This window comes from Dreissena polymorpha, chromosome 7 (genome assembly GCF_020536995.1).
Source record: "Dreissena polymorpha isolate Duluth1 chromosome 7, UMN_Dpol_1.0, whole genome shotgun sequence".
Lineage (NCBI taxonomy): Eukaryota > Metazoa > Mollusca > Bivalvia > Myida > Dreissenidae > Dreissena > Dreissena polymorpha.
This window is the reverse complement of record NC_068361.1, coordinates 37,960,325-38,024,340: the sequence shown is the minus strand read 5'-3', so window position 1 is coordinate 38,024,340 and position 64,016 is coordinate 37,960,325. Positions and strand designations below refer to the sequence as shown.

The window sequence follows — 64,016 nt, the reverse complement described above, 5'->3', positions numbered from 1 at the left end:
AGAGAGAGTGAGAGAGAGAGACCTACAAACTAGCTTGGATTTTAATTATGCTAAAATTGCTCGGGATCTTCACCGCCAATCTGGTTTGAATTTGCTGAAATAGCTCTTGATCTTGGCCAATGAACTGGATTGGATTTAATTATGCTAAAAAAGCTCAGAATCTTACCATCAAACTGGCTTGGATTTTAATAAGCCTGAAATACCTTTAAGTCTTGACCACAAAAATGGCTAAGATTTTAATAATGCTGAAAAAGCCTGGGGTCTTAACCGCCAAAATGGCTTGGGTTTTAATAATACTAACATAGCTTGGGATATTGACAACCAAACTGGCTTGGATTTAAATTATGCTTAAATAGCTTAGGTTTTGGCCGCCGGTCTGGCTTGAATTTTAATAATGGTTAAATAGCATAGGGTCTTGACCGCCAATCTTGCTTGGTTTTTAATTATGCAGAAATAATTTGGGGTCTTGACATCCATATTGCTTGGGTTTTAATAATGCTGAAATAGATTGGGATCTTGACCACCAAAGTGGCTTGGATTTTAATTGTGCTGGAATAGCTTGTGGTCTTGACCGCCAATCTGGCTTTGATTTAATTATGCTTAAATAGCTCAGGGTCTTGACCACAACACTGGCTTGGATTTTAATAAGCCTGAAATATCTTGAGTTCTTGACCATAAAATGGCTTAGAATTCAATTATGCTGAAATAGCCTGAGGTCTTGACCGCAAAAATGGCTTGGGTTTTAACAATACTGAAATAGCTTGGGATATTGAGCACCAAACTGGCTTGGATTTAAGTTATGCTTAATAGCTTGGGGTCTTAGCCGCCCATCTAGCTAAGCTTAAGGTCTTGACCGCAAATCTGGCTTGGATTTTAATTATGATGAAATAGCTTGGGGTCTTGACATCCAAAATGGCTTGGGTTTTAATAATGCTGAAATAGATTGGGATCTTGACCTACATACTGGCTTTGATTTAAATTATGCTGAAATACCTTGGGGTCTTGACTGCCAATCTGGCTTTGATTTTAAATATGAATTAGCTCGGGGTCTTGACCGCCAATCTGGCTTTGATTTTAATTATGCCGAAATAACTTGTTATCTTGATCATATTTAGATGTTTTGTATTAATTTTGAAGTCAATTGGTGAATAAATGAGGAAGTTATGTTAAAACAAAAATTTGAGTTGGTGTGTTCTATGCGGCCGGGGCGCCCCAGGGTTGGTAATCGGGCCATGCATAGTTGAGATTGACCGTATTGTCATAAGAGATGGTCAGTATCATTTTGAAGGAAAGCGGTGTAGAAAAGAAGACGTTATTGACTGTAAAATAACAAAACAAGAAACCGTCGGAGGCAGGTGATGCTCCCCAAAGTGTTTTTTTGTCACAATATTGCACTATATATTCAGATAAAATGAAACGTCTTGAGGTGCACATCTTTGGACAAAATAATACAATGGATGGTTTAGCAACTAAAAAAAATTCAAAAGGCCATAACTCTCTAAATAAATCATCTAACCAGAACACACAAATAACATGCGCATCCCCTTAAGGTAGTTAGGCTTTCCATTAAACTTCATTGAATTCCAGTCAGTAGTTGGGGAGAAATAGCCCGAACAAGAATTGCACTATATGTACAGTTTATAGAAAATTTCAAAGGGCAATTACTCTGTGAAAAAATCATCCGACCATAACCGGCTGATAATATGCACATCTCTTCTTGGAAGTGAAGCTTCTCATAAAGTTTAATTGAATTCCCATAGTAAGTTGCTGAGAAATAGCTCGGACAAGAATTGCACTATATGTACAATGGAAAATTTCAAAGTGCCATAACTCCTTGAAAAATCATTCGACGAGAACCGGCTGATAATATGCACATCTCCTCTTAGTAGTGAAGCTTACCATAAAGGTTCATTGAATTCCAGTCATTAGTTGCTGAGAAATTGCCTCGACAAGAATTGCACTATATGTATAGTTAATGGAAAATTTCAAAGGGCCATAACTCTGTGAAAAATCATCCGACCAGAACTGGCTGATTATATGCACATCTCCTTTTGGTAGTGAAGCTTCCCATAAAGTTTCATTGAATTCCGGTCATTAGTTGCTGAGAAATAGCCCGGACAAGAATTGCACTACATGTATATGTACGGTTTCACCGGTAGGGGACAATAAAAGTAATAACAATACGCACTTCAATCTTTCTTTATCTTTCCTGCCCATTCTTTAAATTTATTTAAAACCACATTATTTTTTAATAACATTTGTATCGAATGCTCACCATTCTGACCCAAAACCCAATTAACGAAACCGTAATCCTCCCGCAGTGAGGTTTTTAATTCCTAAAAAGGCTATGGAAGTTTATAAAATTTTATTACTGAATTTATTACTACTCAATTGTTGTTATTTCGACGCATGTGTATTTATTATTGCGTTATTAATTATCATTTTGACAATGAGCTGAACATGCATAAGTTAAGTATATAAAATATATAAACTATATGTTTTATATATAAAGTATATAAACAATCTGTTCTGTTCGGTTTAATTTTGCATGGCAAACACACAATTCGAAATACTTTTGGATTTTTGTTGGTGCTTTAAAAAATATTTTACTGTTATTTGAAATAACACATCCGACTTGTGATCATTAAAATCAACAGTTAAATGAAATTACGTTCCACGAAATACGTATTTCATACCATAAAAGAGCAGACGGAGACATTAAAAAACTTTTGTATGGAATGCTAACAACACAGTATTATGTGAAGTTGAAATAAAACATTTATTTGGGAATAAAATGTGTTTTTTCAACAGTGAATAATATGCAGTTTTACATGTTGTATTTATTTAGTTTGACATTTTATAATTAAAATAGATACTTCCATATATAATAGTATCAATTCAATTGATTTTTGCTACAAAACTGGATTTTTTTTAATCCTCATTAAATAAAAATGTGTCCTTGCGGCGCATGAACAAAGTTTAAAAATACAGTAAAAAAAATACAAATACAATCACTGTTAATAAAAAAGTCATTGAAAATTTCTTAATAAGCTTTAAGCTTTAAGTATAGATAAAATATTACAAATATAAATTCAGATCATAAAATTAATAGTTTTGTTTGAGAAAATCACCAAAATGATGTCCATTCCCAGTTTGATGTCTTATTCAAAATTCACATAATACAGTGTTTAACCATTCTGACCCAAAACACGATTTATGAAACCCTAATCCTGTTGAAGGGAGTTTTATTCCAAAGGGAGATACAATATGCTTGACAAAAAATCAATCGAAAGTACAGTGTTTAAATGAAATTATTTTACACGAGATATGTTTTTCATACTATACGAGAGCGAAGGAGTCATGCATTTTTTTTTATATTCAATATAATACATACAATGTATACATGCGTATGATCATACAACATAGTGATTGTACAAAGCAATAACGTTCAGACATGTTATACAAGATATGCGTATATATATACTTTTTTGGTTTCCATGAAATAAAAAAAAACTGGGCTCATATGTTTTTTCTTTGGTTGTTTGTGATAGGTGTTTGTTTGTTTTTTAAAGCGAAAAGAAAAGAACAATAGAAGAATAGTTATGAAAAATGATGAGTTGTATAAAGTGGGAAGAAAGCATACTGGACTTGTGTGTTTTGTTGTATATTCACAATGATCTTATAAATTGAAAAAAAATATACAAAAATATTTTAGAAAGATAAACTAACATTAGAGTGAAATGTATATAAGTGGACAAGCATTATGAGAATTTAAACCGATTCCATTTTTGTTCAAAGATTTGTAATGTGTCATTAATGAGGGTTATTTCTTTCTCAATCTGGATTTTTAGTATAAGAATATGGACAAAACAATCAAAATTTGGTACTTGTTTTTTGTACTTCATGTTAAAGATAAAATATTTCATCAATATAAGAATAAAATTCACAATATTATTACAGTCTATTGATTTCAATGAGTAAATTCCGAAACTTACATTTAAGAAAGATAGTTTAACGTTTAGTTGCTGTTGTTCAAGAAAAGATACTAATTGATACCAAATAGGCTGGATGTGTTTGCACTCCCAAAAAAGATGTTCTATAGTTTCGATGTATTCACCGCAGAAGTCACACAGATTTGAGTTAGATAATTGCATTTAAAGAGATATTTATTTGTAGCTATAATTCTATGGATGTATTTATATTGAAAACTTCTCAGTGTGCTTTCAATAGTTGCTTTATATGGCATGGTAAATATGTGTTTCCAATTAAGTTCATGTTCTCCGAAAAGGCCATTTATTTTGGGTATTGGAGTTTTATGTAGGGTTTTTATTTTGTAGTGTGTAAAATATTTTATTCGTTTTGTTTTTTCTTCCAAGTATGTTTTCTACGAATGTTGTTTGAGTGCATGGTGTATTATTTGTATTGATTTCAGATTAAATATGTTTGGGTATGCTTCTGATTAGCGTGTAGTACTTCAGAAAATTATTTAAAGGTATTCCGTATATGTAGCATATATCATCAAAAAAGTAGAAATCCTTAATTCTGTAGTCATATAATTGGTCGACATATTTAATGCTTCGTTCAAACCAATCTTTATAGAAAAACGTCTTATTGTTTGAAGGTATGTCTTTATTGTTCCATAAAATAGTTTTACAGCTGGTTTGGGTTTCTAGGTTATGAGTGACATCACTCCATGCTGATAGAAATCAGACAGAAATATGTTTTCGTTTGCAATTTCATGTAAGATAGTATTGCTGATGTCACATTCAAAGAGTAAGGAGTCACCATATTTTTTAAGGATTTTCTGGTAGAATAATTTCCATTTACTCGTATTGGTATTATCTAGGTATCTTTTAACCCAGCAGCATTTGATTGCATTCAAGAATGAGTCAATGTTCTTTAATTGGATACCTCCATTTTCTACAGATTGAATTAACTGAGTTCGTTTTATTTTATCAGGTTTACCGTCCCATATGAAATTAAATATTGCTGATTGTACATCGTTTATAACATCATTTGGTGGATTTGGGAGAACTGTTAATACATAAATTAATTTAGGAAGTGCAAACGTTTTCAATACTGTGTTTTTTCCGATTAGTGTAAGTTTACGGTGATGCCATGATTTTAAGCAGTTTTTAAAATTCTGTAATTTAGGTAGTATGTTTTTAAGAACTGTGTCCTTTTCATTATTTGTGAAAGTAATTCCTAACGTTGTGGCTTCATCGGATGTCCAATTAAATTTCATTTCTTTTTTATATTGGACATTACTTTGTTTTAATTTACCTACTCGTAGCACAGTACATTTACTTTTGTTTAGTTTAAGACCCGATGTCATTCCGTAAAGGGTAGCGACTCTATTAGGTTATGGAAAGAATCGTAATTGTCGTTTAAAAAATAAGTTGCATCGTCAGCAAACAGGGACTGTTTGATTTCTTCGTCAGGTTCTAGTGATATGCCTTTTATGTGGTTATTTGATTGGATGTGATGTAATAGATACTCGATGCAAATAATAAATAGCGATGATGAGAGTGAACATCCTTGTCGAACCCCTCGTTCGATGTTAAAACTGTTTGAAAAGAAGCCATTGTTAATAATTATACTGTTAATATCGGTATAGAATAGTTTGACCCATTGAATGAGACTTTCACCAAAGTTCATATTTTCTAAGCAAGAGAACATAAATGATTGATCAAGCGAATCGAATGCTTTTTCAAAGTCTGCAAAGAATATTAGACCAGGATTATTAGAATTGTTGAAATAGTTTATGCATTCTTGGATAAGACGAACGTTTTCACCAATGTAACGTCCTTTTATGAAACCAGATTGAGATTTTGAAATGATTGATGGTAATATTTTTTTTATTCTGTTTGCTATACTTTTAGTTGCAATTGTATAATAATTGTTAAGTAAACTAATCGGGGCCAGTTTGATAAGGATTCTAAGTTTTTTCCAGGTTTTGGAATAAGTGATATAATACCTTGTTTTTGTAGCGTAGTTAAGTTTTCGTTGTTAAATGAATAGTTAAGTGAATTAATTATATGTGTTTTTATATCATTCCAGAATATTTTATAAAATTCGATTGTGATGCCATCAGATCCTGGGCTTTTATTATTTTGCATTTCTTTTAGGGCTTATCCACATTCATATTCATTAAGCAATCCCTCGCACAGCTGTTGTTCATCCTGGTTTAAAGCGTGATGTGTACTTTTAAACAGGGTTTTATTTTCAACATTTTTTCTTTTAAAGAGGGTTTCGAAAAATAAACGTTGTTCTTCTAGTATTTGAGTTCAGTTTGTTTTATCTTGTATTTTTTTCATTGTGTTCAACATGCTGTGCACGCGCTCTTAATATTATTCCATTGAGATATGTATGATAGATTCCATCTAATTTTTTTTATGTTATTTCATTTTCAATGTCGGTGGTATCATTTGTGTTTGTTTGATGCAATTGTTTTTCAAGTGTTTCAATGGTTTTGATGGTTTCAGTTTCAAGTTTGTGTGTTTCTTTTTGTTTAAATGATGTGTATCTAATTGTTGTGTTACGTTTATTTCCTTTAATTACTTCCCATAAGGTGTTTGGGTTTGCATCTTTATTATTTTGAACTGTATTTAATAGTCCCTGTTTTATTTGTGTTTGATATTGTGTATCTAATAATATGCCGTTGTTAATTTTAAAGTATCCTGGGCCTCTTTCAGGTTGTATATTGTGCAGTTTAAGTTCAACTAGAGAGTGGTCAGTCATAAATCCTGGTTTTATGTTACATGTGTCAAAAATGTTGCAAATAGATTCAGATATTAAAAAATAGTCTAATCTACAAAATATTGTTGGTTTTGTGTTTGAGTGCTAGGTGAATTTGCTTTCGTGTGGGTATACTGTACGCCAGATATCTAACATATTGTAGTTTTGAATTATGTTATTTAAAATGTTTCTATTTTTAGGATAAGTATAAAGGTTTTCCTTCTTTTTATCTAATAATGGGTTAAGAACAGTATTGAAATCACCGCCGACTATAATATTTTATCTTGGTTATTAATTATAAAGGATTGTTATGTTTCGTAAGATGTGAAATCGTCAATGTTAGGGCCGTAAGCGTTGATTAATGCTAGTTGTGTTTCATGTATTTTGATATCTATACTTGCTTGTCTGCCAATTATTATTTCGTTAAAGTAATCGAATGTGATCCCCATATTATTTTTTATCAGAAAGGCCATTCCTTGTTTATTAGAATGCTGTCCACTGAGATAGTTATCTCCGTCCCATTCATCTTTTAAGGTTTGTGCTAAAGTATGTGTCAAGTGACTTTCTTGTAATAGGCATATACTTTTTTTTTCGTCTAACCATTTGAAGATTTGTATGCGTTTATCTTTATTGTTTAGCCCTTTTACATTCAAAGTGCATAATTTAATCATTTAAAGAGGTGGGGGTGATGTAAATGATAATTTGTGTGTGCTTGTCCAGTTAGTTTCTATTTTAAAACATGTCCAGTTGTTTTCTATCATACGACATAAGATGTCTACATAAACAAACAAAAATAGAAAACAAAAAATAGGGATACAAAAAGATGAATATTCCATAGAAATGAAAAAGTAAAAAGAAATAATCACAAAAGTGAGAAGAAAAAATCAATAAACAACTGGTCCCCAATAGAGACACACAAATATATTAATCCTCCGAGATTATAAGGAATAAACATACATTCGGAGAAAACTATAAATTTCAATGCATCAATAAAACAACAGTTTACATGTACTACAAGATATATGTACATTGAGGCAGGAAAGGTCACTATAAACAATAATACAAGCACATGCATATTGGATAAAAATTCTCAGAAACAAAAGCAAATATCGTTGAAAAGTGAATGAAAATTGAATCGCAAACAAAACACAATAAAACTTGTTTTGTATGGCCCAAAACATTGACCCGGCACCCGTGAGCTAGATTAACATTTTCCATTTAACGCATATGTTGTTCCTTTTATGCATATCAGTAATATTCGTGCACGTTTTGCACGAGTTTAATGTGGCAAGAACAGTATACTTAGTGAGAAAAAAACCCACAAAAGATAAGAAAAAACTTTTAAGTTCACGAATAAATTGATTCTTTGTTATGGTACTTTATATATTCATAGAGTTAGGGCAGTATATGTACTATAAACTATATGTGAAGAGACACAGAAATAAAAACTCGCCAAAAACAATACAAACATACATACACATGCCTATTGCATTAAAGTACTCATTATAAACACAAACATCATTGTAATATATTTGACATTTTGATATTTCGAACGATATAGCAAACTAATACACTATGAAAACAAGCCCTGAACTGTTAGCAGAACATAATGACAATTGTTTGTGGAGCTCGACAATATTAATCCGGCATCCTTGATCCCCATTAGCATTTCGCTTTTTTACGCGATAGTTGCTCCCTATATTTGCATTTAGCTTAATCGGCACGTTTTGCACGAGTTGTATGTGATAATAACAGCTAGCAAAAAGCACTGAAAAAAGGATTTGTGTAGCTCGACAGCATTGAACCGGCGCGAGTGAATTCCGTTTGCATTTATATTTCATGCATTGCCTGTTCCTTATATTTACGGGAGGCGGAAAACGACAACGGGCGAGGCATGGTATGGTATTGCGCAAGGGGGGTTAGAGGGTTAGGGTTAGGGTAAGGGTTAGTGTTAGGGGTCGGGTTAGGGTTTGGGTTAGCCTAAACCCAACCCTAACCCTAACCCGACCCCTAACCCTAACCCTTACCCTAACCCTTTTTTGGGGTTATCACCCCTGACCATGCCTCGCCCGTTGTAGTTTTCCGCCACCCTATATTTACATACAGCTTAAAGTGTGCACGTTTTGCACGAGTTTTATAAGGCCATAACAGTATAATTAGTGAGAAAACGTTTTAATTGAAGAAAATCGTTTGTAATACGGAAATTAATTACTTTGTTTTCCGTAACAGTATTTCAATGAATATAAATTGTAAAATTATAGTAACTATACCCAACTAATTTATAATATGTATATGTACATATACCCAACTAATTTATAATATGTATATGTACATATACACAACTAATTTATAATATGTATATGTACATACAAATGCAATAGGGAATAAATCTTATGTAAGTTATGCACTTAAACTATTTAGGTATGTAATTACGCAGGAAAGTAAGTGCGGTATGCTTACATGAAGGTAGGTATGTTTACGGGAAGCTAGGTATGTTTACACGAAGATAGGTATGTTAACAGGGATGTGGGTACATAATTATACAGGAGGAAGGTACATGTAATCATGACATGTTGTGGCAAGTATTGATATTTGTATAAGTGAATGCAAACACTTGAAAAATGATTTTACTAAAGTAATGTTCATCAATGTTTTATGTACAAGTCGGTGTAAAGCTGGTGATTTCAATACGATCGGCTATTTAAATGATGTAATAAACTGCCGTCATTTTAGGTTTACACACTTCAATTTTGTCACACTTTTCACATTTTTTTAGTGTTGAATCTGTTTTGGTGATCGGAGAATAGTAGATGCAGCTTTCTTGGCGTATGTGGTAGTCTCTTTATGTGGCCACGGTTTGCTTAGCCAGTTTTGATATTGTATATAGTCCACGTGTTCATTGCGATCAATGCCCTTGTACCTCACAAACAGTTTGCCTTCGTGAGACCAGGCCCTTTCAACACGGCTTGGCTCCTTGAGACGCAGGGATGCTAGCACCTCGGCGTTTATTTTGGTCAAGTCTTCGTTGATGTAAATGCCTGTACCCTTTAGTTGTTTTGCGCGCTTTATTACATCAATTTTTGTTTGTCGACGCACAAATTTAACTATCACAGCTCTATTTTTGTTTGGTATATATTTCCCCAGCCTGTGGGCGATATCGATGTCTTTGTATTCAAGATGTACGTTTAAATGGTGACTCGTCATTTTCAGCAACTTGAATTGATGTTTGATTTTCTGAGTCAAATGAGAGGTCAGAAATGCGAATACTGTTCCGGCGGCCATACTGCTCGAGGTCATTGATGCCGGCCTCGTAAGTCTGATTTTTGGATTGGTTAGATTGTTTTAGAATGTTAATCTCCTGATCCTTTGCACTGAGCTGCTGTTTAAGTGAAGCCAATTCTTTTGCCTGGTCAAACATGTTGCTTTCGAGAATTTCGATTTGTTTAAAAACGGATCCGAGTAATTGTTCTGTGAGGCCTTCGAGCGATTCTTTAATTATGTTTTTAATAATGTCTGTATCGCTTTTTGTAAGGACATTCGACAGTTTGGCGCTTATTTCGTCTAAACGCTTTTAAATACTAGGTGATTCTGTATTGTTTTGTTTGGTTTCATTTTCTTTTGTTGATATAAATTCTGTCATGCTTTTTTGGCCTGCTGTCTCTTTATCTTTTTTTTTTCTTTTTATTAGATTTTTTGCCCTGCTTGGGTACTTTGGGTGATTCGAAAAGTGACGAATCTAGAAGGCTCGCGTCAGTAACCGCCCTTTCGCTTGCTGTAGAGGAATAGGCTCTTTTGTTCATTTTAAGTTACAATACACAACACGTTGTTTTACACATCAGACTATTATTCAATCACTGTTACCACATAGATGTAGCTGAATGGAAATGATTGGATGCGCTTCGCCGCTTCGCAGCATTGGATGATTGTCGCCGATTAGAGTTCAATAGAGTTGGTCATGCGTGACGAAGTGACCGACATCTCGGACGTTTTGGTCATGCGTGACGAAGTGGCCGACAACTCGGACGTTGGAATGACCCGGTTTTGATGACACGTCAAACAAGTCCAATCCAAGCCTCCACCCAGTGATAAATGCAAAGGAACAACTTTTGATAAATAACTAATTTTCTATGGTATATTTCAACAAAGTTCCATACATGCTCGTTTGCCTGAAGTCCACACACCTTACATATCCCTGAAGTTTATAGTTTGCACACCGATAACTTAACTTTATTCCATTTTTAAATCCATCTACATTTTTGTGTCTTTTCACTACCGGAAACGGAAACTTTTCAATTTTATTATTAATGACACGCTTAAATCAATTTTAACTTAATCCATTGCTTAAAACAATAAAGTTACAACGATATGAACTTCTATTTTTTATGTTCGTCCTTCTCTTTCTCAGAATTTATTAAAAACCACACTATTTTTTTAATAATATGTGTATCAAATGCTAACCATCCTTACCTAAAACATGATTTAGGTAAACGAAATCCTGACGCAGCCAGTTTATTTATTCCTATGGAAGTTTTAATTATACATGACAAAAAATCAATCAGAAAATTTTTTGGATTTAATTCTTGTGATGCTTTAAAAAATATTTGACTGTTGAATAAAATAACACGCCCTACTTGTCGTGATTAAAATCCAGAGTTTTACACGAGATAGGCATTTCATACCATATATTAATAAGAGCAAAATAGACATAAACAACTTAATTTAGTATACGCGACACGCTTTCTTAAATTTAAACTGTCATCCAATGCTTAAATCAATAAAGTAACAATTAGATACATGAACGCACTTCCATTTTCTGTGTTTTGCGTTACCTTTCTCAACATTTATTTAAAACCACACTTTTTTTAATAACATTTGTATAAAATGCTTGCCATAACAAAACTGTAATCCTGTCGCAGTGAGTTATTTTGTTTCTATGGAAATTTAAATTATGCATGCCAAACATACAATCCAAAACACTTTTGGATTCATTCCATGCTTTACAAAATATTAAACTGCACGTTCGACTTGTCGTCATTAAAATCCAGAGTTTGTATTTGAAAATACGCCACCGAGATAGGTATTTCTTATTTGTGCTAAACAAAGGGGCAAATGACCAGTCGCCAAATACGAGATCGCTCTGCCCACTAAGTTGTTTTCATAAAACGCTTTATCCATTACTCAGACAGTCTTTGTTTGTCGGACCATGTGGCCGCAATAAACGAAATCTGATTGATTATTTCGTGAGTTTGATTGACAGCTGGCGACTGGTCAATTAAACACTAGGCTTACAATTCTCAAACCAAAAGGTTCCAAATTGTTGCAAACAAATAAAATAAAACATTCACATCAATCAACTATAATTACAAGCTATTTTGGCATGCCGCTATTTGTTTTTAAACTGACATATACTGTTGAAATTCAACATGAACCATAGGCTTGCAATATTTTAAATAATATTGTAAACCACTTACCTTTTATTAAGTTGGCACTTTGTTGTCCGGTGGAGATACTTTTAATACTTATTTCTGTTGAGTTGCACTGGCTGAACCACAAGAATTATGTAGTCGTTTCTAAATAATCACGAAACAACCTACTAATTCATTTGTTCGCCAGTTACTAAGTTTGTGCATTTCCATTCATATATTGTTAACTGCCTGCAATTTCGTACGCTGAAGATTTCCATATCCACGGGTGTTTTTATGTCAAATGTTTGTGTTTTTCCATAGATCGTATACTTATTTACAAAACAGCTAAGTAGCGTTCACTGTACATCATTTTTGATGATGTTATTTTGTAAATATTATTCTTTCGAACGTTTCTATTTCAGCCATTTTGATTGTTGGTTGTTTACTTTCGGTTTCGTGTAAGTAACGAACTTATGTATTTTAATGACATAATCTCTCATAACTGTTTTTAGTGCAAAAATTGTAATTTTAAGTAGCAATTTTTCGCTTCAATTTTTTTAAATTATTTGCGTTTAAATTTGATTGTCTGTTGCTTATTTGCGAACTATTTTTTATGTGTAAAAATGCATAGACGCTAGTGGATATGTAATCAGGTTACCGTATCTACATCAATTAAATTAAACGGTTGTTTGTTTTTGTTTGTTTTGTTAATATTTTCTAAACGGGTTCAGCTTCGTATGTGAAACGCAATATGAACTTATTTATTAATTTGGGAATAAAATCGCAATATGTATTATTTAAAATCAAATATGAAGTGTCTAGCGCGTGAATTGTCTCCTGGGGGTGAATTGTCTTTGGTTGCTATTAACGCTATTAACGCTTCCGTCGAGAACTCATTTTATAGCGATTGCGCAATAAAAAACACCACTTTTTCGTCATTTTATAAAAAAAACTGGATTTTTCCCAGATATGACGAATACGCCAACAGGTAGATCACATTCTGGTCCATATACATGCCAAATTTCAGCAAACGTGTTGGGCCAGTTTTCAATAGATGACGTCCAATAAATCACTAATTCCATAAAGAAATTCCTTTAAGCAAACAGCGCCCTACCCTGATGCATCATGCGGCGTCTCATCTGGGTCTACGCTGTTTGCCAAGGCCTTTTTCTAGACACTAGGCATAAATGGGTTAAGTTGAAATCAATAAGGTAGATCACCCGGGCCATAGATATAGCTTAAAATTATACTCAAATAATTTATAAATAAAGATAAAGTATTAGGCTTCTATCGGCTTTTCAATTTAAAAAGTTTCCCTCGGCTTGAAATCTTACAAACTTTCACTAATGAATATATCCATAACTATTTCAGTTATAATAACAAAATTCATTTCCGGTTGTATAGTTTTATATTACATCTCAGAGATATTAGTCCTTCTGTATCTATATGACCGGTTTCAGTCTGTAAAATTCGATAGAGAAACCTAAGAGAATATGGACCGGTCACTATTTTTGTATATGAACCGTTCGGGGTTACACAGCACTTAATATGCACCGAGCGGAAGCGTTTTATTGAACAGCATTGACACCATTTCAGCTTTAACAAGAGTAAAAAACAACTTAGTTTAGAATAAACGACAAGCTTACCTTAATGCCAACGTTAATTCAATGTTTATAACAATAAAGTCGAAACGATTTCACTTCCATTTTCTATTCGTCCATCCCTTTATCGAAACTTATTTTAAATCAAACTATTTTATTTTATTCCTATCGAAGTTTGCATTATGTATGATAAACACACAATCCGAAATACGTTTTGCATTCGTTCGATGACTTGACAAATAAATAACTGTTAAAAAAACACCACGCCCGACATGTCCTCAACATCCAGAGAATTTAGCTCCAACTGTAATGTTTTGTCAGAGAAACTACGTCACACGATATATGTCATCGTTTGCGCATTCAGTTGTGCATGAAAAATAAAAGTACAGAAAGCGGTACAACGTTGTACAACGATACAGGGGACACTCTTCGGTGTAATATAAATAGTAAACTCCACTTCGGTCCAAATGGCATTATATTGACCAGCCAGGCAGCCAAAAACTGTATATGGACCGAAGCCGTAACTATAATGCCAAAGGGACCTCAGTGGGGTTTACTATTTCTTTATTGTGTGTTTGACTTGCATAATTAAAAACTTAAATATTACTTCATTACTAAACAGCAATTAGTCGTTGTGATCATTTCCTCGAATGCTCAAAGCATGTTTTTTTTGTCAGAATGGTTAGAAGGCTAAACAAACTTTTCATTAAAAATGATGTGGTTTAAATTAAATTCAGATACATGAATGGAAGAAAATAACACGGAAAGACAAATCGTTTTTAAAAAAAAATTGACAATTATAAAGCGATACAACCGCGATTAAAGAGTAATATGAATCGGAATATTATAATGTTTTCGTTAATATTGATCACTTATATATCATATCATTTATGAAATGACTTCCACTTTATATAATCCGGATGGTCGGATGATGTGCGCTAATATCTTTCAATCCAAAGGACACTGAATCCAGCCCCTCTAAGGACATACTTTGTTTATCTTACTCAAATTCTTTTCTAAATGTAGCTTTTAAGTTCCATGACTAAAATCTGACAATAAAATATATTTACGGGTAAATATAAACAAGCTAAATATGTGATCAATTCCCTGGTATACGTTCAAGTATGATGATCAGATCACTTATGCTATTAGCGGTATACGATATAATTATCACACCCATAAGAGGGTAATGTAACGTATTGTAAACATGAGAATGTTTATGTCCACTGACTATCCTACCGTTTAATTCATTTGTAAAGTGTGTTATCTGTTGACAACGAAAATGTTTCCACTTCAAGTGATTCTACCAACAGGCATTCAGTAGTTATTATCTAATAGGTTTTTTTAGGTTTTCACGTTAAGCATTACTTATAAAAACCTTTTATTATAGCATTCGGTTATATGCCCCTAATCTCATTCGTTTTGCTTTTTCTTGCTTGTCTGCATCCTTTCAGTTCTCGTTTAGTAAATATGTTAGTAAATTTAAAAAAAAAAGTGGATATAATCGCATGTTTTTAGTTACAGTATGTCCGGCATCTTCTCTTCCTACTGGTTCTCCGTTTGTTCGTAACGCTGAACCAGCCTCCCAAGCAGTAGTAGGCGATCAGCCTGTTGGCACTGTTGTGACGTATGTGTGCAATGCGCAATTCGTTCCCTTAAGTTCTTCACCGATGGCATTTGCCTGTAGACAGCACGGGGTCTTGGATTGGGACCGCCAGATGTGATTAAGATTAATTAATTAATATTTTGTAGCAGTTTTAAATCTCTTGCGATAAAACACATCTACGTTATGTTTTTATCACATTCAGTTTAATAGACAATAGCATCTATGTTATAAAGGATATTGCTTATTGTCAAAACGTATACGACTCACAGATACCCAAGTTCTCTTATGATTGCTTATGTTGATGAATGATGTAAATTTTAGTAAAATAAACTACAATATAGCACGCCACCTTCTTTATTTGTTCATTTTATCACGGAAGATAATTTACTTCATAACTCTATACCATAAATCTTAATACAACTACAATACAAGTTGTAATATGTGAATAAAAGCAACAGTTTTTACAACGTTATTTTTATTTATACAATTAATGCACCTAACAATATAGCACCTATATAGGAAATACCCGCTTTGAAAGACCACTCCACTTGGCGACCTTGATATCGGGATTGTGAAAAGGGTCAATTGAATCGAAACAAAATGAACATGTTCTCGAAAGAAAATTGGTCCAAAGATAAGTGGGCATCAAAACATGAATGGACAAACGCAACTCTTCGCAACAGTTACTTCACATAGACACTGTTCAGAATACACTCCACTTTGACAAACTGGGCGTTAAGATTAACCTGGCTCGACCCTGCTGACAGGAACACCCATAGATTTATATTAGAACCAGATAGCACATTGTTTCACGGACGAGCAGAATATATAGGAAAGGGCACTTTGATGGAACTATTATTCTAAATTAAATCAGATGGCATTCTACACTAGTAATAGTACACACTGCCTGCTGGTTTCTTTTAAAATAATAATTTCATCAAAGTGCTCTAACAAATTTCACGCCATATATATTATTTTATTTTATTTTATTATACTAGTGTACAATGCATGATGGTTTATTTTAAAATAATAATTCCACCAAAAGTTCTAACAAATTTCCCGCCATTCCTCACAGTTGACTCAACTTAATCATTACCTGATCAGGCAGTTGTTTCGAAGTGTCTTATTTAACTGAAGACAACCAACAAGTAACCACTCTTAAAGGGATCTTTTCACGTTCTGGTAAATTTACAAAATTGAAAAAAGTTGTTTCAGATTCGCAAATTTCCGTTTAAGTTATGATATTTGTAAGGAAACAGTAAAACTGAACATTTACCATGGTCTAATATAGCCATTATATGCATCTTTTGACGATTTAAAAACCTGAAAATTATAAAGCGTTGCAACGCGAAACGATTGAATAATTTGGAGAGTTCTGTTGTTGTCGTTCAATTTTGTGAAACTACAAAGATTGCTTATATAAAGTATAACAAACGTCGCTCATATATAATTGGCAGGATGGCCGAGCGGTTTAATTGATTTTTACTCCAGGATTCCGAGGGTCACTGGTTCGAACCCTGCTGCGGGCTACTTTTTTTCCTTTTTTTAAATTTCATTCTTGATTTTTTACTGGAGCTTTTTAGATCCAATGTTTACATTTATCAATATAAAGCATTTAATGATAAACTTCAAAACATGCCAAAATATGTGAAAAGGCCCCTTTAAGAGTAAGCCACGGCAAGTTATCCTGTGATTTGAATATGCGTCATATATGTTGACTTTGGTCACGTGAATCGGATAGAGATTAAGAGCAAGTGCGATCTTAACAATTTGCAAGAACTTTTAAATTTCGTAAGCATATAAACTTTTCAAAATGACAAATCCTAACAGAAGTTATTGGAAACTCTATACAAAAACTGTTTGACCGCTAATATCTGAAGTACAATTGAAAATCACCTTAGTCTATTTAATTATCCTTGTTTATAAATCCACTCTAACGTACACAAATGCTGTTTATTTACTTATATTTAAGTGAATGTCAACGTTAACAATTAGCAGAAATTGCAATAGTTTTTATATTATTACACAGAAAACAACAATACATAAATAAAACAAACAGAAACATATCAAAAAGTCATCCAAACTCGGACAGATGTAAAACCCGTCATCAGGTCGATTAAAATATGTTTATTAATTCATTACAAATGGCCCGTATTCTGTGAAAAGGGGTTTTAATGAATATATTAACACGTTAACATAGTTATCTTTAAACTGCTGGAAATGTAAGCAAAGGACACGCTGACAATGAAAGAAAGAAACAGTAATTTTTTAAACAAAAAGTTTTAACACAGGCAAGGACGGCCGGGAGTTCGACGCCAAAGCACGCAACTTGGTCAGTCCGGCTAAAGTTAATAAGGTAGAAGTGCGGGGACACCTCCTAGGTCCTTAGACTATGCAGCCTGAGGCGCGAAAGCGCCTCATAAGCTTTAAGATACCCTGGTAGCGCGTTAGATTTTGAAAGGGAGCGGAACGTTTTATATGGCAAAAAAGGTTCTCATAACTTAAAGATACACTGGAAGCGTGTTAGATTTTAGTTTGAAAGGGACCGGAACGTTAAATATGTGTATTAAACTTTTCTCCTTGCGTTAATACTTATTTTAGATTATTCCATATTATGTATTCATAACAAATGTAAATATTTTTAGTAAAACTATTTAATGACGCATAAAATTACGCATATCAGTGAACAATTTCCTTTAAAACACAAAAAAAAACTTTAAATTAATTTTTGGTTACCCATTTTTTTCTGCGCAGTAGATTGTTTTCTTGTAGAACATCAATAAATGCATCGTCAGCCGCGTTCAAAATTTCGACTTTCTTAAGAGAGGAATATGTCGACCAACATGCATAAATTAAATGAAACTGAAAACCGCCAATTAAAAATTAACAATGCTTTCATTATATTTTTCACAATCCATGTGTTTGTATCACAGGGAAAAAAATCGCGTGTTACCATTCGGAAAAACATCAAATTTCTTTCTTAACACGTCGAGGCATTATTTTTCAAATGCAGGCAATGGTAAAATTTTCAATATACTTTATTTATTTATTTATTTATTATTTAGATGAAAAACATATAAGTAAGCGCAAAAAATCATCTTTTGAAGGAGTGTTAAATGTTTTCACACACAAAATGACGAATAAAATAGTAGATTTGCAGATTTGTGAACAGCGTTATTGATTCAAACAATTCAATAATGTTTCGTGTCAGATACTCACGAAACATTCCGTCACCGTTGTCGTGGAGGCCGTTATTTACGCGCGGATCTACGACGCGACCGTTGCTACGGTGAACATCAAGGATGCGCGCGCATCCACATGCCTGCTAGGGGCGACCACTCTGAGAACCATGCTGGGGACGGTGGGACTGTCGGATGTTCTGTCGGACAGGGAGAGGATCGACCGAGACATGCAGGTCTGTAGGCATATATGAACCGCGCTCTGGGATAACTGGGCTTAATGCATGTGCGAAAAGTGTCGTCCCAGATTACAACTTTAACAGTTGTATGGGTTAGTGTTAGATATTTTTTATATTAGTCGAGCTCTGGGAAAACGGTGCTTAATGCATTAGCGTTAATTGACGTCCATGATTCCACACAGGCTAATAGGAGACACTTTCATTCTAAAGACGTCCATGATTCCACACAGGCTTATAGGAGACACTTTCATTCTTAAAGTAAAGTGACGTCAATGATTCCACACAGGCTTAATAGGAGACACTTTCATTCTAAAGAAGGCGTCAATGATTCCACACAGGCTTATAGGAGACACTTTCATTCTTAGTAAAGTGACGTCAATGATTCCACACAGGCTTATAGGAGACACTTTCATTCTTAAAGTAAAGTGACGTCCATGATTCCACACAGGCTTATAGGAGACACTTTCATTCTTAAAGTAAAGTGACGTCAATGATTCCGCACAGGCTAATAGGAAACACTTTCATTCTTAAAGTAAAGTGACGTCAATGATTCCACACAGGCTTATAGGAGACACTTTCATTCTTAAAGTAAAGTGACGTCAATGATTCCACACAGGCTTATAGGAAACACTTTCATTCTAAAGACGTCCATGATTCCACACAGGCTTATAGGAGACACTTTCATTCTAAAGACGTCCATGATTCCACACAGGCTTATAGGAGACACTTTCATTCTAAAGACGTCCATGATTCCACACAGGCTTATAGGAGACACTTTCATTCTAAAGTAAAGTGCCGTCAATGATTCCGCACAGGCTTATAGGAGACACTTTCATTCTAAAGACGCCCATGATTCCACACAGGCTTATAGGAGACACTTTCATTCTAAAGTAAAGTGCCGTCAATGATTCCGCACAGGCTTATAGGAGACACTTTCATTCTAAAGACGTCCATGATTCCACACAGGCTTATAGGAGACACTTTCATTCTAAAGACGTCCATGATTCCACACAGGCTTATAGGAGACACTTTCATTCTAAAGACGTCCATGATTCCGCACAGGCTTATAGGAGACACTTTCATTCTAAAGACGTCCATGATTCCACACAGGCTTATAGGAGACACTTTCATTCTAAAGAAAAGTGCCGTCAATGATTCCACACAGGCTTATAGGAGACACTTTCATTCTAAAGACGCCCATGATTCCGCACAGGCTTATAGGAGACACTTTCATTCTAAAGACGTCCATGATTCCACACAGGCTTATAGGAGACACTTTCATTCTAAAGACGTCCATGATTCCACACAGGCTTATAGGAGACACTTTCATTCTAAAGTGACGTCCATGATTCCACACAGGCTTATAGGAGACACTTTCATTCTAAAGACGTCCATGATTCCACACAGGCTTATAGGAGACACTTTCATTCTAAAGACGTCCATGATTCCACACAGGCTTATAGGAGACACTTTCATTCTAAAGACGTCCATGATTCCACACAGGCTTATAGGAGACACTTTCATTCTAAAGACGTCCATGATTCCACACAGGCTTATAGGAGACACTTTCATTCTAAAGACGTCCATGATTCCACACAGGCTTATAGGAGACACTTTCATTCTAAAGACGTCCATGATTCCACACAGGCTTATAGGAGACACTTTCATTCTAAAGACGTCCATGATTCCACACAGGCTTATAGGAGACACTTTCATTCTAAAGACGTCCATGATTCCACACAGGCTTATAGGAGACACTTTCATTCTAAAGACGTCCATGATTCCACACAGGCTAATAGGAGACACTTTCATTCTAAAGACGTCCATGATTCCACACAGGCTAATAGGAGACACTTTCATTCTAAAGACGTCCATGATTCCACACAGGCTTATAGGAGACACTTTCATTCTAAAGACGTCCATGATTCCACACAGGCTTATAGGAGACACTTTCATTCTAAAGACGTCCATGATTCCACACAGGCTTATAGGAGACACTTTCATTCTAAAGACGTCCATGATTCCACACAGGCTTATAGGAGACACTTTCATTCTAAAGACGTCCATGATTCCACACAGGCTTATAGGAGACACTTTCATTCTAAAGACGTCCATGATTCCACACAGGCTTATAGGAGACACTTTCATTCTAAAGACGTCATGATTCCACACAGGCTTATAGGAGACACTTTCATTCTAAAGACGTCCATGATTCCACACGGCTTATAGGAGACACTTTCATTCTAAAGACGTCCATGATTCCACACAGGCTTATAGGAGACACTTTCATTCTAAAGACGTCCATGATTCCACACAGGCTTATAGGAGACACTTTCATTCTAAAGACGTCCATGATTCCACACAGGCTTATAGGAGACACTTTCATTCTAAAGACGTCCATGATTCCACACAGGCTTATAGGAGACACTTTCATTCTAAAGACGTCCATGATTCCACACAGGCTTATAGGAGACACTTTCATTCTAAAGACGTCCATGATTCCACACAGGCTAATAGGAGACACTTTCATTCTAAAGACGTCCATGATTCCACACAGGCTTATAGGAGACACTTTCATTCTAAAGACGTCCATGATTCCACACAGGCTTATAGGAGACACTTTCATTCTAAAGACGTCCATGATTCCACACAGGCTTATAGGAGACACTTTCATTCTAAAGACGTCCATGATTCCACACAGGCTTATAGGAGACACTTTCATTCTAAAGACGTCCATGATTCCACACAGGCTAATAGGAGACACTTTCATTCTAAAGACGTCCATGATTCCACACAGGCTAATAGGAGACACTTTATTCTAAAGACGTCCATGATTCCACACAGGCTAATAGGAGACACTTTCATTCTAAAGACGTCCATGATTCCACACAGGCTTATAGGAGACACTTTCATTCTAAAGACGTCCATGATTCCACACAGGCTAATAGGAGGACACTTTTATTCTAAAGACGTCCATGATTCCACACAGGCTTATAGGAGACACTTTCATTCTAAAGACGTCCATGATTCCACACAGGCTTATAGGAGACACTTTATTCTAAAGACGTCCATGATTCCACACAGGCTTATAGGAGACACTTTCATTCTAAAGACGTCCATGATTCCACACAGGCTATAGGAGACACTTTCATTCTAAAGACGTCCATGATTCCACACAGGCTTATAGGAGACACTTTCATTCTAAAGACGTCCATGATTCCACACAGGCTTATAGGAGACACTTTCATTCTTAAAGTAAAGTGACGTCATGATTCCACACAGGCTTATAGGAGACACTTTCATTCTAAAGACGTCCCATGATTCCACACAGGCTTATAGGAGACACTTTCATTCTAAAGACGTCCATGATTCCACACAGGCTTATAGGAGACACTTTCATTCTTAAAGTAAAGTGACCGTCAATGATTCCGCACAGGCTTATAGGAACACTTTCATTCTAAAGACGTCCATGATTCCACACAGGCTTATAGGAGACACTTTCATTCTAAAGACGTCCATGATTCCACACAGGCTTATAGGAGACACTTTATTCTAAAGACGTCCATGATTCCACACAGGCTTATAGGAGACACTTTCATTCTAAAGACGTCCATGATTCCACACAGGCTTATAGGAGACACTTTCATTCTAAAGACGTCCATGATTCCACACAGGCTTATAGGAGACACTTTCATTCTAAAGACGTCCATGATTCCGCACAGGCTTATAGGAGACACTTTTATTCTAAAGACGTCCATGATTCCACACAGGCTTATAGGAGACACTTTTATTCTAAAGACGTCCATGATTCCACACAGGCTTATAGGAGACACTTTCATTCTAAAGACGTCCATGATTCCACACAGGCTTATAGGAGACACTTTCATTCTTAAAGTAAAGTGACGTCAATGATTCCGCACAGGCTTATAGGAGACACTTTCATTCTTAAAGTAAAGTGACGTCCATGATTCCACACAGGCTTATAGGAGACACTTTCATTCTAAAGACGTCCATGATTCCACACAGGCTTATAGGAGACACTTTCATTCTAAAGACGTCCATGATTCCACACAGGCTTATAGGAGACACTTTCATTCTAAAGACGTCCATGATTCCACACAGGCTAATAGGAGACACTTTCATTCTAAAGACGTCCATGATTCCACACAGGCTTATAGGAGACACTTTCATTCTAAAGACGTCCATGATTCCACACAGGCTTATAGGAGACACTTTTATTCTAAAGACGTCCATGATTCCACACAGGCTTATAGGAGACACTTTCATTCTAAAGACGTCAATGATTCCACACAGGCTTATAGGAGACACTTTCATTCTAAAGACGTCCATGATTCCACACAGGCTAATAGGAGACACTTTCATTCTAAAGACGTCCATGATTCCACACAGGCTTATAGGAGACACTTTCATTCTAAAGACGTCCATGATTCCGCACAGGCTTATAGGAGACACTTTCATTCTAAAGACGTCCATGATTCCACACAGGCTAATAGGAGACACTTTCATTCTAAAGACGTCCATGATTCCACACAGGCTTATAGGAGACACTTTCATTCTAAAGACGTCCATGATTCCACACAGGCTTATAGGAGACACTTTCATTCTAAAGACGTCCATGATTCCACACAGGCTAATAGGAGACACTTTCATTCTAAAGACGTCCATGATTCCACACAGGCTAATAGGAGACACTTTTATTCTAAAGACGTCCATGATTCCACACAGGCTTATAGGAGACACTTTCATTCTAAAGACGTCCATGATTCCACACAGGCTTATAGGAGACACTTTCATTCTAAAGACGTCCATGATTCCACACAGGCTAATAGGAGACACTTTCATTCTAAAGACGTCCATGATTCCACACAGGTTTATAGGAGACACTTTCATTCTAAAGACGTCCATGATTCCACACAGGCTAATAGGAGACACTTTCATTCTAAAGACGTCCATGATTCCACACAGGTTTATAGGAGACACTTTCATTCTAAAGACGTCCATGATTCCACACAGGCTAATAGGAGACACTTTCATTCTAAAGACGTCCATGATTCCACACAGGCTTATAGGAGACACTTTCATTCTTAAAGTAAAGTGACGTCCATGATTCCACACAGGCTTATAGGAGACACTTTCATTCTAAAGACGTCCATGATTCCACACAGGCTTATAGGAGACACTTTCATTCTAAAGACGTCCATGATTCCACACAGGCTAATAGGAGACACTTTCATTCTAAAGACGTCCATGATTCCACACAGGCTAATAGGAGACACTTTTATTCTAAAGACGTCCATGATTCCACACAGGCTTATAGGAGACACTTTCATTCTAAAGACGTCCATGATTCCACACAGGCTTATAGGAGACACTTTCATTCTAAAGACGTCCATGATTCCACACAGGCTTATAGGAGACACTTTTATTCTAAAGACGTCCATGATTCCACACAGGCTTATAGGAGACACTTTCATTCTTAAAGTAAAGTGACGTCAATGATTCCGCACAGGCTTATAGGAAACACTTTCATTCTAAAGACGTCCATGATTCCACACAGGCTTATAGGAGACACTTTCATTCTAAAGACGTCCATGATTCCACACAGGCTTATAGGAGACACTTTTATTCTAAAGACGTCCATGATTCCACACAGGCTTATAGGAGACACTTTCATTCTAAAGACGTCCATGATTCCACACAGGCTTATAGGAGACACTTTCATTCTAAAGACGTCCATGATTCCACACAGGCTTATAGGAGACACTTTCATTCTAAAGACGTCCATGATTCCGCACAGGCTTATAGGAGACACTTTTATTCTAAAGACGTCCATGATTCCACACAGGCTTATAGGAGACACTTTTATTCTAAAGACGTCCATGATTCCACACAGGCTTATAGGAGACACTTTCATTCTAAAGACGTCCATGATTCCACACAGGCTTATAGGAGACACTTTCATTCTTAAAGTAAAGTGACGTCCATGATTCCGCACAGGCTTATAGGAGACACTTTCATTCTAAAGACGTCCATGATTCCGCACAGGCTTATAGGAGACACTTTCATTCTTAAAGTAAAGTGACGTCAATGATTCCGCACAGGCTTATAGGAGACACTTTCATTCTTAAAGTAAAGTGACGTCCATGATTCCACACAGGCTTATAGGAGACACTTTCATTCTAAAGACGTCCATGATTCCACACAGGCTTATAGGAGACACTTTCATTCTAAAGACGTCCATGATTCCACACAGGCTTATAGGAGACACTTTCATTCTAAAGACGTCCATGATTCCACACAGGCTTATAGGAGACACTTTCATTCTAAAGACGTCCATGATTCCGCACAGGCTTATAGGAGACACTTTTATTCTAAAGACGTCCATGATTCCACACAGGCTTATAGGAGACACTTTTATTCTAAAGACGTCCATGATTCCACACAGGCTTATAGGAGACACTTTCATTCTAAAGACGTCCATGATTCCACACAGGCTTATAGGAGACACTTTCATTCTTAAAGTAAAGTGACGTCCATGATTCCGCACAGGCTTATAGGAGACACTTTCATTCTAAAGACGTCCATGATTCCGCACAGGCTTATAGGAGACACTTTCATTCTAAAGACGTCCATGATTCCGCACAGGCTTATAGGAGACACTTTCATTCTAAAGACGTCCATGATTCCACACAGGCTTATAGGAGACACTTTCATTCTAAAGACGTCCATGATTCCACACAGGCTTATAGGAGACACTTTCATTCTAAAGACGTCCATGATTCCACACAGGCTTATAGGAGACACTTTCATTCTTAAAGTAAAGTGACGTCAATGATTCCGCACAGGCTAATAGGAGACACTTTCATTCTTAAAGTAAAGTGACGTCAATGATTCCGCACAGGCTTATAGGAGACACTTTCATTCTTAAAGTAAAGTGACGTCCATGATTCCACACAGGCTTATAGGAGACACTTTTATTCTAAAGACGTCCATGATTCCACACAGGCTTATAGGAGACACTTTCATTCTAAAGACGTCAATGATTCCGCACAGGCTTATAGGAAACACTTTCATTCTAAAGACGTCCATGATTCCACACAGGCTTATAGGAGACACTTTCATTCTAAAGACGTCCATGATTCCACACAGGTTTATAGGAGACACTTTCATTCTAAAGACGTCCATGATTCCACACAGGCTTATAGGAGACACTTTCATTCTAAAGACGTCCATGATTCCACACAGGTTTATAGGAGACACTTTCATTCTAAAGACGTCCATGATTCCACACAGGCTTATAGGAGACACTTTCATTCTAAAGACGTCCATGATTCCACACAGGCTAATAGGAGACACTTTCATTCTAAAGACGTCCATGATTCCACACAGGCTTATAGGAGACACTTTCATTCTAAAGACGTCCATGATTCCACACAGGCTTATAGGAGACACTTTCATTCTAAAGACGTCAATGATTCCACACAGGCTTATAGGAGACACTTTCATTCTAAAGACGTCCATGATTCCACACAGGCTTATAGGAGACACTTTCATTCTAAAGACGTCCATGATTCCACACAGGCTTATAGGAGACACTTTCATTCTAAAGACGTCAATGATTCCACACAGGCTTATAGGAGACACTTTCATTCTAAAGACGTCCATGATTCCACACAGGCTTATAGGAGACACTTTCATTCTTAAAGTAAAGTGACGTCAATGATTCCACACAGGCTTATAGGAAACACTTTCATTCTAAAGACGTCCATGATTCCACACAGGCTTATAGGAGACACTTTCATTCTTAAAGTAAAGTGACGTCCATGATTCCACACAGGCTAATAGGAAACACTTTCATTCTAAAGACGTCCATGATTCCACACAGGCTTATAGGAGACACTTTCATTCTAAAGACGTCCATGATTCCACACAGGCTTATAGGAGACACTTTCATTCTTAAAGTAAAGTGCCGTCAATGATTCCGCACAGGCTAATAGGAGAAATTTTTCGGCTTTGATTGCCTTTTTCGTTTAAAGGTAGTCTGTCCATAACGGAAACCCATTTAAGGCGGAAAGTATCGTTCCTGAAATGGTGTGACACTTTACGCACATGCATAAGTCCCGTTTTCCCAGAGCGAGTCTCAGATATTTTAAAATAATCCATGAAATTGTAGAAAATAGTCTAGAATCTAGAAAATAGTCTAGAATCTAGAAAATAGTCTAGAATCGTACACAAATTACATCTTAAGCAAAATGTCTTACATGCTTTAGAAAAAAACAACAACTACTTAATCATTACATAAATAATGATACCTAAGTAAAGATACGTAGATACTTCAATCAGACCCTAAGTAAAGATACGTAGATACTTCAATCAGACCCTAAGTAAAGATACGTAGATACTTCAATCATACCCGTAGATTTACTAAAACGCTGTTAGGTTAAAGAGGCACATAAATTGAGAAATGTCTTCAAAAACAGACAATTGAAGTTAAAATTAATATTAAGATGACATGTCCAAATTAAAGAACAACATGACCAAGATGCTTTGTACCGATATTTCTCACATAATTATGAGCCGCGCTCTGTGATAAAGGGGTTTAATGCATGTGTTAAAGTGTCGTCCCAGATTAGCCTGTGCAGTCCGCACATGCTTTTAAGGGACGACACTTTACGCCTTAACTTGTTTTTTGTTGCTAAGAAGAGACTTTCTGTACACGAAATATACCATTAAATCGGAAAGCGGCGTCCCTGATTTGCATGTGCGGGCTGTACAGGCTAATCCGGGACGGCACTTTACGCACATGCATTAAAACCCTTTTTCACAGAGCACAGTACATATGAAAAACAGATAAGGATTGCAATTATAGAATACACTCGATGCTTCTCTTCGAAATATGTAACAAGCTGAGAAACGTTACACCTTGACGTGGCCAGTTCGACTACAAGCGCATATATTTGAGAACGCTTTTAAAACTGACTTTAAGAAGAATGCGTTTAAATGACTTGATTAGGTAGTTTGGAACTTAAATAATGTGTCAAAGTTCATATTTTAGACAGTTCTCTTAAATTGAATACTGTTTTCATCACTTTGAATCTTTGATACGATTTTTTTTAAACTGTGGCGTAACAGTATTAAATACACTTTGAACGCTGACACGTTATTTAATGCAATTATTGCATTTTCCTTTATTTAAGCGTTGATATTGTTAAGAAATCGTGTTTGGTAAATCTTTGTTAATCAATGAACAATTGTGTGTTCATGCGAACTCCATTACGTTCATATAGACCGACGAACCACGAAAAATGTAATAGTATTTGTTAAATATGCCACGTTCTGGAAAAACTGGGCTTAATGCAAATTATTAAATTGTCATCCCAGATTAGCCTGTGCAGTTCGCCCAGGCTAAACGGGGACGACACTTTCCGCTTTAAGAATGTTAAGTTTATATCAAGTATCTTCTAAACGAAAATTTGGTTCTGGCAGAAATTATCATCCTTGATTAGTCTACATAGGCCAATCAGGGATGACACCTAAACGCTTCCAGTAGGCCCAGTTTTCTAGAACGAGTCTTATATAAGCAACTATATCGACGGCTATATGTTTCAGAGGACTTTGGACGAAGCCACGCATGACTGGGGACTGAAGGTGGAGCGTGTTGAAATGTATGTGATCACATTACTAATGTTGCTAGGCAATGATAATGGGGATATTTACGATGATTAATGACAATCATACATATGATGATGATAAGAATTATGATTTAGTGTAAATGATAACAGTTGGGCAGATTCTGATGATGCTGAAGATGAATAATAGCAATAAGAAGATTATGAAGTCGATTATTATGAGGATACTGACGATGAAAATGATGATAGGTAATGATGATGGGTAATGATGATGGTGGTGATGATGTTGATGATGATGATGATGATGATGATGATGATGATGATGATGATGATGATGATGATGATGATGATGATGATGATGATGATGATGATGATGATGATGATGAAGAAGATGATGATGATGATGATGATGATGATGATGATGATGATGATGATGATGATGATGATGATGATGATGATGATGATAATGATGATGATGATGATGATGATGATGATGATGATGATGATGATGATGATGATGATGATGATGATGATGATGATGATGATGATGATGATGATGATGATGATGATGATTATGATGATGATGATTATTATTATGATGATGATGATTATGATGATGATGATGAGTAGGAGGAGGAGGAGAAGGTTGAGGGGAGCAGGAGGAGGAGAAGGGGAGGAGGAGGAGGAGGATATTGATGATGCAGAAAAATGATGTTGATTACGAGTCGATGATCATGATGATGAGAAGGAGGAGGAGGAGGAGGAGGAGGAGGAGGAGGAGGAGGAGGAGGAGGAGGAGGATGAGTAAGGGTGTCACGGTACTCCGTGGGACGGTATATCGTAATAGTCTCCCCTCGGTATGGTTCACGATACGCCTCCGAGTCCGTACGGTACCATACGTCATTTTCAATGACGCAATTCAAGGGAAGTAACTGTAAATCGCCCAAAAAATGGCGGAAGTTTAATTGAAATCACTCCAGCGAGCTTCTAATAAAAAATATGAAAGCATTTTGTGTTATCAGTAAGAAAGTGGTAGGCGTTTATTTCGTATAAACATTTGCTTCATATCAAGACTTTAGTCGCTACGAATTTCCCAAGCAGGAGCTGTAATTTTGTGATTCCGCTGAGAATTTCGCAAATTCTTTGAAACCATTAAAATGAAATTTCAACCACTCAAAAATGTGCTGTGTCGCCAACGTAACGAAACAAGGTGCAATATTTGACTTGTTCTATGAATTGCGCTTGGAGTTTTGTTACGGCACAAGCAAAGATAGCCAGTTTGACTAGTTGGTAAACACGTTTTATTGTTATCTTAAATAATCTATCGCAGTAAAAGAAACTTAACGCAGCCCTTATTTTTTAAACATATTCATAATTTCGTGTTCATATTTAATCAAAGTTTTAGATTTGTAAATAATAATAACTAATTGTCAATTCGTGTACTTTCATGACATTATATGGTATTTTGTAAATTGTATGACACATATGTAGAGGTCTTTAAATAAAATTAAAAAATGGTTTTAAATGGTGGGTATGTTGTTTCCATCTGACGATACGTATCGCGATACGTATTGTATCGTACACACTGTACCGCGATACGTATCGTATCGTAAGGTGAGCGTATCGTGACACCCTTAAGGATGAGAATGAAGTACAAGTCGTGAAGAGGAATGAGGAGATGATGATGACGGTGGTGATCGTATTAATGACGATGAGCTTTTTTAGTCTTGATATTATCTTCCTAGAAAAGACGTTCGTCGGCCGATCCAGATGCAAAGAGCGATGGCAGCTGAAGCCGAATCACACAGAATGGCCAGAGCAAAGGTACATGGCGTCATTGTAAGTGGAGTCACTGAGGTTTTGGGAAATAGGGCTGAATGCACATATTAGTCAGTGCAGCCCGCACAGGCTTGTCATGGACGATACTTTCCGCCTACACTGGATTTTTGTTTAGAAGAGATATGCATTAAAAGGAAAATACAATTAACGCGGAAAGTGGCGTCCCCGATGAATACGAACTTTTCTTTAAGAAGGTTTTCGATGTCAAGCAGTCATTATCATGTATTTAACTACCATTTATATCACCATCATTTATTTCACCATCGATTATTTCACCATCATTGTTTTCACCAATATTTACGTCATGCTATATCGCTTTTGTCGATCATTTTTTCAACCGTCATTTTTCTCAGGTCATATCCGCGGAGAGCGATATGAAAGCATCGCGCTGCATCAAAGAAGCCGCGGATGTGCTGCGGGAGGCGCAGGCCTCCATTCAGCTGCGCTACCTTCAGACGCTACATAGCATCGCCGATCAACAGAACCACACCATCATCTTCTCGCTTCCGCTCAGCCTCTTCTCCGGGTTTCAGGAAGGGGTGGCAAAGCTTCTCGGGGCTAGGCCAGTAATGCACAGCGGAGGAAAGCCGTTAATAACAATCGAGGAATCGCAGACAAGCACGATGTTCTAACTTTCAGAAGTTTTTATAGTCATTAATTGCTTATTTCAGTGTAAAAGACATTTTCCACTGTATTAAAATCTAAACGCTGATAGAGCAGAAATACTGTTGACAAGAACTAAGAATGAAAAATAAATCCACACGAATGCTTAGAATATGGTACCATTCCACTCGTTGTTCATAACTGTCGTATTGTTAAAGGGATCTTTTCACGCTTTGTTAATTTGACAGAATTGTAAAAAGTTTCAGATTCGCTAATTTTCGTTATAGTTTTGATATTGGCGAGGAAACGTTTAAACTGAACATTTACCATGCTCTAAAATATCGATTACATGCATCTTTTGACGATTTAAAACCCTGAAAATTATTAAGCGTTACGAACGATATAATAGTGTATAGTGTTTTGTTGTTATTGTTATATTTTGTGACATTTCGATAATTCTCGATTGGCGTCGCCCTGGAGGGCGGCGACTAGTATGTAATGATTTTTTTTCGCTTAGCTTATGGAAGGAGAAGTTAATTTACGGATCAATGTATATATTTTTGTTTTAAGAATATCTTGCATAGTGGTGATTTTTTTGTGTAAATTAGTGTAAATAAGTACTGCATTTGTGCCTATTACATTTATTACAACATTTATTGTCAATAATGCAAAGCTAATTGTTTTAATTAATAACTGATCCACAACTGATCATAGGGGAAAGATCACAGGGACTGGGCAAATACGCGAAACTTTCTGGTTTTGTATAAAAACAAATAATGATTTGAATAAAAACAAAACATAATCAAAATATATTTATTTTGTGGTTTTTCTAATTTGCTAATTTAGTGGAGAATCAATGTAGTACGATATTTGACGACCTATCGCGTAAGCAAGTTTATTGGAAGGCGTAGTGGTACGAAAACGTACAATGTATTAATTTATTAATAGACATATAATGACAATCGCTATACACAACTTCACCAAATAGCAGTACATAAATGAATGTCAGCCGGAATAGCTCAGTTGGGAGAGCTTTAGACTGAATTTGTTTACGCAAAAGTCATCTTGAGGCCCCCCGGTTCAATCCCGGGTTCCGGCATGAACGGAACATTACGGCGGTTGACATTTTTTCAGTCAGTATAATAAATATAATCAAGCTTTATTTTATGTAGACATTTTACTACAATTGGAAATTTTTATTAAAATTAATGGATGAAACGTGGTGACAACGTTAATTAAAATTTCTTACATCACTTAAATATTTTATAAAAAATACACGTGTTTTTATATTAAAAAATAAATGCAAACAACACATCTATTATCCATGTATTTTTATGGTTGTCTATCATAGGCCTATCCCTACCACATGTAGAGCGCGAAGCGCGACACGTATTATTGATTGTAACAATGAGTTGCGATAAAGGAAGCCGCCGCTTATCAAGGAAGAGTTGTGTTCCAGCAACCCGTTTCTCTAGAGTCAAGCACTCCTCGGAGTTTGTTTTTTTAAGAACCACATATAGAGCGCGAAGCGCGACACATATTACTATCCAGGTGGTATGGGCCCTATAGCATTATCCGACCATTACGTCCATAGTTATCTTCCTTAGAAGTTGAGAAATTTTGAGTCCAAAATTTTCATCTGATTGCTCCTAAACTTTCACAGGTTTTGTTTTATCAATGAGGACCCAACCCAAACTCTATATGAGCAATATCGGACCATAAGTCAAGAATTATGTCTCTATGAATTTAAAAATAAAAGTGAAAAACTTTTGGTTAGGTGATTATGTCAACATTTCTCATCAGATTCTTTCCAAACTTACAGTTTCTTCATATCAATGAACATTTTTACCTCATTTAAAATGAGAAACATCGGGACAATAAGTCCAGAATTTTTTTCTATTAAATTTGACAAAATAAACAATTTCCTTTTGTTTAAAAAATTTCACAACTTTCGTCTGAATCTTTCCAAACTTGTTAACTGTTTTTATATCAGTATTACTCGAACCCTATTGAAAATGATGAATATCGGAGCAATCAATCTATTATGATATTTTACTGAATTTCAAAGTATTGTGCAGCTTCTTTCTACAATTTACAGTTTTTAATTCATTTTTTTTTTCAAACTTTTACAGTGTTTCCATATCAATGAGTACTCAACCCCTAACGTAAATGAGCAACGTAAGAATAAGTTCACAATCATCTCCCCTTGAGTTGAGACAAATATGAAATTACGCTTACAAGATGAAGCAGATTTTTTAAAACCTACACAGTTCTGTTCCATTAATGAAAACTGCACACGGATACCAGTAAAAAAGGAAACCGATGTAAATAAAATAAACAATGAAATATTTGGGGGTTACAACACAAAATCATAGATAATGGTTATTTTGGGGTTATAACACAACATCATAAATAATGGTTATTTTGGGGTTATAACACAAAATCATAAATAATGGTTATACCAGTATTTTTTTCTATTTTGTTTAAAATAATCGACCAATATATTAATATTTACAGTAGAAACAAGAAATATCTTTAAAAAAGATATACGGCGTTGATTGTGGTTGGAGTTTATGGAAGGTAAAGATTTAAATGAATGAGATCAAGGATAGCTAATATCTTTTTCTGTGCAGTTTTTAGCTGCATCAAACGCAGTATGGGATGTTACGCGGAGTTTTCGCGGCTTATTTTACATTATTACATATTGCTGGTCATAAACCTATAGATACAAAAAAGAAAACCAAAGTCAACCGGCCACACGCGAAGTCTCCGTACATATTTTAAATATGTATACGCGCGTTCTTCGAACAAACCTGTTTGAGTGGTTTTTCGGGAATTGCTACGTGTATTTGATTCGATTATTAACAGTATCGAGAATCATCGCGCTCATACTTAATACATTAGTCAATATGCTGCAATAATACATTAGTAAATATGATGGAATAATTTTTGTTAATTAATTAAAAATAATATTTATCATGGTATTGTTGAAAACACATTAAGAATCTATTATTGACATGCCATAAAATAATATCGCTGGATATCTTCATTTCACATCTTTCTGGTGGTAAAGAAAATTCCGGTTCACCTAGTTCACGCTTTAGCGTCTTTATTATATAACTATTATATAACTGACCGCGAACTCCGAACAGCACAGAAGGTCTGATCTGTATATAAACTCTGACATTCAAACACACTAACCGCGAACTGACCCCTTATACCTCGCGGGTTGAAATGCAACACATTAAAGTGAGGCATCGCTTCCACTGCTCTTTATACTTTTACATATAACATGTTGACAGGAATATGGAAGTCAGTACTAAATATGAGAACATGGCCTTTAAGTACACAACGATCTCGCGCTGAAAATCCTCTGAAAATAAAAGATGTACGCACAAACTGTATTGATGTCGAGATTGAGTGTAAAACTGTTCTATCTATAAAGCCTTTTCATTAGAGATAAAACTGTTTCATGCTGAACACGCAGTAAAACAGTGTTACAAAGACGCGGACATGTTTCCAATGTTCTAGTGGTATTATCAAATCAGCCAATGCAGTCAATGAAGTGTATTCATCTGTTCTTGGCCGCGGGAAGTTTTATTTGAGTTCTATTGGACGCTAACAAAGGTCAGGCTAAGGTGAAAAGCTGGCGTATACAGCTGACGCCGAAAAAAACGTTCCATGTAACTTCATTGAGTGCCTTTTACACTGAAATTCCCGACGCCATTTGATGCTTTGCATCAATACTTATCTTGTATAAAGTATAAAATACATTTCACACTGTGTGAGCACGGATGGCCGACTGGTTTCAGCGCAAGACATTTACTCCAATCGTTAGTGGTTCGAGAACAGTTGTAGATTACTTTTTTCTTTTATTCTTTTTTGACTGGAGCTTTTTAGTTCCCGTGTTTACATTTATCAATTAAAGCATTTAATGACAAACTTTAATAAATGCACACATTTGTGAAAAGCTCCCACCTTAATGATACACGCTTCTTTGAGATATTGGTACAAGATTATAATGAACGTCATCAATCGAATATATAGAACAAATTAACGAATAATTTATATTCGCTTCAATAGGTTCCCATTCTCGCCGATCCGATGTTTTGATAAATTATAAATGTACAGACTGATACATTTTTGTTTTTATGCTTGTTTTGTTTGTTACTGCTCATTCTATAGTACCATTCAATCGCTTAATGAATTTATATAAAATGTGTAAAAAAACTTTTTATACATATATTTGAATACAAATTAAAATAAAAGTTAAGAAGACATGTGTCGCAAAATGCGAAATAATCCAGATATTTAATTCTGAAATCGAAAATGTCTGTTCTGTCGAATTCGCCAGCATGTATATCATGCATGTTCGATGTGAATCTGTATTTAGTTTTACTGAACATTTCAATTTCTTGCAACAATATCTATTCATACGATACACGAACACTAACTCCGATCTTAATAAAAATATGAATGCTTCGGTTTTGGGCGGAAAATATGTACAAAATATCTTCGTCACAATTGGATCGGGGCGTTAATTTGTCTTTGCTGTATTTTAAGAAATTCATCTGCAATGTATTTTTGTTATTGCCTATTCTGTGTTATTGCAACATATTTTTATCAATAAATCACAATTTAACACATATGCAAATCGTATAATCTCCCTTGAATAGAAACGTTGATGTGAGCGGTACTATCTATCTGTTACTGGTCCGTTGTACGCCCTTTCCTCTCTGCATTATTACTTTAAATCAATAACTTAACTGTAATGCAAGTTTTAAAGTGTTATATTATATTTCAATGTTTTATATTAACAACTTTAACCCATTTATGCCTAGTGGACTCTCCCATTCTTCTAAATTGGATCAATTTATTTTCAAAATTAGGGATGTCTAATATATTTATTTCTATATTTAGAATATTTCTTACAGAAATTCCTTTAAGCAAACAGCGCAGACCCTGATGAGACGCCGCATCATGCTGTTTGCGAAGGCCGCTTTTCTAGACGCTAGGCATAAATGGGTTAAATGCATATACAAATTGATTAACATTGTTTCAGGGAACGCAAAAATAGCCTTATGGCCACAATTCATGTGCGGACTGCACAGGCTAATCCGGGATGACACTTTACATACATGCATTAAGCCCAGTTTTCTCAGAACGCAGCTCATACATTTTCACTTATAAATCATATTACGCGAGAGTAAGTGTTTTAATGAATGAACTAACTTCTCACTTCAGTTCCTGCAATAGTCGCCATATGCCACTAATTCAGATTATTTTGTTTGTTTGGTTTTAAATAATTGGTTATATTACTTAAATTTAATTGGAAACATTTGCGGAGCATATATTTTATGTGTGAAAAAGAGGAACATGCTACATAAACGACAGTATATGGTCAAGAGTAGGGGCTATTGCTAGGTATATAGTTGCTATTAGTTGCTATTGCTAGGTACGTATGGGCTATTGCTAGGTACGTAGGGGCTATTGCTAGGTACATAGTTGCTATTGCTAGGTACGTATGGGCTATTGCTTGGTACGTAGGGGCTATTGCTAGGTACATAGTGGCTATTGCTAGGTACGTAGGGACTATTGCTAGGTACGTAGGGGCTATTGCAAGGTACGTAGGGGCTATTGCTAGGTACGTAGGGGCTATTGCTAGGTACGTAGGGGCTATTGCTAGGTACATAGTTGCTATTGCTAGGTACGTAGGGGCTATTGCTAGGTACGTAGGGACTATTGCTAGGTACGTAGGGGCTATTGCTAGGTACGTAAGGGCTATTGCTAGGTACGTATGGACTGTTGCTTGGTACGTAGGGATTTTTGCGCGGAACGTAGGGGCAATTGGACGGTACGTAGGGGCTATTGCTAGGTACGTATGGACTATTGCTAGGTACGTATGGACTATTGCTAGGTACGTAGGGGCTATTGCTTGGTACGAAGGGGCTATTGCTAGGTACGTAGGGCCTATTGCTAGGTACGTAGGGCCTATTGCTTGGTACGAAGGGGCTATTGCTAGGTACGTATGGACTATTGCTAGGTACGTAGGGACTATTGCTTGGTACGAAGGGGCTATTGCTAGGTACGTAGGGGCTATTGCTAGGTATGTAGGGCCTATTGTTAGGTACGTAGGGACTATTGCTAGGTAAGTAGGGATTTTTGCTAGGTACGTAGGGGCAATTACATGGTACGTATGGACTGTTGCTATGTACGTATTGGCTATTGCTAGGTACGTAGGGGCTAGTGCTAGGTACCTCGGGGCTATTGTTATGTACGAAGGGGCTTTTGCTAGGTACGTAGGGGCTATTGCTAGGTACGTAGGGGCTATTGCGAGGTACGTAGGGGTTATTGCCTGGTACGTAGGGGCTATTGATAGGTACGTAGGAGCTATTTCTAGGTACGTAGGGGCTATTGTTAGGTGCGAAGGGGCTATTGCTAGGTATGTAGGAGCTATTGTTAGGTAAGTAAGGACAATTGCTAGGTACGTAAGAGCTATTGCTAGGTACGTAGGGGTTATTGCTAGGTACGTAGGAGCTATTGCTAGGTACGTAGGGGCTATTGCGAGGTACGTAGGAGCTATTGCCTGGTACGTAGGGGCTATTGATAGGTATGTATGGGCTATTGCTAGGTACTAAGGGGCTATTGCTAGGTACGTATGGGCTATTGCTATGTACGTATGGACTATTGCTAGGTACGTAAGGACTATTGCTAGGTACGTAGGGACTATTGCTAGGTATGTATGGACTATTGCTAGGTATGTATGGACTATTGCTAGGTACGTAGGGACTATTGCTAGGTACGTAGGGGCTATTGCTAGGTACGAAGGGGCTATTGCTAGGTACATAGTTGCTATTGCTAGATATGTAAGGACTATTGCTAGGTACGTAGGAGCTATTGCTAGGTACGTAGGGGCTATTGCTAGGTACGTAGGGGCTATTGTGAGGTACGTAGGAGCTATTGCCTGGTACGTAGTGACGACTGCTATGTACGTAAGGACTATTGCTAGGTACGTAGGGGCTATTGCTAGGTACGTAGGGATTTTTGCTAGGTACGTAGGGGCTATTGCTAGGTACGTAGGGACTATTCTTGGTACGTATGGGCTATTGCTAGGTACGTAGGGGCTATTGCTTGGTACGAAGGGGCTTTTTCTAGGTGCGTTGGGGCTATTGCTGGGTACGTAGGGGCTATAGCTAGGTACGTAGGGACTATTGCTAGGTACGTAGGTGCTATTGCTAGGTACGTATGGGTTATTGCTAGGTTCGTAGGGGCTATTGCTAGGTACGTATGGGTTATTGCTAGGTGCGTAGGGGCTATTGCTAGGTACTTAGGTGCTATCGCTAGGTACGTAGGTGCTATTGCTAGGTACGTAGGGGCTATTGCAAGGTACGTAGGGGCTATTGATAGGTATGTAGGGGCTATTGCTAGGTACGTAGGGGCTATCGCTAGGTACGTAGGTGCTATTTCTAGGTACGTATGGACTACTGCTAGGTACGTAGGGGCTATTGCTAGGTACGGAGGGGCTATTGCTAGGTACGTAGGGGCTATTGCTAGGTACGTATGGACTATTGCTAGGTACGTAGGGACTATTGCTAGGTTCGTATGGACTATTGCTAGGTACGTAGGGGCTATTGCTAGGTACGTAGGGGCTATTGCTAGGTACGTAGGAGCTATTGCTAGGTACGTATGGACTATTGCTAGGTACGTAGGGGCTATTGCTAGGTACGTATGGGCTATTGCTAGGTACGTAGGGGCTATTGCTAGGTACGTAGGGGCTATTGCTAGGTACGTAGGGGCTATTGCTAGGTACGTAGGGACTATTGCTAGGTACGTAGGGGCTATTGCTAGGTACGTATGGACTATTGCTATGTACGTATGGGTTATTGCTAGGTACGTAGGAGCTATTGCTGGGTACGTAGGGGCTATTGCTAGGTACGTAGGGACTGCTAGGTACGTAGGGACTATTGCTAGGTACGTAGGGACTGCTAGGTACGTATGGGCTATTGCTAGGTACGTAGGGACTGCTAGGTACGTAGGGACTATTGCTAGGTACGTAGGGACTGCTTGGTACGTAGGGACTATTGCTAGGTACGTAGGGACTATTTCTAGGTACGTAGGGACTATTGCTAGGTACGTAGGGGCTATTGCTATGTACGTAAGGACTATTGCTAGGTATGTAGGGACTATTGCTAGGTACATAGTTGCTATTGCTAGGTACGTAGGGACTATTGCTAGGTACGTAGGGACTGCTATGTACGTAGGGACTATTGCTAGGTACGTAGGGACTATTGCTAGGTACGTAGGGACTATTGCTAGGTACGTAGGGGCTATTGCTAGGTTCGTAAGGACTATTGCTAGGTTTGTAGGGACTATTGCTAGGTACATAGTTGCTATTGCTAGGTACGTAGGGACTATTGCTAGGTACGTATGGGCTATTGCTAGGTACGTATGGGCTATTGCTAGGTACGTAGGGGCTATTGCTAGGTACGTAGGGACTACTACTAGGTACGTAGGGCCTATTGCTAGGTACGTAGGGGTTATTTCTGGGTACGTATGGGTTATTGCTAGGTACGGAGGGACTATTGCTAGGTACATAGGGGCTATTCCTAGGTACGTAGGGGCTATTGCTGGGAACGTAGGGCCTATTGCTAGGTACGTAGGGCCTATTGCTAGGTACGTAGGGGCTATTGCTAGGTACGTATGGGTTATTTCTAGGTACGTAGGGGCTATTGCTAGGTACGTAGGGGCTTTTGCTAGGTACGTAGGGGCTAATGCCTGGTACGTAGGGGCTATTGATAGGTATGAAGGGGCTATTGCTAGGTACATAGTTGCTATTGCTATGTACGTATGGGCTATTGCTAGGTACGTAGGTGCTATTGCTAGGTACGTAGGAGCTATTGCTGGGTAGGTAGGGGCTATTGCTAGGTACGTATGGGTTATTGCTAGGTACGTATGGACTATTGCTTGGTGCGTAGGGGCTATTGCTAGGTACGTAGGTGCTATTGCTAGGTACGTAGGAGCTATTGCTGGGTACGTAGGGGCTATTGCTAGGTACGTATGGGTTATTGCTAGGTACGTATGGACTATTGCTTGGTGCGTAGGGGCTATTGCTAGGTACGTAGGTGCTATTGCTAGGTTCGTAGGTGCTATTGCTAGGTACGTATGGGTTATTGCTAGGTACGTAGGAGCTATTGCTGGGTACGTAGGGGCTATTGCTAGGTACGTAGGTGCTATTGCTAGGTACGTATGGACTATTGCTTGGTACGTAGGGGCTATTGCTAGGTACGTAGGTGCTATTGCTAGGTACGTAGGGGCTATTGCTAGGTACGTAGAGGCTATTGCTAGGTACGTAGGGGCTATTGCTAGGTACGTAGGGGCTATTGCTAGGTACGTAGGCGCTATTGCTAGGTACGTATGGGGCTATTGCTAGGTACGTAGGGACTATTGCTAGGTACGTATGGGTTATTGCTAGGTACGTAGGAGTTATTGCTGGGTACGTAGGGGCTATTGCTAGGTACGTAGGTGCTATTGCTAGGTACGTAGGTGCTATTGCTAGGTACGTAGGGGCTATTGCTAGGTACGTAGGGGCTATTGCTATTACGTAGGTACGTAGGGTACGTAGGTACGTAGGGGCTATTGCTAAGTACGTAGAAGCATTTTGGCAACCTATCTTGTAATAGATTTGCCGTTATGAAAGGGATAAGTTCGTAAAGATGTTCATGTATTAACATCGGCCATGTCAAAATTTCACACACACACATGCGCGCACGCACGCACACAAGCACGCAAGCACACATGCGCGCACGCACGCTTATAAATTGTTCCCGTTACAGCAGGTAATGAGATCCATAATATATATACTCTGTAGAACATTATATAAAAATGATGTACAAGCTCTCTCACTATTAATATCTTAATAACTCATTATCTCACGCATGTTAAAATGTTTAATTACATGAATTTGTTATCACGATGAGCTGTAACAAGTGTATATATTTGTTCTGTTCTGTGTTATTGTTACCTTCGCCCAAATGGGACCCAGTTACTTACAGTACTAAGTAGTTACCACAAACAACTTGCTTGTTTAAACATATACGCTACCATTTCTTTAACAAAAAAAACGACACACAATCAAAATACTTTAAACATTAAAGTTGTCTTATTACTCAAACAAATAAGGATTAAAACAGTTGTCGTTTCTTGCCTTCACAAACAATCTTTGCCATTACAAGAAAATCCTACCAGATTTGGTAGGATTTTTTTAAGTATGTATATTATGAAAAGAAGTATCATTTTCTCACTGTATTTTTTTTTATAGTTAATAAATTTAGGTTTATAATAAAAGAATAAATAACTTAAATAAAAATAGTCAAAATAACACCGATAACATTGTTGTACAACGTGGCTAGACTTTCATCACGTGGTTGGTTATGAAGACAGGGATTTAATCAAACTACGCTGGTTCGAGTCAAATCTCTGCGCGGAGGTCGTAAATACATAGCTTGAACCGGTATATGTCTGGAAAAAAAACATAGCTACAGATTATTTTAAACGCCTTAACAATATGTAGCTATTTAACGAAAGGTTTCCTACCTGCAGTGTTTTCTTTGTAGCAGTATGGAGTAGTCACTTAATAGAGAAATGTAACCTTAATATATACTTTAAGGTCACAATATACTAAAAGATTTCCTCAAAAATCTATATATATTTAAAAGCGATGAAGTTAACAGAAAGTGTAAAATTTTGCGCATATAGACCCTCATAACCATACCTTTTCTTAAAGAGCATTCCAAGCCAAATTGATTTAAACAATAAAAAGATAGGTCATGCGGTATGATAGAAAGACATCGAAGCGAATTAAACGTCACTGTTCTGCGACCATCCTTTGACCGGCTTCTTTCCAGTTGATGAGGGTTGACCGCCAACTGCCCCATTTCTCATGTAGTCTTCGACTGTTTAAGCACAGCAGTGAATTTGTCGTACACAACAATATGTTCCCTACCACGTGCAAGGAGAAATGTTTGAAAAAATGAAGTTACGCTCAGTGCACATACAAAGAAATTTGTCTTCAAAGAAATGCTTTTGATTTTAGAGAGTATGGAAATTGCACACCAAAATTATTTAGAATACTTTAATCTAAATACATTTGGAGCAGGAGTATTGTACCAATAGCGACTGTCTCCTGCATGTATCGCTCTATGATTGGTCGATAGATATTAAGATACGAGTTTGATTGACGGTTGGCCAGATGTTAATTGATATTCAACATGGCGGGTAAATAACACTAAGCTAATGCTTACATTTAAGTAAGAATCACCATTCTATACATGGATGGTGACGTCACTACGTTATTGTCACCTCTACACTAAGATGCATCACATTCCCCTGGTTTGGGGATTTATGCTTCCGCCAAAGTAGTTCTGCGTAGGAATGAAAATGTTAATAATAAAAGAAAAATCGTTTGTATTGTGTGTTTAAAACGGAATGTTGTTTAAAGACACGTTCTTTGATAAAGAAATAATCGACGGGTAACCGTTGGTTATTGCGGTAATAACCAACGGTATGGAGTTCCGATGCGTAGGAATTAAACCACGAGGGCGTAGCCCGAGTGGTTTGATAACAAGCATCGGAACAACATACCGTTGGTTATTACCGCAATAACCAACGGTTACCCGTCGATTATTTCGATTCTAACACGATTTCATTAATAAGTTATCCGCGATTTAAAGTTTATAAATAAGAATTATATAAACCGAACGTCCTCCACTTTTCCGCGAAAACGTGACGTCACCACAACAAATAAAATCATCTTCATTCCTAAATAGTGTGCGGACAATCAAAGTGACGTCACTTTAAACAACCGTTGGTATATCGGGGTGATAACCAACAGTAGTTTTCCTTCTTTGTATATAGAAATCAAGTCACGTGCCGTGGTAGAATAATGTTTAAATGTGATTATGAATCTCTTTAAAGACTGATAGCGATTATCAGAAGCACGATTACCTGATCTACTTTCGGTTTCACTTTTCATACGTAAAAGAAGTGCTTCCCACAATATCTTTCGCGTTAGTACACAGGTCAGTAAGACCAGTGTGTACACAATGTATGAATCGCACGTTTATTAAGGCAATATACTTTACTTAAATAATATTTGATTGCATTTTCTTTTGTTCATGCATTCATACAAATATACACATGATGCATAGTGCATAGAGTAGTTATAATACAAATTGATATTATCGAATGTATAGAAAAAATCAAAAGGGTTGGGTCACAAGTTTTAACAACATTAGATGACGACGCTTCCCAGTATTTCCGATTCGGTAAATAGGGACATTCAAAGTGCATAAAGTGAGTGTAATATTAACAATTCAGTAAGTAAATAAATAGACTTTAGCTGACGACAAAAACATTTGGGAAAATGTATTAACAAAGAGTTAGTGTCATTCACTGTTTTACACTCAAAATGGTTTAGAGAAAAAATGAAGACTAAGTTTAAAGAGAATGTTATAATATAACACTTAACATATATATATATATATAATATATATAATATAACACTTAACTGAACTAAACTATATATATATATATATATATATATATACATATATACACACAATAGAAGTGAAAAAAAAAACAGAAACAAATACAAAAATAATTAATTAATTAATTAATTAATTGCTCCACAACAAAGAATACAAAATAACAATAAATTGCTCCACACAACCCGACTCTACGAACTACAATATAGCACAAAATCTGCAGCGAAAATTCTTGAACTCTGTTGAATAAGATGAACAAGCGATCAACATTTAAAATGTTTTTACAGTCAAATATTTAAATGAACCTGTTTGAAGTCTTGATATATCGTTGAACTTCCAAAAATAACACATTGTTTTGGTTATCAGTTAGTTCTGGGATACGTTTGCATTAAGAGTGTGGTATGGACGAGTGTTTGTAAAAAGCACGATACGTTGCTCGGAGAAAAGAGGACATATGAAGAAGAAATGATCCACGTCTTCGACAGGACTATTACAAGCGCATTTTGGATGGTCACGTAGGTGGTTTAAGTGTAAATCGGAATTTAAGTCGCTACAGTGGTTTCTAAGCCGAGCATGTAGAATGTGTTGCTTACGTTCGCCAACAAAAAATACGAAGGAACTATAGGGGGATTGACCTTCCTCTTTACTGCACTTTTAAAACTAGAAAGCGTTGGTAGAGACCTTGTATCTATGTCAAGTTCGTTCCATAACTTAAGAGACGAAGGAATAGTTGAATTTGATTAAATCGCAAGTCTACGAGCGATTGATGCATAGTCGCCACGATTACGTAACAGGTAAGGAATGTTATCTGTTGTGGCTGGAAAAATATCGTTAAAATATTGTCGTAAGGCACCTTTATTGTGTTTATAAACGAAAACAAGTTTTTGAATTTTCCGTCTGTCATCGAGAGAAACCCAACCAATTTCTTTTAAAAGTAGAGAAATTTTAGTTGATCTTGTTAGTTCTGTTACAAAACGAGCTGCATCCAATTGAATTTTGTCTAACAGTTCTGTTTTCGTATTTTGCGCAGTTGTCCCAGACAATGGACGCATACTCTAACAAACGTCTAAGATATGAGACGTATATTTGATTGAGTGTTTCCCGCTTAAGTTTGTATTTTAGCAATCTCATGGATCCAAGTATTTGGGAAGCTGATTTTGTAATATTGTCAATATGTTTGTGCCACGAAGCGTCTTCACTAAGCTTAATACCGAGATGTTTATGGCCTTTTACAAAGGATAAATAGATTTGGTCAAAAGTTAAATTTGGACGGTTTTGACTTTTCAAGAGACTGAAAAACATAACTTCCGTTTTCAAGAGATTAAACTCGACGAGCCATATCTTTGCCCATTGGTTTATAAAGTCTAGGTCATGATTTAAAACACTCTCAATAATAGCTGTATCATTTGAGGAAACAGATAGTGAAGAGTCGTCAGCAAAAAGGCGACTTATGCTAAGAAGTGATTTACAGATATCATTTACATAAATTAAAAAGAACAGGCCCTAATACAGAGCCTTGTGGAACGCCTGCATTGATATTTAAAGATCGGGAAAACGACGAGCCGATACAAACTTTCTGAGATCTATTGGACAAGTAGCTGGATATCCACGCAATAATATTTCCTGAAAACCCAAGTTCTTTCCGTTTATGTATAAGACATTTTTGCCAAACCCTGTCGAAGGCTTTACTTATGTCGCAATAAACGATACAGGTTGATTGTTTTTCATCAAACGATTTTCATATTTGGTTAAACATGTCAATTAGTTGGTAAACAGTATAATGACCTGGTAAAAAACCTGACAGATTCTTGTGTATAAGTTGATTTGTGTGTAGGTAGTTGTAGAGGTATTTGAAACCAACCCTTTCGAATACTTTTCCAACACAGCTTATAAGGGAATTAGGTCGATAATTCGAAGGAATGAAGGCAATATACTATTATACAACATCATTGAACCAAGCAATAACACGTGCCAAAATCGGAGTAAAGGATATTTTCAAAAATATATAACATACAATGTTAAATAATAATAAAATCATGATCCCTAGTACAAAGATTGAATCATACGCAAAGTTCTTTTCAGAATTAATTAATAACTTATTTTTTGTCATCGAATGTATACGGCAACGTACATGAAATTCTTGAAGGTGAACTTTCAAATAAAACTTCACTTTTACGCAAATGTCAACTGACTTGTCAACTGGTCATTGGCGTTAATTTTGATCAGCGACCTTCATTTAGTACGTACATACCGTATTTCAATGTAACATCTACATATGTAGAGATATGCAATATTGAACCCAAAATGTTGAAGTCAAAAGGGGCGTTAATTTTATTTTCAAGATTACCTATTATTTTGCTGCTTTTCCTAATACAGCTGCTGACATCAAACAACGGAGGGAGATCGGGATGGACTACTTTGGTATTTGGAAATTTCTCCTCGCCGTAAGTGAAGTACTTATCTAATAAACCTGTCAAAAGACCAACGTCTACATTCCAGACAGATTTGTTTTTCTTAAGTTTCCTGTAGAGGCTTCAGTTTGAAAATGTGGGACCCCTTGCATAGAACTCAAATTTGACTAAACGAAAGGTGCCACATTAAAAATGTATACATATATGCTTAAAAGGATGGTTTTCCTTCAAACTGCTACCAATTTTGTACAGCAACATCTCATACAATCGACAAAAAAGTCAATCAAAATACAGAGCGATTTTAACACTAAAATAGACAATATTTTTAAAAATCTAAATCATGTTTATTCAACGTAGTTCGGTGGAAAAGTATAGCACTAGTGAATAATATCTACATTGACGAGGGCAAGTTAGGCTTAAAAAGCGAATAAAGTTAACAAATCTAGAAAAATCAAAACTGGAACACATGTCATTTATTCAAGATGGGGGCAGCCATTTTTAAATTCATGAAATTGAAAGAAACATGCTAAAAACTCACTCATCGCCTAATTGACATTCCAAATGGTTGACGTTGACGAATGCATTGGATTGTAATCTTTCCGGTGATGTGTGCAAACTGCATAATCAGACCTCATTAACACTCAAAAAAAATAACTTTGTACGAAGAATTTCACCAATGTTTACAATTGTTGTCGATTCACATGTACTTGTATTATTGCGCCCAAAATAGTACGCTTACAGACTGACAGAAAGATCGAACGAAACTGCGTTCAATTCATCACGGTATACTATTTTATTGCTAAAATAGAATAATACATCGCTTCAACAACCTAAAAGTAAAAATAAGTATTTTTATACGGAGTTTTTAATAACGAGTGACAACAACGGAAGTCGGATGGATATTCTGTGAAATGCAGGCTCCAGAAAAACAATAAAACTACACTAAAAAAGACGGGTGGGGGACAATTTTCAGCTGAAAAGATTTACAATGGGTTAAGTGATTGTATCTCTGAGACTGTGTGGTCATTTCTGTTATTAAGTGCGATATCTTCCTAATTAATGTTTACGGTTGTTTTACTAGTTGCGGCCCAACTGTCAAAATAATGATGTGTTTTCTTACCACTCAACGTGATTTCGACCGAGTTGTAATGCACGTTTTTCAACGGAGCACAGCGAGTGCCACGCTTTCCAAATGGGTGGAAGGAATCGAAATATAAAAACAATCGGTAAGCCAATTTCTTTATATTCCTTTACAATTTTATATGTCGTCTGCAATCTATTTCAATTTGAGATTATTCAAAATTTGCAATTTGGTTAAGGGTTAAAAAGCAAAATTGTTAAGCCTTTGAAATACAATGGTGACTCTTATTATCCACCATACCTGGATTTTTAAAAAGTAGTTACGTTAATTTATTTTTAGAACTTTGTTTAGGAAATTTATCGAAAAAATGCAGTTGAATAAAAACTCATTTGTTGGTTTTTGACAATAATTTTCTGTGAAATGTTGCTAACTTAACCTCGAATATGTATATAGCTTTGTATTTATTCAACTTACGGTAGTGAAAATCATTCCTAACTTTAGATTTAGATTTTGCAAATTAGTGTAAAAATGTATTGGTTTTAAACCAAAATATGAATAAAGCAAAAAAAATAGTGAATGTCAAAAATGTGTTTATGTTATTCTATCCGTCTTTAGCTTTAAAATTTTATATAGTTTGACAAAATTGTACCGCATTGAATGAAGAAAAACCAAAGCGAAGTTTTTATGCATTTTATCCCTCCCATGATCCTTAAACGTTTTTAAATAAACATATTATTTGCGTCAATTAATAATACACAAGAGTAGATGTGTATTTTTTTAATCAATGAAAAATGCTTTTTGAAATATTTGCATTGCAGGCTGGTATAGTGTATGTAAAGTTATTTTAAATTCTACCACGGCACGTAACTTATTTTCTTTATACAAAGAAGGAAAACTACCGTGGGTTTTTCCCCGATATACCAACGGAGATAAGTATGAAGTCACTTTGATTGTCCGCACACTGTTTATGAATGAAGACGACGTAATTTGATTGTCATTGTTGATATGACGTCACGTTTTCGCGGAAAAATGGAGGACGTTCGGTTAAAATAATTCTCATTTATAACCTTTAAATCGCGGATACGTTAGTAATGAAATCGTGTTAGAATCGAAATAATCGACGTGTAAGTGTTGGTTATTGCGGTTATAACCAACGGTTTGTCGTTCAGATGCTTGTTATCAAACCACTCAGGATACGCCGTGTTTTAATTCCTACGCATTGGAACTCCATACCGTTGGTTATTACCGCAATAACCAACTGCTACCCGTTTTTTCTTAATTCTACCACGGCACATGACTTGTTTTCTATATAAAATGAAGGAAAATTACCGTGGGTTATTCCCGATATACCAACGGTTGTTTAAAGTGAAGTCACTTTGAATGTCCGCGCACTGTTTATGAATGAAGACGACGTCATTTTATTTATTGTTGTGGCGACGTCACGTTTTAGCGTCAAAAGTGGAGGACGTTCGGTTAATATAATTCTCATTTATAACCTTTAAATCGCGGATAACTTATTAATGAAATCGTGTTAGAATCGAAATAATCGACGGGTTACCGTTGGTTATTGCGGTAATAACCAACGGTATGTCGTTCCGATGCGTGTTATCAAGCCACTCGGGCTACGCCCTCGTGGTTTAATTCCTACGCATCGGATCCCCATTTGTCCGGCGACAAATTCTTTGACGTACGCATGTGCTCTGCACAAGAACACAGCTCATAACCAGCTATACAAATTTTCATGGAGGAATGGACTGGTTCGAGGGTTTAAAGCGGCGGTGTCCGGATTTAGTTCTCCGTAAACCAGAGAAACTTACATCTGTGCGTGCACGCATGTTAAATCCAGAAGTTCTTAATAAATACTTCGACCGGCTCGGTGCCGTTATCGCAGAAGGTAACTTGTCTGCGCATCCGGAACGAATCTGGAACTGCGATAAAAGGGGTTCAACATGGAGCATAACCCTGTGAAGGTGTATGCTGACAAAGGGGAACGATCTGTTGTCAGCAAAGTAAGCGCCAAATCGTCAAACTTGACGGTAATGGCCTGTGTCAACGCTGCTAGGACTCGAATGCCGCCTATGTTCATAACCAAAGGTAAAACTTCACTCTCCCTGCTGACATACCGGACAGAGGATGCACCAGAGGGTAAAAATGCCATTTATATATATATATGTGTATATGTTTATATTTATATGTGTATGTATGTGTGTACGAGTGTGTGTATATGAATATGTATGTATATGAATGTATGTGTTTATGTATGTGTGTGGAATCTTGATCCATAACATCATATGTAAACGTTTTACATAATTCACTCTCGTCTTAGATATTTAAACAGTAAACTGGATATATCATTACTGTATAACACCCCCATTCCATTATCGTATGCCTTTATCCATTTTTTGCATCTCTTTGTTTCAATTGTTTGTTGTTTTTGTTTATTTTGTTCTTTTTTCTAGTGGTTTGTTTTCTTTCCCTTTATTCCATTGTATATGTCAATATGAAATGTTTACTATATTTGTACATACACATCACTTTTACATCAAACACCAAAACATATAAAACTTTCATTGACCTATGTCTTCTTATAAAAAAACAACTGGACAGACACAATTTATCATGTACTCAACCATCTTTTTATATGAGTATTAAAATTTGTACTTTGAATGTAAAATGGCTAAACAATAAAGACAAACGCATAAAAATCCTCAAATGGTTAGATGAAAAAAATATAGTATATGCCTTTTACAAGAATGTCACTTAACACATACTTAAGCACACACCATAAAAGATGAATGGGATGGAGACATCTATCTCAGGGGACAACATACTAAAAAACAAGGCATTGCTTTTCTGATTAAAAATAATATAGGGATCACAGTTGAAAACGTTAACGAAATAATAACTGGTAGACAAGAAAGTATAGATATAAAAAATATACGAAACACAATTAACATTAATTAACGTTTACGGTCCTAACCTAAATGAATCCAATTTTTACGAAACATTACAATCCTTTATAATAAATAACCAAGATAAAAACATTACAGTCGGAGGTGATTTCAATATTGTTCTTAACCCATTATTAGATAAAAGGAATGGAAACGTTTATTCTCACTAAAAAAATAGAAACATTCTGAATAACATAATTGAAAACTACAATTTGATAGACATCTGGCGTAAAGTTAATCCGAATGAGAGCAAATTCACCTGGCACTCAAACACAAAACCAACAATATTTTGCAGACTAGAATATTTTTTAATATCTGAGTCACTGTGCAATATTATTGAATCATGCAACATAAAACCAGGATTTATGACTGACCACTCGCTAGTCGAACTTAAACTTCATAAAATACAAAGAAAGAGGAACATGAAACTTTAAACTTAATAATAGCATCTTATTAGATCAACAATACCAAACGCAAATAAAACAGGAAATAACCAATGCAGTTCAAGATAACAAAGATGTAAACCCTAACACCATATGGGAAATAATTAAAGGTAATATACGTAACACAACAATAAGATACACGTCATTTAAACAGAGAGAAACACACAAATTTGAAACTGAAACCATAAAAATCATTGAAACACTTAAAAAACAATTGCATGAAACAAACAAAAATGATACCGATGCCATTGAAGATGAAATTGCTGCAAAAAAAACAAATATTAGAAGAAATCTATCATACACACCTCAATGGCATAATTCTTCGAGCGCGGGCACAGCATGTTGAACACAATGAAAAAAATACAAAATACTTTGCAAATATTGAACAACGTAGAAGCGAACAAAAAACGGAACACAAACTAGAAGTCGACGGCAAAGACATAACAAACAGAAATCAAATACTAGAAGAACAACGTCTATTTTTTGAAAACCTCTACAAACGGAAGAATGTCGAAAATAACACCCTCTTTAAAAATACACATCATGCTTTAAATGAAGAGGAAAAAAATTAGGCAACGGATTACTGACATAATATGAATGTGGATTAGCTCTTAGAGAAATGCAAAATAACAAAAGCCCGGGATCTGATGAGTTTTATAAAATATTCTGGAACGATATTAAAACACATTTAACTAATTCATTAAATTATTCATTTAACAGTATAAGTTTAACCGCGCCTCAAAAACAAAGTATAATATCACTCATTCCAAAATCCGGAAAAACTTAGAATCCTTGTCAAACTGGCGCCCAATTAGCTTATTGAACAACGATTATAAAATAGCAACTAAATGTATAGCAAACAGAATTTAAAAAATATTGCCATCAATCATTTCAAGATCTCAATCTGTTTTCATTAAAGGACGTTTCATTGGTGAAAACGTTCGTCTTATACAAGAATGCATAAACTATTTTAACAATTCAAATAATTCTGGTATAATATTCTTTGGAGACTTTGAAAAGGAATTCGATTGACGTGATCATTCATTTATGTTCTCTCGCCTAGAAAATATGAACTTTGTTGAAAGTCTCATTCATTGGGTCAAACTGTTCTACAACGATATTAACAGTATAATCATTAACAATGGCTTCTTCTCAAACAGTTTTAATATCGAACGAGGGGTAGGACAAGGATGTCCACTCTCATCATCGCTATTTATTATATGCATCGAGTATCTATCACATCACATCCAATCAAATATACATATAAAAGGCATATCATTAGAGCCTGACGGCGAAATTAAACAGTCCCTAATTGCTGATGATGCAACTTATATCTTAAATGACAATAATGACTCATTTCATAACCTCATAGAGTCGCTAACCCTTTTCGAAACGACATCGGGTCTTAAACTTAACAAAAGTAAATGCACTGTGCTACGAGTAGGTAAATTTAAACAAAGTCATATTTATCTTAAAAAAGAAATGAAATTTAATTGGACATCAGATGAAGCAACAACGTTAGGAATAACCTTTACAAACAATAAAACAAACATATTGCCTAAATTACAAAAATTTAAAAATTGTTTAAAATCATGGCAGCATCGTAAACTAACACTTATCGGAAAAAACACCTTGTTGAAAACGTTTGCGCTCCCTAAATTAATTTACACACTAACAGTTCTCCCAAGCCCACCAAAATTATATTATTAAAGATATAAAATCAGAAATATTTAATTTTATATGGGACGGTATACCTGATAAAATTAAACGAACTCAGTAAATTCAATCTGTAGAAAATGGAGGTATCAAATTAACGGACATTGACTCATTCTTGAATGCAATCAAATGCGGCAGGGTTATAAGATACCTAGATAATACCAATACGAGAAAATGGAAATTATTCTACCCGAAAATCTTACAAAAATATGGTGACTCCTTACTTTTTTAATGTAATATTGACAATAATGTTTTAGATGAAATTTCAACCAAAAACATATTTCTATCGAATGTTCTATCGGCATGGTGTAAAGTTACTAATAATTTACATACCAAAATAAACAGTAAAATTATTTTATGGAACAATAAAGATATAACTACACACAATAAAACGTTTTTCTATAAACATTGGTTTGAAAAAAACATAAAATATGTAGATCAATTGTACGACTTCAGAATAAACGACTTCTATTCTTTTGAAAACATATGCTACATATACGGAATACCTACAAGTAGTTCCCTGATGTACTATACATTGATCAAAAGTATACCCATACATAAAAAAGCTGCTACCAATACAAATAACACACCATGTACTCAAACAACATTCGTAGAAAACATAACTGCAAAACAAAACAAAACGAACAAAATATTTTACACACTTCATATAAAAAAACCTGCCGAAATCTCCAAAGCTCAAACTAAATGGCAATACCTTCTTAGAGAAAAAGAATTTAATTGGAAACAAATATTTATCTTGCCGTATAAAACAACTATAGATAGCACACTTAGAAATTTTCAATATAAATATATCCATAGAATCATAGCTACAAATAAATATCTTTTTAAGTGCAACCTATCCAACACTAATCTATGTGATATGTGTAGTGAACATATTGAAACAATAGAAAACCTTTTCTGGGAGTGTAAACATATTCAATCTCTATGGATTCAGTTGACTACTTTTCTAGAGAAACAACAATTAAGAATAAAACTGTCTCTCTTAAATATCAGTTTCGGTGTAAATACTTTAAAAAGACCAGAAATTAATAACACTGTTAACCACATTGTTATATTAATGAAATATTTCATATTCAGCATGAAATATAAAAAACAAAAACCTACTTTGAACTGTTTTATAAATTATGTAAAACTAAAGATCCAAATTGAAAAAGAAATAGCCCTAACCAACGATACACTTAACATTTTTGAACAAAAATGGAAACACATTAAATTTTCATAATCTAGTCCAGTTGGTTATCTACCCCACTTTATGCAACTCATATATAGTTTAATTATTATAAATTAAAAAAAAAAAACATTTATCACAAACATACAAAGCAAAACACCCACAAACCAACAACCTTTTAATTTTAAGAAAAACACAAGGTAAAAAAATATATAAATATTGGCATATTTTGTATAATATGTTTAACATTATCATTGCTGCATGTTATAATTTTGTTCTTGCTTATGCACATGCTTACATTATATGTTTTATATTGAATAAAAAAGTTGCCATTGAGGTAAGTTTGTCGTTTACACTAAATTGATTTGTTATTACTCCCGTCAAAGGTTAAATTGTAGCATTAATCTATTCTACAGCACAGTTTCAGCTGCAATCGATATTTTAATTATCCAAATACAATGGAAATGCAAAACTGCGTACTGCGCATGCGCGAATGGGACAGTTTAATGTTTAACCATTCCGCACGTGATTCCAAGGTAGCGGGCGACAGTATTTTTGGACAGTATTTTTTTTCCCGCTGGTGGCACGTGATTGCTATGGTAGCGGGCAACAGTATTTTTTGGACAGTAAATTTTTTCCCGCTGGGTCTGACAGTATTTCTATGTCACGATTGCCTATGGGAGTTTAGCATTGTGAAAAAAAGGTATAAAAATGAAAATATCAAATATTTTTCACTGTTATTTTTCACTGTTTAAAACAGTGCCGTATCAATTTTAAGCCACATATAATTCCTTATAAACTACTGAAAAGCATAAAATAAATAATGTTATAAAACCTTTTCAAATTAAGAAAATAATGATGCATATTATATAGTTTTAGGCAAAGGCGGATATGGATGTTTCAATATAAATCTGCCTCGTCTTGAAATCCTACAAAATTACATTTATGAACAACTCTTGAACTATTTCAGTTAAAATCACAAAGCCTACTCCGGAATTGATATGAGTCTTGTTCTGGGAAAACTGGGCTTAATGCATGTGCCTAAAGTGTCATCCCAGATTAGCCTGTGCAGTCCGCACAGGCTAATCAGGAACGACTCTTTCCGCCTAAACTTGAATTTCGGTAAGGAAGGAATTCATTGAAACTAAAAATACACTAAAATTGGAAAGTGGCGTCCCTAATAAGCCTGTGCGGACTGCACAGGCTAATCTGGGACGACACTTTTCGCACATGCATTAAGCCTAGTTTTCTCAGAACGCGGCTCAAATTTTGATTTCACCTATCAAACTATCATTTAATCTGTACATTCCATTAAGAAATATATAAGTTTTAAGCATAATTTAAACAATTTATACTGATTGATATTGTGAAAGAAATCAATTAGTCAATCTCCTCATCACCTTCCCCAAATAATGACTGCGTTGTTAATGTTGTCTTTCGAACCTTTGTTTTGTCAATTGTTTTTTGTGTGAACTTTACTCTCACCTGTTGTCACAATATATTTATTATGTGACCTGTGAACCAAAATAAAGATATGTTCTTTTCTGTTCTGTTCATAAGTTTCAAGCAAATGCCGTTATGAAAAGTGAACTAAGAAAAGAGCCAACTCAGCCTTAAATATTACGTATTGTCGCTTAATATTGCTGCACAGACAGGTATTATAGTGTTCTTATATATCTTTTATTTACTTAAGCTGTATTAAATATCAAAACTTTGTTTCATTTGTTTCTAATTATACAGTGGTAAGTCATAATTGTGTGTATTCAGATCAAGTAAACGTTGGCGCTGAAATCACGCGTGTAGTGCCAGGGCCAGATGTGAAGAGATCTCTATCCGTCTTACATGGATGTCTCTGATTAATTTATGTTATTATGACAATTCTGTGAGGTATCAAACAACACCAATTTATGCTGTAATTTATAGCGTAATAGTAACAATTATTTGACAGAAATTGAATTGATGGGCATATGTTAACATGTCATCGGTTAATATGCGAACATTTTAAATGGCGTAAATTAAAATTTCTAACAATCCCGAATGGCTTTAGTCTTTTAAGTGTCAACTCTGATGATTAAAACTGAAGTTTCCTTGCAAAAATTTGATCATTTATGAGGACGCAATAACACTTTACATTCTTAAGTTGCTGAGGAAATCGAAATTAGTAATAAAGAAATAAAACTAATTTTTTTAAAGCTTTGACCATATACTCGTTTATAAAAATGTATGATGGATTCAAAATATTAAAACTATCTAGATCTTACCAAATGAGGAACTCTATTCACCTTTAAACGTCCTTTCAATACATTCAAATAATAGGGAATAAAATAACGTTCAAAATTAGAAAATCATTTAACAAAACAGATAATGTTCATCCGTGTGCAAGCTGGGTTGATTTCGTAACAGTTTCGTATGTCTAATTGACCTTTAAAATTGTTTTATTGACTTAAATTGAGCCTTGTTTTGAGAAAACTGGGCTTAATGCATGGGCGTTAAGTGTAATCCCAGATTAGCCTATGCATTCCGCACAGGCAAATCAGGGACGACACTGTCTGCCTAAACTTGATTTTCGGTAAGTAGGGACTTCCTTGAAACTAAAACTACCATAAAAGCGGAAAGTGTCGTCCATGATTGGCTTGTGCGGACTGCACAGGCTAATCTGGGACGACACTTTACGCACATGCTTTAAGCCTAGTTTTATCAGAACGCGGCCAAGTTATTATATGACCCTATCTGTCAGTGATAACGGTCAGTTTTTCAAGAGAATGTTTTATACCAGTAAATCGTACTAAATATGTATTATTAGTCAATTAAGTAAACTGAAAAATATTACATTTAAATGAAACCATCGAACGCGTTTATTTTAGAATATTAAAGAAAGTACATCGAAAGTTAAAAAAATACTAAATACAAGATCTAAGGTCTAAAGAGACCATTTGGGGTAAAATGCGGGTCCATGAAATTTTCTTCTTCGATGTTTTTGCATTGATTGTCCTCGGTATACTGCGTTTGTATTTTAATAGTATTCCAATAAAATATTGTAATTGTATTGTGTAGATCATAATTAACCCAATTATGCCTAGCGTCTAGAAAAAGGCCTTGGCAAAACAACGTAGACCCAGATGAGACGCCGCATGATGCGGCGTCTCTTCTGGGTCTGCGCTGTTTGATTAAAAGAACTTCGGTAAGAAATATTCTAAATAAAGAAATAAATATACTAGACATCCCTAATTTTGGAAATAAATTGCTCCAATTTAGAACGATGGGAAAGTCAACTTGCTATAAATGGGTTAAAAAAGTAGTATAGGGATTCAAATGAAATTTCATAAAATAAAAAACGATTTAGAGAAAAAGTGCAGAGTTTAAGAGCCAAAACTCCTTTCGTTTATACTCGTATTAGCTTTATTGATGAATTTATGTTGTTGTTGTTGTTGTTGTTGTTGTTGTTGTTTATATCTCATAACATACACAAAAACGATTTGTATAATTATACGATGAAACTGTGCATTACGTAATTTACTTAAATTTTTTAAGTAATTTATTTAAAATATATCACGTAGATAAGATTCTTAACATTGTTATTTCAGACACATCCATATATAACATTCGTATTCACAAATGTTTATTTCACCAAATAATTGTAAAAATTATTCTAATCGTGATGCCCCTGTAATTGTTAGGGTCGGAAACATCTCCGCGTTTATATATTGGTAGAATCACTCCGAACGACCAACTTTTTTGAAATAGTTTAGTATCTAAAATGTAGTAAAATAATATTTCTAAAGGTCTGGCTATAAAATCGATTGTTTCTTTGAAATATTCGTAAATAATATTGTCATGTGAGGCCGCTTTGTTATAATTAAGACGCTTGATCCCTTTTTTAATTTCTGCTAATAAAAAAGGTTTATCAAGTTTCGGATAGGAGCTGGTCTGATTTTCAATACGATCAAATTATTGTAAGAATTCGTCATATGCATTACTGTTAGCATTAAAGAAAGGGCGATTTGGCGCTTGAAAAGCTACGGCAAAACTCGACGTGTTTACGGATGCGGAAGTGAAAGTGTGAACTAAGTGAAGAGCCTTCTGGCCATTTTATGACTTCTAATGCAATCGCTTTTGAAACCGTCGTATGGGTAATGAATATATGTATATATCGTATATATGACGTAAGCGCCACAAAAGCACTATATATGACCATGGACTTTTCAGTTTTAATAATGTAAGCGGTTTAAAGATTTCGTTCGGGAACATAGAAGCGCCAGACTCACGCATGTTATTGGACTTAGTGTGGACTTTATAATGGTAAAAATATACACATATTTACTTTATAGCTGTGAAGTATTGTATGATGCATTGCAAAATACGGAAAAAATACGACAAAATACTAATTATAAAACGAGTTTACTTTTTTTATTAGCTTAGCGACGTACTGTCGACATAAATTATTCATGATATTTTATTGTTTCCCAAACCGCGTACAATCGCTTACATATGAGTCGCGTTCTGAGAAAACTGGGCATAATGCACTTTCCGCTTTTATGATATTTGTCGTTTTAAGGAAGTCTCTTCTACACGAAAATCTAGTTAAGGCGGAAAGTGTCGTCCCTGATTAGCCTATGCGGACTGCACAGGCTGATCTGGGACGACACATTTTGAACATGCATTAAACCCAGATTTCTATTAATAAGACTAATATAAGATGGTTAAAAAAGTTGTTTATTGCAGAATCACCACAACCCTCGATTTGTTTATGACAAAATCTATTCGTACCATTACGTCTTGTGGTGTAGAACGAATCAGGGTTACATTAGCTGTTTTCTTCTGTTTTTAACCCTTTCAGTGCGGGAACCGAATTTTGAAGGCCTTTGCAAACAGTTTGGATCCAGATGAGACGCCATATAACGTGGCGTCTCATCAGGATCAAAACTGTTTGCTATTCTGATAAAATTCTTTGAAAAAAATCGAAGAAAATGCTTATTTTAGAAATTCAGCAGACGACATTTTAGCAGACGACAAATTTCCCAGCATGCAAAGGGTTAATATTATGATTGAAATTACAATATTGTTTGCTAGTATTTCAGTATCATGTTTATATTTCAAGTCGTACAATCATCTCGCATTGTTCGATTTGTAATTTGCTGTGCACATTCACCCTATCATTATATGGCAACTTCGAAACTTAATGTCATACTTTGTAGCAACAATGTTCTGTTGAACCATTTATATAATTTTATTTTCATGGTAACAGCAAAGAATTGTTCAGATTGAGTCCTTTCAGATTCGCTCAGAAACGTTAAATTGCCATTCATTGATTGTAAAATGTGCTGCTTTAAAACAAAACGCCACGTCTCCATTCAATCCCTATTAAATCTTTTCAGGTTCGATTTGAAACTAAATTTCTTGTTGTCGTTCAATTATTTTATATTTGCTGTGCAACCAAATTCGTTGTCGTCGCTAAAGGGGCCTTTTCACAGATTATGGCATATTTTGAAGTTTGTCATTAAATGCTTTATATTGATAAATGTTAACATTGGATCTTAAAAGCTCCAGTAAAAAAAATCAAGAATAAAATTAAAAAGAAAAAAAGTAGACCGTACCAGGGCTCGAACCAGTGACCCCTGGAGTCCTGTAGTTAGTCTGAAGTAAGAAAGCATTAGCCCTCTCGGCTATCCCGCCGAGTATATACAATTTAAATATTTTATACAATATATAAGCAATCTTCGTTGTTTCGTAAATTTAATCGACAACAACAGAACTCTCCAAATTAGTCAATCGTTTCGTGTTGCAACGCTTTATAATTATTAGGTTTTCAAATCGTCAAAAGATACATATAATGGCTGTATTGGACTATGGTAAATGTTTAGTAATACTGTTTCCTCACAAATATCATAACTAAAACGAAAATTTGCGAATCTGAAACATCTTTTTTCAATTTTGTCAATTTACCAAACCGTGAAAAGATCCATTTAAATCATGTTATATTAGCTTTGAAACCAAACACAATGTCACAATTCAATCATTTCGGACTCCTTGTAGTACATCTTTTACCAAATGTGCTGCGTTAAAACCAAATGCAATTGTCGGTCTCAATCATTTCAGATTCGCGTTGATACTAAATCCCTTGTTGTCGGTCAGTTATATCATATTGAAAGCAAATTCATAAACGTCATTCCACGCATTCAGTTTTGCTTCGAAATCAAAGAATTTTTCGTCATTTAATCAGTTAAGATTCGCTTTAAAATAAATTTTCGTTGTCGTTATTAAATCATTTGACTTTCGCTTTTTACCCAAACTCAATGTTGTCATTTTATTTTCACAGATTCCAACAAAAGTTTTCGTCGTCCTGTTTGGTCTGTTTGTAATGATCGTGTTTACCTCCGCCCAAGTAGGGTTCGGTGAGGGGTCGGGGCTATTGCTCGGTACGTAGAAGCATTATGGCAAACTATCTTGTAATACGTTGCCGTTGTGAAAGGGATTAGTTCGTAACGATGTTCATGTTGTAACAGAGGCCATGTCAAAGGGTCGGGGCTATTGCTAGGTACGTAGAAGCATAATGGCAAACTATCTTGTAATAGGTTGCCGTTGTGAAAGGGATTAGTTCGTAACGATGTTCATGTTGTAACAGAGGCCATGTCAAAAGGTCGAGGGCTATTGCTAGGTACGTAGAAGCATTATGGCAAACTATTTTGTAATAGGTTGCCGTTGTGAAAGGGATTAGTTCGTAACGATGTTCATGTTGTAACAGAGGCCATGTCAAAGGGTCGGGGCTATTGCTAGGTACGTAGAAGCATTATGGCAAACTATCTTGTAATAGGTTGCCGTTATGAAAGGGATTAGTTCAGAACGATGTTCATGTATTAATATAGGCCATGACAAAATTTCAAACACACAAACACACACATGCGCGCAGACACGCTTATAAATTGAACCAGTAACAGCAGGTAATGAGATCCATATATATATATATACTCTGTATAATATTATATAATAATTATGTATTTACAAGCCAAATCCTCGGCGAATAAGTTACTCTGAAAAAGGTGATTATTATTACATCAATGTGATTATTTTCCTTAGGAATTAACAATTATTTGTCAATCAATTTAAAAGCAATGAAGTTAACAAAAAGTGTGAAATTTTGCGCATAGAGACCTTCATAACCATACCTTTTCTTAAAGAGAATATCAAGCCAAATTGACTTAAACAATACAAAAGATAGGTCATGCGTTATGATAAAAAGAAATCGAAGCGAATCAAATGTCACTGTTCTGCGGCCATCCTTTTACCGGCTTCTCTCCAGGTGGTGATGGTTTACCGCGAACTGCCTCATTTCCTATGTAGTCTTCGACCTTAATGACAATTTACATGTGTTTCTTGATGGTAAACTTTCAAATAAAACTTCATTTTAAAGCAAATGTCAACTGACTTGTCAACTGGTCATTGGCGTTAGTTTTGATCAGCGACCTTAATTTAGTACGTACATATCGTATTTCAATGTAACATCTACATATGTAGAGATATGCAATATTGAACCCAAAATGTTGAAGTCAAAAGGGACCTTAATTTATTTTCAGGATTACCTATTATTTTGCTGCTTTTCCTAATACCGCTGCTGACATCAAACAACGGAGGGGGATCGGGACGGACTACTTTTGTATTTGGAAATTTCTCCGCACCGTAAGTGAAGTACTTATTTAATTAACCTGTCAAAAGACCAACGCCTACTTTCCAGTCAGATTTGTTTTTCTTCAACGTTTTTAAATAAACATTTTATTTGCGTAAATTAATATCATACAAGAGTAGGTGTGTTTTTTTAATCAATGAAAAATGATTCTTGAAATATTTGCATTGTAGGCTGGTATTGTGTATGGTAGGTTATTTTAAAATCAATTTCAAATATAGGTTTATTTATGGAGTTTGTGCAAAAAAAATAATGTTATTTTCATTTTCTTTCAGGTCGGGTGGGAAGTAATCTGTATGCTGGGCTGTGGACACAGAATCATCATGGATTTTTTGGTTATTTCATCACAATAAAAACTAATCTTCTCGATATTTCTTTGAATTGAACAAAATAGAAATATTCATAATATAAAACGAGTCAAGGCCTTACTAGATATCCGTACCGCTCGTGGAACCATTTCGCACCGTGACCATAACAAACATTCTTAGCAGACGGACAGAAAATAACTTGACAACCTGAAGATGAAGTATGTTTAATTCACCGGCAATCCCCATCTTATCACTTATTGCCATTTTATATCTGTGTTAGCAAACACCCAATGTGTTCGCTTGATTATAATGTTCGCGTCTCCTCCGTTTATTTAAAACAACTCGTTAACTTGAAGTAATCGATGACAGACTATGGACCTAGCCCCTAGGCTCGCGTCGTTCAGTATGAGGTTTGATTGCTGAACGAATTATTTGTTTTGTTTTATAATTAAATATACAATATACTAATATATCACACCTTGCAATGGCGAAATGCACTTGCCAAAAGATACGTTTAAGGATTATCGGAATAAATCCAGATTTAACCCATTTATTCCTAGCGTCTAGAAAAAAATGTCTTGGCAAACAGCGTAGACCCAGATGAGACGCCGCATGATGCGGCGGGTCATCAGGGTCTGCGCTGTTTGCTTTAAGGAATTTCTGTAAAAAATATTATAAATATAGAAATAAATATACTAGACACCCCTTATTTTGGAAATAAATTGATCCAATTAAGAAGGATGGGAGAGTCCACTAGGCATACATGGGTTAATTTCATATACGATATTACATCACGGTTTGTTGGGAAGAACATGGAAAGCTATGAATTATTTTAAACTAAACCGATATTTGTATGACATATGATTTGCCAAAAGCTCAAAACGTTACTTTAAGGGAAATTTAAATATAATATCATTAACGAATTAAGGAATTTCTGTAAGAAATATTCTAAATATAGAAATAAATATACTATAACATCCCTAATTTTTTAAATATAGTGATCCGATTTCGAAGGATGGGAGAGTCCACTAGGCATGCATATGTTAAACTTGTCTATTGCAGGTCAATAATACAAGTTTGAGTAAACGCAATCCTTCGGGGCACTCGACACTTACCCTGAGGACTTGTTATGACAGACGTTATAAATTGGCTTTGTTTTTGTTAGTACGTCTTATACATTAATTGATTATTGGAAGTTAATGAAAATACGGCTTATCATTCAACAAATCACATCCTTTTTCACTAGTTGGAAACGTTTTTTTGACATATTTTTCCTTATTCGCATCTGAATAGCAAATATCGTCATCCGTCAAAAAGAATAAAACAACAAGATAAAAACAGTAAAGCTATGTTCATGTGTGCGTAATTTAAATCATCCCAATGCAATATGATATGTAGCTTTAAAAAAAATATCGAAAAATAGAGTGAATTATAATGGAATCAAGCCTGTTATAACGAGTAAAATTTTTAGAATCTCTAACGATACAATCAACAAAATAAAATTATTTCAATAATAAAATCTTTGTTTTTGTGGAGAATAATTTTTACTATACCTAAGACGTTTTTACTTTTCTGTAATAAGAATATTCAATAGTAAATGCGAATACTTGGAAAGCCAATCGATACCCCTCGCAGATTATCATTACTCGATGATTAATGTACTTATCCGATGTTTGACGGAAAGGGCGGAGAATGTGCGATTGGGAAAGCGCGTCCGCACTGGACTCGTGCAGATATAACTTTATAATTCATTGGCATAAAAAACTCATGAACACCGTTGAAATGCATATTCCAAGAAACTCATGAACACCGTTGAAATGCATATTCCAAAGAACATTTATTCATACAAATGTATGTGCGAAAGGTGTCGTCCCAGATTAGCCTGTGCAGTCCGCACAAAATAGTTTGTTAAGGATTTAAGATATTAGCTATGTTAGCTATGTTAAGCAAGTTTGGAAAGGCGCATTATGTCAGGTTTTCCGCAATAATTCATTACTCTTTTAATAATTTTTCGTTACCGCACCATAGTTAAGTTCATGTTCAGAACTTAGCAGCCACAGGAAAGCTACAGTATTTCCATCACCCGTGTCGCCAAGAACATGTGTAAACATATTCAGTCTCAATGGAATCAATTGACAACCTTTCTAGAGAAACAACAATTAAATGTTAAACTCTCTCTCTTAGACATCAGTTTAGGGGTAAATACCTTCAAAATACAAGAGGTTAATAACGCTGTGAATTACATAATTATATTAATGAAATATGTTATATTCAGCATGAAATACAGAAGACAAATACCAACAATGAACTGTTTTGTAAATTATTAAAAACTGAAGATTCAAATTGAAAAAGAAATAGCCTTAAAAAATGATACACTTTAATAGTTGAACAAAAGTGGAATCGCATTAAACTTTCATAAACAGGTCCAGTATGCTTTCTACTTACTTTATGCAACTCATCCTTATTCATCCTTATCATGTTGTTTTTCTTTCTTAGCAAACACCTATCACAAACAACCATAGAAAACAATACATATTATCCTTTTTTTTCAATCAAAATGAAACCACAAGGTCAAAAAGTATATATTAGCATATCTTGTATAAAATGTTTGAACATTGTTGCTGCTACATGGTATCACTTTGTTGTATGATCATATACATGTATACATTGTATGTCTTAAATTGAATGAAAAACGAAAAGAAAAAAAAAAGAACAGGTGATAATCTTCCGACTGCGAAAATGACTCAATAGCTTACTATCCCATACATGTACCAAGCATTTCCACATTAATTGTGTCGTCTCCACAGTGCCCCTGCGTATGAACGCATCTGCATGAG

At 35.6% G+C, this 64,016-nt stretch overlaps 1 protein-coding gene across 1 annotated transcript; it reads left to right on the top strand.

The window, feature by feature from the left end:
- Positions 1-10,693: 10,693 nt before the first annotated feature.
- On the top strand, positions 10,694-30,889 carry LOC127839635 (stomatin-like). Its single transcript, XM_052368020.1, has 5 exons — positions 10,694-10,762; positions 18,562-18,765; positions 28,399-28,454; positions 30,164-30,242; positions 30,611-30,889. Exons 1-5 carry the CDS (start codon positions 10,694-10,696, stop codon positions 30,887-30,889), a joined length of 687 nt encoding a protein of 228 aa, XP_052223980.1.
- Positions 30,890-64,016: the final 33,127 nt, after the last annotated feature.

What these genes read in the sequence shown, in the direction of transcription:
- LOC127839635 (XM_052368020.1), top strand. Translation starts at nt 10,694, where the DNA reads ATGCGTGACGAAGTGACCGACATCTCGGACGTTTTGGTCATGCGTGAC. An exon ending in GGATCGACCGAGACATGCAG is followed by an intron (nt 18,766 to 28,398) that starts GTCTGTAGGCAT and finishes TATATGTTTCAG; the next exon opens with AGGACTTTGGACGAAGCCAC. An exon ending in ACAGAATGGCCAGAGCAAAG is followed by an intron (nt 30,243 to 30,610) that starts GTACATGGCGTC and finishes CATTTTTCTCAG; the next exon opens with GTCATATCCGCGGAGAGCGA.